Below are 72,089 nucleotides of genomic sequence, written 5' to 3'. Positions count from 1 at the left end.
CTTGTTCTCCCTCTCTGTTCTTGATCCAGCTGGGATCTCCTGCTCCCACAGGCTCTCTTTCCCTTGACCCTTGCCCTTCATTACTCCCACTCATGTCCAGGTTATTCATATAGATCTCAGCCATTTCTCTGTCATTGGGCAATACTCGTGTCTTTCTTGGGGTCCTGTTTTCCAGGTAGCCTCACTGGTGATGTGAGTAGCAGTCTAGTCATCCTTGTTCCACCTCTAGTATCCTATGAGTGAGTACATACCATGTTTGTCTTTCTGAGTCTGGGTTACCTCACTCAGGATGATTTTTTCTAGATCCATTCATTTGCCTGCAAACCTCATGATCTCATTGTTTTTCTCTGCTGAGTAGTATTCCATCGTGTATATGTGCAACAATTTATTTATCCATTCTTCAGTTGAAGGGTATCTAGGTGGTTTCCAGGTTTGGCTATTACAAGCAATGCTGATATGAACATAGCTGAGCAAGCACTCTTGTGCTATGATTGAGTACTTCTTTGGTATATGCCCAAGAGTGGTATAGCTGGATCTTGGGGGAGATTGATTCTCCATTTTCTAAGAAAGCACCATATTGATTTCCAAAGTGGTTGTACAAGCTTGCATTCCCACCAGCAGTAGAGGAGAGCTCCCCTAGCTCCACATCCTCTCCAGCATAAAGTGTCTTCAGTGTTTTTGATCTTAGCCATTCTGACAGGCATAAGGTGGTAGCTCAGTGTTGTTTTGATTTGCATTTCCCTGATGATTAGGGATGTTGAGCAATTCCTTAAATGTCTTTCAGCCATTTGAGTTTCCTCTGTTGAGAATTCTCTGTTTAGTTCTATAGCCCATTTCTTAATTGGACTCTTGGTTGTTTTGAGTTCTAATTTCTTGAGTTCCTTATATATTCTGGATATCAGTCCTCTGACAGATGTGAGGTTGGTGAAGACCTTTTCCCATTCTGTAGGCTGTCGCTTTGCCTTGTTGACCTTATCCTTTGCTCTATAAAAGCTTCTCAGTTTTAAGAGGTCCCATTGATTGATTGTTTGTCTCAGTGTCTGTGCTCCTGGTGTTATACTTGAGTTTTGTGCATTGTGACAGATATGGATCTATTTGCAGCCTTCTACACCTTGATGTCCAGTTATTGCAGCACCATTTGTTGAAGATGCTTTCTTTTTTCATTGTACAGTTTTTGGCTTCTTTGTCAAAAATTGTATTTTCATACATGTGAGGGTTAATGTCAGGGTCTTCAATTTGATTCTATTGGTCCACATGTCAGTTTTTATGCCAATACCAATCTGTTTTTATTACTGTAGCTCTATAGTAGAGCTTGAAGTCAGGGATTGTAATGCCTCCAGAGGTTGTTTTATTATACAGGATTCTTTTGGCTATCCTGGGTTTTTTGTTTTTCCATATGAAGTTGAATATTATTCTCTCCAGGTCTGTCAAGAATTGTGTTGGTATTTTGATGGGGATTGCATTGAATCTGTAGATTGCTTTTGGTAAAATTGCCATTTTTACTATGTTAACCCTGCCTATCCATGAGCATGGGAGATCTTTCCATTTTCTGACATCTTCTTCAATTTCTTTTTCAGGGACTTAAAGTTCTCGTCATATAGGTCCTTTACTTGCTTTGTTAGTGTTACCCCAAGGTATTTTATGTCATTTGTGGCTATTGTAAAGGGTGGTGTATCTCTGATTTCCTTCTCAGCTTCTTTGTTCATTGTATATAGGAGGGCTACTAATTTTTTTGAGTTGATCTTGTATCCTGCCATGTTTCTGAAGGTGTTTATAAGCTTTATAAGTTCCTTGGTAGATTCTTTGGGGTCACTGAAGTATACTATCATGTCATCTGCAAATAGGGAAAGCTTGACTTCTTTTCCTTTCCAATTTGTATCCCTTTAATCTCCTTATGTTGTCTTATTGTTCTGGCTAGAACTTCAAGTGCTATATTGAATAAGTATGGGGAGAGCAGACAGCCTTGCCTCGTTCCTGATTTTAGGTGATATTAAGGGATATTAATGACCAGTGGTTTTTCATTCCTGTTATTTTTGGTTGCAGTGTGTGTGTATTCTCTTCTTTGAGGTTTACTGCTGTGGCTTTATCTATTGCCTGTGTTTTCGAGGGGGCATATGATTTCCTTAGGTTGGAATTCTCCTAGTGCTTTCTGTAGGGCTGGGTTTGTGGATAAGTATTGTTTAAATCTGGCTTTGTCTTGTTCACTCCGTCTATGATGATTGAAAGTTTTGCTGGGTATATTAGTCTAGGCTGGCATCCATGGTCTCTTATTATCTACATTACATCTGTCCAGGTCCTTCTGGCTTTCAAAGTCTCCATTGAGAAATCAGGTGTTATTCTAATGGGTTTGCCTTTATAAGTTACTTGGCCTTTTTCCTTTGCTGCTCTTAATATTCTTTCTTTATTCTGTATGTTTAGTTGTTTAATTATTATATGGTGAGGGGACTTTTTTGGGGCATCTAGTCTGGTGTTCTATAGGCTTCTTGTATCTTCATAGGCATTTCCTTCTTTAAGCTAGGAAAGTTTTCTTCTATGATCTTGTTGAATATATTTTCTGTGTTTTTGATTTGGTATTCTTCTCCTTCCTCTATCCTTATTATTCATAGGTTGGGTCTTTTCATGGTGTCCCAAATTTCTTGGACATTTTTGGTCATGCCTTTGTTGACTTTAGTGTTTTCTTTTTTTTTTTTTTTTATTTGTAATTTTATTTTATTTTTTTTTTTATTATTATTATTATTTTACAACACCATTCAGTTCAGCATAATAGCCACAGAATCCCCTGTTCTCCCCCTCTCGCCCACCCCTCCCCCCAGCCCACCCCCCATTCCCACCTCCTCCAGATCAAGGTCTCCCCCGAGGACCGGGGTTGACCTGGTAGACTCAGTCCAGGCAGGTCCATTCCCCCCTCCCAGACCGAGCCAAGTGTCCCTGCATAAGTCCCAGGATTCAAACAGTCAACTCATGCAACGAGCCCAGGACCTGGCACCAATGCACAGCTGCCTCCGAAACAGATCAAGCCAAATGACTGTCTCACCCATTCAGGGGGCCTGATCCAGTTGGGGGCCCCTCAGCCTTTGGTTCATAGATCCTGTGCTTCCATTCATTTGGTTATTTGTCCCTGTGCTTTATCCAACCTTGGCTTCAACAATTCTCGCTCATATAAACCCTCTTCTTTCTCACTAATTAGACTCCCAGTGCTCCACCAGGGGCCCAGACGTGGATGTCTGCCTTCAGATTCCTCAGTCCTTGGATGGGGTTTATGGCACCACTATCTGGGTGTCTGGCCATCCCATCACCAGAGTAGGTCAGTTCCTGCCGTCTCGCGACCATTGCCAGCAGTCTTTTGAGGGGGTATCTTTGTGGATCTCCGTGGGCCTCCCTAGCTCTCTGCTTCCTCCCCTTCTCACCTTCTCATGTGGTCTTCATTTACCATGGTCTCCTATTCCTTGTTCTCCCTCTCTTTTCTTGATCCAGCTAGGATCTCCCACTCTTTCCCTCGACTGTCGCCCTTCATTGTTCCCCCTCATGACCAGGCTATGCATGTAGATCTCGTCCATTTCTCCGTGTCTTTTTTTGGGGTCCCGTTTTCCAGGTAGCCTCACTGGTGATGTGAGTAGCAGTCTAGTCATCCTTGTTCCACATCTAGCATCTTCCTATGAGTGAGTACATACCATATTTGTCTTTCTGAGTCTGGGTTACCTCACTCAGGATGATTTTTTCTAGATCCATCCATTTGCCTGCAAACCGTGTGATGTCATTGTTTTTCTCTGCTGAGTAGTATTCCATTGTGTATATGTGCCACAATTTATTTATCCATTCTTCAGTTGAAGGGCATCTAGGTTGTTTCCAGGTTTTGGCTATTACAAACAATGCTGATATGAAAATAGCTGAGCAGGTGCTCTTGTGGTATGATTGAGCATTTCTTGGGTATATGCCCAGGAGTGGTATAGCTGGATCTTGGGGGAGATTGATTCCCAATTTTCTAAGAAAGCGCCATATTGATTTCCAAAGTGGTTGTACAAGCTTGCATTCCCACTAGCAGTGGAGGAGAGTTCCCCTAGTTCCACATCCTCTCCAGCATAAAGTGTCTTCAGTGTTTTTGATCTTAGCCACTCTGACAGGCATAAGGTGGTATCTCAGAGTTGTCTTGATTTGCATTTCCCTGATGATTAGGGAAGTTGAGCAATTCCTTAAATGTCTTTCAGCCATTTGGGATTCCTCTGTTGAGAATTCTCTGTTTAGTTCTAAAGCCCATTTCTCAATTGGACTGTTGGTCCTTTTGATGTCTAATTTCTTGAGTTCCTTATATATTCTGGATATCAGTCCTCTGTCAGATGTGGGGTTGGTGAAGATCTTTTCCCATTCTGTAGGCTGTCGCTTTGCCTTGTTGACCGTATCCTTTGCTCTACAAAAGCTTCTCAGTTTCAAGAGGTCCCATTGATTGATTGTTTGTCTCAGTGTCTGCGCTACTGGTGTTATATTTAGGAAGTGATCTCCTATGCCAAGGCGTTCAAGACTATTTCCTACTTTCTCTTCTAGCAGGTTCAGAGTAGCTGGATTTATGTTGAGGTCTTTGATCCACTTGGACTTAAGTTTTGTGCACGGTGACAGATATGGATCTATTTGCAGCCTTCTACACGCTGATATCCAGTTATGCCAGCACCATTTGTTGAAGATGCTTTCTTTTTTCCATTGTACACTTTTGGCTTCTTTGTCAAAAATTATATGTCCATAGGTGTGTGGGTTAATGTCAGGGTCTTCAATTCGATTCCATTGGTCCACATGTCGGTTTTTATGCCAATACCAGGCTGTTTTTATTACTGTAGCTCTATAGTAGAGCTTGAAGTCGGGGATTGTGATGCCTCCAGAAGTTGTTTTATTGTACAGGTTTCTTTTAGCTATCCAGGGTTTTTTGTTTTTCCATATGAAGTTGAGTATTGTTCTTTCCAGATCTGTGAAGAACTGTGTTGGTATTTTGATGGGGATTGCATTGAATCTGTAAATTGCTTTTGGTAAGATTGCCATTTTTACTATGTTAACCCTGCCTATCCATGAGCATGGGAGATCTTTCCATTTTCTGACATCTTCTTCAATTTCTTTTTTCAGGGACTTAAAGTTCTTGTCATATAGGTCCTTCACTTGCTTGGTTAGTGTTACCCCAAGGTATTTTATGTCATTTTTGGCTATTGTAAAGGGTGATGTATCTCTAATTGCCTTCTCAGCTTCTTTGTCCATTGTATATAGGAGGGCTACTGATTTTTTTGAGTTGATCTTGTATCCTGCTATGTTGCTGAAGGTGTTTATAAGCTTTATCAATTCCTGGGTGGAATCTTTGGGGTCACTCAAGTATACTATCATGTCGTCTGCAAATAGGGAAAGCTTGACTTCTTCCTTTCCAATTTGAATCCCCTTAATCTCCTTATGTTGTCTTATTGCTCTGGCTAGAACTTCAAGAACTATATTGAATAAGTATGGGGAGAGTGGACAGCCTTGCCTCGTTCCTGATTTTAGTGGAATTGCTTTGAGTTTCTCTCCATTTAATTTGATGTTGGCTGTTGGTTTGCTATATATTGCCTTTATTATGTTTAGGTATGTTCCCTGTATTCCTGATCGCTCCAAGACTTTTATCATGAAGGGGTGTTGGATTTTGTCAAATGCCTTTTCTGCATCTAGTGAGATGATCATGTGCTTTTTTTCTTTGAGTTTGTTTATATGGTGTATTACATTGATGGACCTTCGTATGTTGAACCACCCTTGCATCCCTGGGATGAAGCCTACTTGATCATGGTGGATAATTGTTCTGATGTGTTCTTGGAGTCTGTTTGCCAGTATTTTATTGAGTATTTTTGCATCAATGTTCATGAGGGAGATCGGTCTGTAGTTCTCTTTCTTTGTTGCATCCTTGTTTGGTTTAGGAATCAGGGTAATTGTAGCCTCATAGAAGGAGTTTGGTAATGTTCCTTCTGTTTGTATTATGTGGAACAATTTAGAGAGTATTGGTATTAACTCCTCTTTGAATATCTGTTAGAATTCTGCACTGAAACCATCTGGTCCTGGGCTTTTTTTGGTTGGGAGACCTTTAATGACTGTTTCTATTTCCTTAGGGGTTATTGGACTATTTAAATAGTTTATCTGGTCTTGATTAAACTTAGGTATGTGGTATCTATCCAGAAAAATGTCCATTTCCTTTAGGTTTTCCAGTTTTGTGGAGTAGAGGTTTTTGAAATATGACCTTATAATTCTCTGGATTTCCTCAATGTCTGTTGTTATGTCCCCCTTTTCATTTCTGATTTTCTTGATTTGGATTCTCTCTCTCTGTCTTTTGGTTAGTTTGGATAAGGGCTTGTCTATCTTGTTGATTTTCTCAAAGAAACAACTCTTTGTTTCATTAATTTTTTGTATTATTCTCTTAGTTTCTAATTTATTAATTTCACCTCTCACTTTGATAATTTCCTGGCGTCTATTCTTCCTGGGAGACTTTGCTTCTTCTTGTTCTAGAGCTTTCAGATGTGCTGTTAATTCACTAGTGTGCGATTTCTCCAACTTCTTTATGTGGGCATTTAGTGCTATGAATTTCCCTCTTAGCACTGCTTTCATAGTGTCCCATAAGTTTGGGTATGTGGTGTCTTCATTTTCATTGATCTCTAGGAAGTCTTTAATTTCTTTCTTTATTTCTTCCTTAACCCATTGGTGATTCAGTTGAGCATTATTCAGTTTCCATGAGGTTGTAGGTTTTCTGTAGTTTTTGTTGTTGTTGAAATCTAGCTCTAAACCATGGTGATCTGATAGAACACAGGAGGTTATTCTGATTGTTTTGTATCTGTTGAGATTTGCTTTGTGGCCAAGTATGTGGTTGATTTTAGAGAAAGTTCCATGGGGTGCTGAGAAGAAAGTATATTCTTTCTTGTTAGGATGAAATGTTCTGGAGATATCTATTAGGTCCAATTGGGTCATGACATCGGTTAAGTCCTTTATTTCTCTGTTAAGTTTCAATTTGGGAGATCTGTCCAGTGGTGAAAGTGGGGTGTTGAGATCTCCCACTATTAATGTGTGGGGTTTTATATGTGGTTTAAGCTTTAGTAATGTTTCTTTTACATATGTGGGTGCCCTTGTGTTTGGGGCATATATGTTCAGAATTGAAACTTCATCTTGGTCGATCTTTCCTGTGACGAGGATGTAATGTCCTTCTTGATCTCTTTTGATTGATTTTAGTTTGAAGTCTATTTTGTTGGATATCAGGATGGCTACCCCTGCTTGTTTCTTAAGACCATTTGATTGAAAAGTCTTTTCCCAGCCTTTTATTCTTAGGTAGTGTCTGTCTTTGAATTTGAGATGTGTTTCTTGTATGCAGCAGAAAGATGGGTCCTGCTTTCGTATCCATTCTGTAAGTCTATGTCTTTTTATAGGTGAATTAAGTCCGTTGATATTAAGGGATATTAATGACCAGTGATTCTTCATCCCTGTTATTTTTGGTGGTAGTGTGTGTGTACTTCTCTTCTTTGGGGTTTACTGTTGTGGCTTTATCTATTGCCTGTGTTTTCAAGTGTGTATCTGACTTCCCTCGGTTGGAATTTTCCTTCTAGTGCTTTCTATAGGGCTGGGTTTGTGGATAGGTATTGTTTAAATCTGGCTTTGTCTTCGAATGTCTTGTTCCTTCCGTCTATGATGATTGAAAGTTTTGCTGGGTATATTAGTCTGGGCTGACATCCATGGTCTCTTAGTGTCTGCATTACATCTGTCCAGGTCCTTCTGGCTTTCAAAGTCTCCATTGAGAAATCGGGTGTTATTCTGATGGATTTACCTTTATAGGTCACTTGGCCTTTTTCCTTGGCTGCTCTTAATATTCTTTCTTTATTCTGTACATTTAGTTGTTTAATTATTATGTGTCGAGGGGACTTTTTTTGGGGGTCTAGTCTGTTTGGTGTTCTATAGGCTTCTTGTATCTTCATAGGCATTTCCTTCTTTAAGTTGGGAAAGTTTTCTTCTATAATTTTGTTGAATATATTTTCTGTGCCTTTGAGTTGGTATTCTTCACCTTCTTCTATCCCTATAATTCGTAGGTTTGGTCTTTTTATGGTGTCCCAGATTTCTTGGACATTTTGGTTCATGACTTTGTTGGCTTTAGTGTTTCCTTCGACTGATGGAACTATTTCTTCTACTGTATCTTCAATGCCAGAAATCCTCTCTTCCATCTCTTGCATTCTGTTGGTTATACTTGCATCCGAAGTTCCTGATCTTTTACTCAGGTTTTCTATTTCCAGCATTCCCTCTGTTTGTGTCTTTTTTATTTTTTCAATTTCCCTTTTCAGTTCTTGGACTGTTTCCTTTGTTTGTTTCATTGCTTTTTCATGATTTTCTTTCAGTGCTTTATTGTTTTCTTCCAGGATTTTAATGTTTTCTTCCAGGACTTTATTGTTTTCTTGGAGGGCTTTATTGTTTTCTTCTAATTTGTTTGCCCTTTCCTCTAGTTGTTTACAGCGTTCTTCCAATTTTCTTGTCTTTTCCTCTACACAAGCCTCTACCTTCTTCATGAAGTTACTCATAAGGCTACTTTCTTCTGCTTCTTCCAATTTTTGGTGTTCAGGTCTAGATGTTGGAGGCGAGCTAGGTTCTGGTGATGCTGTATTGCTCTTCATTTTGCTGTATGTACTTCTGCTTTGACGTCTGCCCATCTCCTTGTGGTTCCTTCTTGGTCTTATCAGTGTACTTGTTTCACAAAGAGCTGACAGACTCAGGAAGACTCTCTCTCTTGTCCAAAAGGGAGTTCTCTTGTCCAACTCTTTGGTCCAGAAGGGAAGTCAGGGGCAAGCTCTGGTCCAGAATGGCAGTTTGGGACAGGCTGGGAGCTGGGGGCCGGTCTCTAAGTCTCAGAAAGTGGCTGGGGTCTTGGGCAGATGGGCGTGGGGGCAGGGCGCGGAGACTGCAGGGGCTGCCGGGGGCTTGGAAAAGGGGATCCCTCCCGGTGGGGCTAGAAGGGGAACTGCCCGGTGGCCAGAACCTGGTGCCAAGTTGGGCAGGTCCTCCCGGGGTGGCTGGTGGCCAGGGATGGGGTCCGGCTGGACCCAGGCACTCACCTCTGGTCCAGAAGGGAAGTCGTCAGGGGCCAGCTGGGAGCTGGGGGCCGGTCTCTAAGTCTCAGGAAGTGGCTGGGGTCTCGGGCAGATGGGCGTGGGGGCAGGGCGCAGAGACTGCAGGGGCTGCCGGGGGCTTGGAAAAGGGGATCCCTCCCGGTGGGGCTAGAAGGGGAGCTGCCCGGTGGCCAGAACCTGGCACCAAGCTGGGCAGGCCTCTCAGGAGTGGCTGGTGCCCAGGGATGGGGTCCGGGTTGGACCCGGGTACTCACCTCTGGTCCAGAAGGGAAGTCGTCGGGGGCAGGCTGGGAGCTGTGGGCCGGTCTCTAAGTCTCAGGAAGTGGCTGGGGTCTTGGGCAGATGGGCGTGGGGGCAGGGTGCAGAGACTGCAGGGCCTGCCGGGGGCTTGGAAAAGGGGATCCCTCCCGGTGGGGCTAGAAGGGGAGCTGCCCGGTGGCCAGAACCTGGTGCCAAGTTGGGCAGGTCCTCCCGGGGTGGCTGGTGGCCAGGGATGGGGTCCGGGCTGGACCCAGGCACTCACCTCTGGTCCAGAAGGGAAGTTGTCGGGGGCAGGCTGGGACTTTAGCGTTTTCTTTGACTGATGAATCTATTTCTTCTACTGTATCTTCAATGCCAGAGATCCTCTTTTTGATCTCTTGCATTCTGTTGGTTATATTTGCATCTGAAATTCCCATTCATTTACTCAGACTTCTCTATTTCCTGCATTCCCTCTGTTTCTGTCTTCTTCAATTTTTCTATTTCCCTTTTCAGGACTGTTTCCTTCATCTGTTTCATTGCTTTTTCATCATTTTCTTTCAGGGCTTTATTGTTTTCTTCCAGGGCTTTATTGTTTTCTTCTGCTTTGTTTGTCCTTTCCTCTAGTTTTTTATAGCATTCTTCCCATTTTTTGTTTGTCTTTTCCTCAATTTCATTTGTGATTCCTTCTATATAAGCCTCTACCTTCTTCATGATGTTATTCATAAGGCTGTTTTCTTCTGCTTCTTCCAATTTTTGATGTTCAGGTCCAAATGTTGGAGGAGGGCTAGGTTCTGGTGATGCTGTATTGCTCTTCATTTTGTTGTATGTACTTCTGCCTTGATGTCTCCCCATCTCCTTGTGGTTCATTCTTACTTGGTCCAGACAGAGCTGACAGATTCAGGAAGTTTCTTTCTCTTGTCCAGATGGGAGCTCTCTTGTCCAAACAGGAAGTCCGGGGCAGGATGGGAGCTGCGGGCCTGTCTCTATGTCTCAGGAAGTGGCTGAGGTCTCAGGAGATGATGGGCATGGGGGCAGGGCTTGAAGATTGCAGGTTCTGCCGGGGTCCTGGAGAAGGGGTGCCTTTCCATTGAGGGTGGGGGTAAAAGGGATTCTACCTGATGGCAAGAACCTGGGGCCAAGTTGGGCAGGTCTTCGCCAGAGTGGCTGGTGCCCAGGGATTAGATCTAGGCTGAGCCCAGGCACTCACCTCTTGTCCAGAAGGGAACTCTGGGGCAGGATGAGAGCTGGGGGCCCAGTCTCCAAGTCTCAGGAAGTGGCTGGGGTCTCAAGTGATGATGGGTGTGGCAGCAGGGCTTGAGGATTTCAGGGTCTGCCAGGGGTCTTTGAGAAGGGGAGCCTTCCCAGTAAGGGTGGGGGTAGAAGGGATCCTTCCTGATGGCCAGAACCTGGGGCCAATTTGGTCAGGTCTTCCCTGGAGTGGCTGGTGCCCAGGGATGGGGTCTAGGCTGAGCCCAGACACTCACCTCTTGTCCAGAAAGGAAGTCCGGGGGCAGGATGGGAGCTGGGAGCCGATCTCTAAGTCTCAGGAAGTGGCTGGGGTCTTGGGCGATGATGGCCTTGGGGCCAGGGCATTGAGATTGCAGGATCTGCTGGCATCTTGGAGAAGGGGAGCCTTCCCGGTGGGAGTGGGGCTAGAAGGGATCCTGCCTGATGGCCAGAACAGCTGTTTTCTCTTTTTTTGAGATTATAATTTAATACAATATTTCTCTTCAACCTTTCTCCATGCAAACTATCTCATATACACCTTGTTCTCTCTCACAGTTATGGCATTTTTCATTAATTGTTAATATATATATATATATATATATATATATATATACACACATATATATATATTCCTACATATAATTGTCTCAGTCTGTGTAATGTTACTCATGCATATTTTTTTCAGGTTACCCAATTTCATATTGGGTAACCAATAGGCATGCTGTTTCCTGAAGTCTATTTCTCCCCCAGTCCCTGGTTATCATGACACAACTGGTAGGATATGATGAAGAGGCAGAAGCAGGAGGATCCCAAGACATTTATTTTGAGATTACATATTTACAACAAATTACCTACTTAATATTGTCACATCACAACCCTAGGTCATATGACAATAAAAATTACAACTTTATAGTTTCATAAATCTAATGAAACATTGGAAGACATTTAAGTATTAAAATGCTTGCCATTTAAACTATGCCAATAATACAGAAGTACGTTGATAACCTGAATCGGTATTGTAATTAGGAAAATTACCAAAATTATTTCAAGGGAAAAATAAGATTCTAAGTAACATTGGAGACATCACTTCCAGAAAATGCATTAAAAGAAACATTAAAATGAACTGAATTCATGATGTTTCTTTATCACTTGACTTCTTTTTTAAATTAGTTCCATTCATATCAGGTAGAATACTTGAGTAAAGTTTCTTGACAAGTAAGTATGACTAGACTATCATGAGTTTCTTTTAGGTGATGTCACTAATTCATCCCAATGAGCTATATGATCTAATTCCACAGGGAAAAACCCATAAAATCTCCCTCTTCCAATTCATGTAATGGCAGGCATTGACCATCCCTTTACTGGCTAAGATGAGGACAGCATATTTCTCCCACTCTTTATAGAGAAAATAAAATCCAGAGAAACCAGATTCAAGACTAGTTTTCATGAAAGTAGTTTATTTGAAATTATTGAGTGATTTCTTCATTCTAAATTTTCTGTGTGTAATATACATATATATATATATACATATATAATAAGACTATCAATTAAGAGCATTGAGATTTAAGCCTATTCTTTATCACTTATGTCAAATATCTGTAGACTGTCAAATTGAATTTGCAGGAAAATAATTTAATACAGCATGTTTCCTCTTCAGTAGAACTGACAGGCCAATTAAATTTTATGGGCAAATTTTCTAAATACTAATAGTATACATACTATACATATTATACATGAAAATGGCAAAGTATTAGAGCCAGCAGAAGATACATGACATTGTATTGCATTCCCATTGGAGAGTGTATAATAATTAAGATCTAGATTGAAACAATATCTGAATAAAGTGTGTAATAACAATATCAGACTAAATGTATAATAGTGGTTTAGACATTTTGGGGTGATTGGCCCACATATTCTCTGCATGGGCAATCTTGAATTCAGACTCATAGAAAATGTGTGTTCTTGATTCTCTTTCCCTAAGAAGAGGGACTCAGAGATGTTTGGAGTGCACTTGCCAGTGAGTTAAGCTAAATACTTGAAGTGCATGTTCAGTAAAAGACTCTGCCACAAAAATTATAGGGGAGAGAGAAAGAGGAAGAGACACTAAGGATGACCTCTTTTCTGTGCATGCATCTGTATGCCCAAACACACATATATTCATCACGCAAAACTAGTTAACTAAGTAGATTATTTGGGTCAATGAGAAGAAATAGATGCAAACAATCTTTAATAATAAAATATCTGAAATGCTCATTGCATGAATTGGCTGTTTGAAACCTGGGGCTTATGCAGGGATGCTTGGCTCAGTCTGGGAGGAGGGGACTGGACCTGCCTGGACTGAGTCTACCAGGTGGATCTCAGTCCTCAGGGGAGGCTTTGCCTTGGAGGAGATGGGAATGAGGGGTGGGCTGGGGGGAGAACAAGGGAATCTGTGGCTGATATGTAGAACTGAATGGTATTGTAAAATAAAATAAAAGGAAAAAAATCTGGAATGACAAGCATGAAAATGAGAAGTGTGGATGTCCTTGTAATGAGAAATGTTAAACCAAGCTTTAATGGAAATCGGAAGAAAGGTGCTCTAGTAAGAAGAGGTGAAATCAATGCAAAGCCCCTGTTACTCAGCCTCTAAGTCATCCAGGAAATCTTGAACAGAAGTATTCCAGCTGACTGAAGACCATGAAAACAAGATTCGAAACCAAGAACTTTTTATTTGGAAAATTCTAAAGTTGGAAGGTATAAAAACAAGATATCAGCTTTTATTAATTTGGATTTTTCTGAAGTAGTAAATTTTATCACTTCAGAAAAATGTCATGGAGTCTTGATTTACAGTTCTAGATAAATAAAGAGGTTATGGAAAGTGTGAAATGGCTGGGATTCCTACAAAGATTCCCTGATAAACTATTCTTTAAAGAAATGTAAGTGAACATTAGGTGCAATGAAGATACCAGGGTGTCAAACATGGCAGACCATGGGATATAAAAAAGAAGTTCCCATGTAGGGAGCAGAAACAAATCAGGAGAAAGGTTGCTTGCAAAATAGGCAGTAGACATATAGACATGGTGGAACCTAGTTCCTCCAAATCACTGATGTATACATGCTTTGTAAGTCCGAGAGGGCAGGGTGTATGAAACTACAGGATTTGGAGTTCATCCTAATGGGTTTTCTGTCACTTTCATGATAGCATTCTGTCCTATGGCCTTTTTCTTCCCTTTTGGAATGAGAACATTTATTCTGTGCTGTTACATATGGAAAATGTGTAACTTGATTTTAAATTTCTTAGGGTTTCAAAGTAGATAGAGAGCTTTAAAGAATGCTCTTTACTCTGGCAAGCATTTATAGTCAAAGAAGGTGCTGTTCAGTGTGTTGATAGAGAAAATTCATCAAAGGTCTTAACCGTCTGTGGACACTGGATACTCGAATATTGATTAGCCAGCAAACAAATATTTACTATTGTAAGAAATGCATGAATTTTTTAGAGGTAACCAAACTCCTTCCTATTGTATTTTAGTCAATTACCATAGAAGGAAATACATGCCAGGCACTGTAATTTAGTCCAATGTGGGGAGCAGATGAAATCCAGAGTGAATGTGCATTATTGAAATAATCATGGCCATGCCAAGGATGCCAATGCCTCAAACCCAGGAAAGCTTTCACTGAGTCAGCCTCAGAGGAATGACAAAGGCTTCCTCTTGTTCTATTGTGGATATTTATAAATGACTGACCCTTAGTTAAAACCAGTGTATGAAGAAACAATCAACTACAGCTTCCTACTTTAGGATGACTGCAAGCTAGACTGCAGCCCTGCAGAGACCACCTGTGGAGATTCACTAATCCACTCCCCCCTCCCTACTGAAGTGTATGAGGCACATGCTATATTTCCAGGTTTCTCTTGGTGCATCTCAGTCAGAGTCCATGCTTCTTTCAACCCCAGGTTTGTGTGTGTGTGTGTGTCTGTGTGTGTGTGTGCGCGCGCGCGTGCACGCGCGTATATGTTTTATCTTTCAGTTTTAAATATACTTTCCTTTTTCTGTGTATTTAGTGTTTTGATATAATATGCCTTGAGAGATTTTGGTGATTTTGCTGTTGTTTGTTTGTTTGTTGCCTTGGCTATTTAGTGTACTGTGTGATTTTTTTTGTATCTCTTTAGGTATTTTTTTTTTCCATTTTGGGAAGTATTCTTCTATGACCTTGTATGATCTATGTCACTGAACTGGGATTATAATCCCTCATTGAATCTATCTTCATAATTAAAGATGTGGTCTTTTATTTTTTTAATTTAATTTTATTTTATTTTACAATACCATTCAGTTCTACATAACAGCCACAGATTCCCTTGTTCCCCCCCTTCTTGCCCCCTCCCCTTCCCCCCAGCACACCCCCCATTCCCACCTCCTCCAGGGCAAATCCTCCCCTGAGGACTGAGATCCACCTGGTAGACTCAGTCCAGGCAGGTCCAGTCCCCTACTCCCAGATTGAGCCAAGTGTCCCTGAATAAATCCCAGGTTTCAAACAGCTAACTCATGCAATGAGCACAGGACCCTGTACCACTGCCTAGATGCCCCCAAAACAGATCAAGCCAATCAACTGCCTCACCTATTCAGAGGGCCTGATCCAGTTGGGGGCCCCTCAGCCTTTGGTTCATAGTTCATGTGTTTCCATTCCTTTGGCTATTTGTCCCTGTGCTTTATCCAACCTTGGTTTCAACAATTCTCGCTCATATAAAACCTCCTCTTTCTTGTTAATTAGACTCCTGGAGCTCCACCCAGGGCCTAGCCATGGATCTCTGCATCCAGATTCCTCAGTCCTTGGTTGGGGTGTCTGGCATGACTATTAGGGTGTTTGGCCATCCTAACCCCACAGTAGGTCAGTTTGGGCTATCTCTCAACCATTGCCAGCAGTCTATTGTGGGGGTATCTTTGTGGATTTCTGTGGGCCTCTTTAGTACTTTGTTTCTTCCTTTTCTCATGTGGTCTTCATTTACCATGGTTTCCTATTCCTTGTTCTCCTTCTCTGTTCTTGATCCAGCTGGGATCTCCGGCTCTCTTTCCTTCGACCCTTGTCCTTCATTGCTCCCACTCATGTCCAGGTTGTTCATGAAGATCTCAGCCATTTCTCCATCATTGGGCGATCCTCGTGTCTTTCTTGGGGTCCTGTTTTCCAGGTAGCCTCACTGGTGATGTGAGTAGCAGTCTAGTCATCCTTGTTCCACATCTAGTATCCTCCTATGAGTGAGTACATACCATGTTTGTCTTTCTGAGTCTGGGTTAACTCACTCACTTTTCTATACACATTTGTCATTTCTTTATTCCCTTTCACCCAATTCATATCAATATCACAGCCCTGAAGATAGCAGATAAAAGCTTATGAAGAAGTTCAAGGACCTAGGGCAGAATCTACTATTAATTTCTTTTCTTTTCCTGAATAGACATGATAGAAGCCTTGTATACATTTGTGTTTTTATCTCCAGTGTACTTCTTACCCTTTTATAGAATAGCTTCTTGTTGCAGTGTGTGATGCTTAATGCAAAGAACTATACAGTTTCCAAGTATAGAGTTTAAGTGACTTTTGAATGCTCATCCCCAAATGGGACAGCTTTATGATCCCCTCCCTAGATCCAGGATTGTCTTGAAAACTATATCTTGGAAAAGAAGACAGGAATATCATGAGACTTGAGGATGATGAAGATTACAATGAAACATTGTCTTCAGGAAATAGCATGATCATTTCCATCATGAAATAATCAGCACCTGTTGATTCTTGCACTGGACTGTCCATCATGTATAGGGAAGGGAGTCATGAATTCCCAAGTCTCCCTAAGGAGCCACTGACAATGAAATGTTCCTGGTTAAGGAGTACCATTTCTTTAAGCATGTAAGTAACCACAGGCATGTTGCCTATGACCCATCAAATAATCCACAATTCATCAACCTTAAAGCCAAGGGGTCAAAATCAATAGACTCATATATAGGAGGAAGAATCGTTGGGAAGAAGGAAGGGGTCACCATTATTGGAATGGCTATAAGAAAGTGTACTGTGTAGTCAATGTGGTCATAAAACACTACATATACACACATTCACTCACACACACACATATAAGCATATATATATATATATATATATATATATATATGACATTGTCAAAAAACAAAAACAAAAATACTCTTTAAGGAAATGAGTATTTTTATGAGTGTATACATTCTTACATATTTATATATGAAATTTGAAACAGGGTTTCTCTGTGTAGCTTTGGGCGTTTCCTGGAATTCACTCTGCAGCCCAGGCTGGTCTTGAACTCACAGAGATCCCCTGCTTCTGCCTCCTGAGTGCTGGGATTACAGGCATGTGCCATCATGGCCTGGCGAAATGTTTTTCTTTAATGAACAGTCCTTGCTGGTGTTTTCCAGAACAGTAGATATTTTTCTACTGAAATAAGTTCATGTAATGGTGACTAACACCAGGCACATTATGGTCAAAATAATTAACCTCATAAACTGAAGTTGTCTGAATTAAGTTTATCTCATCCTCTTAAGTGTCTCTCAGTATTAGGATTCTACCTCTGGTCTGTTTAGGAAATTAAGTGGTTAATGCACTGAACTGATTGAATGGCAGTAGTCATGGCCTCGGCTGTCTCTTAACATGTGGTGCATCACCTAGCTAGCAAAAGAAAAGTTTCAAAAATCCATTAGGAAGGAAATGGGAAGAAATAGAACTCCCTCAGATTACAGAAATTGTAACACCAGTGAGTTGAGCCATTTAAGAAAATCAGCAGAGCAACACTGAAGATAGAGAAAAAGGATTAGGAATCTGAAATGTACTCTTTGTCCTGACAGCCATAAAAATTTTCTTAGCTACACACACAAAATCAATTTTTATTTGTAGATAATTTTATATTAAAATAAGATTGACTTATGGAATTGAACATAAATTGTAATTTAAAATAACATTTCAACTTCAACTTATTATTATTATTGTTGATAACAATATTTTACTTGTTTGAAAAATATTTCAAATCAGCTACATAGAGTGACAAACTTTCTATTTATTTCCTCTGATAGTTTTAAGAATATACATACTTTGCATTAACAAAAATGTTCTGGTATCTGCAGATAGATTGATGCTACAATTTGCTTTTTTTTTTTTTTTTTGCTACAGTCAGTGTGAAGGAAATAGTAGTCAATATAGCCAGTTGGCATAGGGAGGAACATGCCCCATGATCACCATTAAAGGAAATGACTCAGTTACCAGTTTCTACAGTGAGAGGTCCCTGAGCAAGACTGGAGACTACTCTTTAATATTCAAATTCATGACTGTTGGGGACAAGAAGATCAGCCATTTATGTAAACCATTAAACCAATTATGTAAACCCTTAAATGAAAGTGTAGACTTGAAATCTAAGAGTATTTAGAGATGAGAGGGCATTAACTCAGCAGTATGACCATTTATGAAAAGAATATAATAGTTTAAAAATGTTATTATATATGATGCTGTGCTCTGTTAGCACATGAGTTCCATTTTTGATACTGTAAAAAATGATCTGACAATACATCATTCTTTTCAGAACTTTAAATGGAAATTGATTTTGTGGTTTAAATATTGATGTATATTATAGAATATTTTGTAAACAGTAACAAAATTTATATTAAAATATCTACACTTGTATTCTATAAAATCAATAAATAGAGACTTCATTTTCTTTAACCTAATGTACTATGAAAATGCTCTGTAGTTGAGATCTTCATAGTATTAGTGTTTCATTTATGTACCATGTGATTTTATTTTGCAAGTTGTATTTATATGTCATTCCTATTATGGATATTTTAGGTATTTCTGTGTTCAGTGTTTCTTTATTTTAGAAATCTGTATTGATTTTAATAACAAGGAAGGAAAATTTATAATCACTAAATGTTAATTTATAAACTAATAGAAAATATTTTGACATTGTGTCATATCCTAATGTAAAATATTCTAATTTAGTTCTTAGTATAAATTTTAAGAGTGGGTATACTAGTATAAAGAATATAAACATGGTTATAATTTGAAGTTATTTCTTATATGTTCAACAAAACACTGCCTGAATAAATTTCTTCTAATTGGTATAACTTTTAAATTGAGACATACAAATATTTTTTTCATAAATATATTGCATGTTTCCTCCTACCCAAACTTCTCCCAATACCTTCCCAACTCCCTACTCCTCAATTTTATGTCTTTTTCTCTCTAAACACACATGCACATGCATAGTGACATTTCTTTATTTTTTGAGTGCTTCAGTTTTCACATCAACATATGCATGTGGCCATTGTTAGAAATAATGCTGTTGTTAATACTCTCATGATCTTGTTGACTTACAGTTTGAATAATACCTTGATAAAACTATTGATGTGGCAGGTTGTGGTGGCACATCTTGTAATCCTAGCACTTGGAGGTGGAGGAGTGATGATCAGGAGATTAAGGTCATCCTAGTGTAATTGGTTACTTTGAAGCCAACTTGAGCTACATCAAGCTTTCTCAACACCCCCTTTATGATAAAGAGCCATGTGTTTGTCTTCTGTGGACCTGAAACCTTGATGTCTGACAGTTCATCTCATGGTACGTGAGTCTTACACATAAAGCTGTTTTCAGACTATTTGACAACAGAAAGTGAGCAATTTTTCAGTCTACATAATATTTTATTTTGCCTGGTTGATATTCATTAATATTTGCTTTATAGATGAGATTTTCTTACTGTATACAATGAAATGTATCAATATATCAACAGCAAAGGCCTCCTCTCTACTTTACTTTTGTCATTGTTGCTGAACCCACTAAATCCATTAATGCTGCTCCTATGGGTATGGTGCCTTTCAGTGGAACATTGGAAACCTGCTAGTGGCCATATCCTCAATAGAGTGATTTTCTCTCCTCAGGAACAATGCATTGTCAACTGTAATCAACTTCAGAGGATAGATTTACTCACATGTAAAATTTGTTTGTTACCTCTACATGGTAGTCATTAATATCAATCATCATTTTGCTTTTCCATATAGACACACTATTCTTTTACTCACTTTTGCTATATGCATATATATGTACATATATGAAGTTACACATGTATATATACACATATTTACATATATGTATTTTAAAAATCACAGAAAAGCATTTTATGAATACATTTCTGTTGTACATATAGAAAAGAAAAATCTATAACATTTTAAAGCTGCATCTACCTAGGAAAAATGAATTCAAGAGCTAGAATATTTATATATATGTTTTATTAAAGAGTTTTTTATTGAAAGAGTTTTCAAGTGGAAGAATTAATGGCATGTAAATGTGAATCTTATTTAGACATTTTCAACTTGAACCTCCTCTTGATCTTTGGTGATATGAAGATAATTTTTTTAGTCAACATGTTTTATAGAAAATTCATATGAATTTCAAGCCATATGTCTTACTGTATCAAATTTTTATTGTATACATAATTGGTAGGACATTAAGTCTCAAGACCAGACATTATATTCAACATGAAGTTTCTCTTTTCCACCAATGTGATTTTCACCAATTTTCATTTGTAGGTCATTGATCCATTGGCTTCTATTCCTTCATCATCTACCCTCTTGTCTTATCAAGATTCCTCATGCATAAATAAAGAAAATAATAGATACTTGAATGATTATATAGAGAAGTAGACTTCAGAAAAAACAATTATTACTCCGAAGTTCTCACTGACATAATGTATCTCAATCATCATCCCCTTCAGTCTATTAAGTAGTCATGTGTGCTGGGACCTGTGTCTCCTAAGTCACCAAGTTAATAATAGTTTTGTTCATTGGATCTTAATATCTTTATTAACATTTGCACAAAAAAATTGTTATACTATCTCTTGTCACATACTTTTGACAAGAAAGTTGAGTACTGAGCATTTTTGCATTATTTTATTTATTGTTGGTAATATTAAAATACATGAAGAAATTCTTTTTCATATTTGCAGGTTTATGTGAACTCATTTATTTTGTCTTTTTCTCAAGAATCATGCTAAACCAGAGGTTTGTTACTGAGTTCATACTTCTGGTACTTTCACAGAACCCAAAAGTTGAGAAAATATTGTTTGTTTTCTTTTTGTTGGTCTACCTTTTTACTATTGGGGGCAACATGATAATTATGGTAACAATTGTGTGCAGTCCCACACTCTTTGGTATCCCCATGTACTACTTTTGTTTGTTTGTTTTGAGACAGGGTTTCTCTGTGTAGCTTTGGTCCCATGTACTACTTTTTGACTTTTCTATCTTTCTTGGATGCATGAATGTCTTCTGTAATCACACCCAAGATGATTATAGACATCTTCTTTGAGAGGAAGATCATCTCCTTTGAATGGAGCATGACACAGCTATTTGCTGTCCACTTCTTCGCTGGGGCAGAAGTGATATTACTGGCATCGACTTGTTCCTGTTACTAAAGCTTGCCTGAACTGACGCACATATTTTTGTCATTTTAGTGTTTGCCAACAGTGGGGCTTTCTCTGTCATTATTTTTTCTTTATTGGTTGTTTCTTATGTTGTCATCTTGTTCTCTCTGAGATTTCACAGCTCTGAAGGGCCATGTAAAGCTCTCTCCACCTGTGGATCCCACATTACTGTTGTGCTTTTGTTCTTTGTCCCATGCAAATTAATATATGCACAAAACAGTTCTGCATTATCTTTGGAGAAAAATGTTTTTGTATTTTCTGATGTCTTGACACCATTGGTGAATCCCATAGTTTACACTTTCAGGAATAAAGAAATGAAGAATGCCATTGGGAAAATGTGGAGGAGATTGTTTAATTTTCCTGGTAAACATTAAGTCATTTAATTTATAGGGATAGGAATATGGCTTAATTTGTTCCAGAACTTGGTGTGTGTTCATGAGGACCTGAGTTGGGATCTTGATGTGCCTTTCCATCTTGATGTGAATTTCTGATTCCAGTAAAACTAAATCTTGGACAACACTTTTAATGGCAACACTAACTTAAGAGTCTGTGGTGATATTTTAATTGTGCTGAAATCTGATTTTATTTGTATGTTAATAAATAAAGTTTGCCTGGGGAACAGAGGTCACATAGTGAGGTAGCAAGCCATAAGCACAATTCCGGGCGGTGGTAGCACACACCCTTAATCTGATCACATGGCACACAGAGTCTATATGTGGTCAAGGACACAGCCAAGAGTGGTAACATGAGTTTTTAATCCCAGTACCAAACATAGAGACCTGGAGGTCTGTATAGACAGGCAGTTATGAGGAAGTCATGTGTCTGGGCTTAGAGCCAATGAGAAGGCAGAACAAAAAGGCAATCAAAACACAAGTCAGACAAGAAGAAGCTCTCTCTGGGGAAGACTGCAGGTAGTCTGGCTCTTCCCTAGTTGCTCTGATCTCTTTGGCTATTACCTCTGTATGTGGCTCTGTGTTTTTTATTTGACAAGACTGTTTAGAAAATCATCTACAAGATTCGATGCTTCTAGATTACTTAAGACACTTTATCCCTCACCATCAGCTAGGCCCACTCTTTCCACCCCATAAACCCGATTCTCTAGGAACTTGTTCCCTTGACTATGAGATTGACATTGCTATCTCCATTTATGTTCTATACCCTTTATTCTGTGAAGCACTGAGAAAGCATAGCTCTTCCTCATCCCATAGGCTTTGTGGCTCTTCCTGGATGTCCTCATAGTGCTTCAATATTTATAAGCTCCTTTCAGAACTCCCATAAGCACCCTACTCCTAAGTCATCTAACTCCCTAGCACTTCCAGGTAGGCCTGAGCCTACAGAATCCAATTTCCTATGCATACTTGCACATATTGAGTCAGGTATACAGAAATTGTTAGTGTCTGATGATTCACATTAATTAACAAATGTCAGCAGATATAGATTATAATGCATGTAAAATTATTCTGTGTTAGAACAAAAATATAAAATTTACATAGAAAGAATATAGCTTTTGTATTTTGAATTTATGTATATTTAAATTGTGCTTCTTTTGAGTAACATTATCCTAAAATTTCAAGAATCATTTAAAATTTTCATGTCCTGTCATGTTTGAATTAATACAGAATGGGTATGAATCAATGTTGAAGAATATAATGTACCAAACTGTTTGCTATTTTCCCTTTCTGAATGGGTTTAATGTGCAACTTCATGTTTGTTTGTTTTTTTTTTTTTGTTTATCAAGAATGGACTCAATGCACAGTCCTCTTATATTAAACATGCTTTCAAATCATCTTACAGATGTTATGAAAGGAATGAATATCCTCTCATGTCTAGAATCTACATTTTTAGAATTTTTAAACTCTGATAAAAACTAGAATTAGAGTCTCATACCTTAAATCCACAATTTTTTTTTTTTTTTTTTTTTTTTTTTTTGCGAACATTGCTGCAATTTCAAGGCAAGCCTGGTCTAAAGAAAGAGGCAGTTCTCAAAAATAACAGAAAATTTATGAATTCTCAAGATGAATTTTCTGAAAGGACAGAAAAGTTAAATCAGTCAACTAAAATCAGGAACAACTCATAGGTGTCCACTCTCAGTCCTATTCAATACAGTGCTTCATATTTTAGTTAATGCAATAAGACAAGGCTAAGAAATAAAATGGATGCTGTGTCGGATAGTTTTGATACTCATCTTCACATAACCTTCAGTCACTTAGGAGACAAGCTTCCAGGCACATATGTGAGGGATTTTCTTGATTAGGCTAGCCTCTAGAAACACCATTGAGTGTTCCTCTTGAATAATTTATCAATGTGGGAAGACCCACCTGACAAATGGAAGCTCTTCTCTTAGCTTGTGTCATGAATGCTACAAACAAAAAGAAGCTAGCAGAGAAAAGATACTACTTGGTCTGTGTGGTGATATTTTATTTGTGTACCCCATCTGGATCTCTGTGTGTTCAAGGTTACACCGGGGACAGAGCCAGGCACGGTGGCCCATACCTTTAATGCCAGGACTAACCATGGAGGTCTGGAGGTTTGGAGGTCTGAACAGAAAGACAGGAAGTGATAGAGCCCTCTTTCTCTGGGCAGAAAGAGGAAGTGATGTAGCTGGGCAGAGAGAGGAAGTAAGAAGGCAGGGACAGAAAGGCACATAGATGTGGGTATACAGGAAGCAGGTCTCTCTTTGGCTGAGGCTTTCCTAGTGGTAAGAATGTGGCTGGCTTCTTTCTGCTTCCCTGATCTCAGTTTTTACCCCAATATCTGGCTTCAGGTTTTTTATTAATAAGATCATTTAACAATTTGTCTTACAGCTCTACTTGGAAATTATGGTTGCACTGTGACCAAGTGCTTCAAACTCCTGGTGTCATAAGCACCAACCATGATGAATTGCCCAATGGAAACATATAACCCAATATAATTTCTTTCATTAGATTGCTATATCAGGAATTCTGTTGCTGCAATGAATAACATAACTGATACAAAATTTAGTATAAGGAATGAGGTTATTGTTCTAATAAACATAATCATAGGTTTCTTAGGCTTTCAGAACTTGTTTGTGGTACAATAGTCTAAAAAATCCCTAGCATGCCAAAGACAGTGTTTCATGTGCCACTCTGGTAGGAGCTTTGAAAATAAGAATACTGAGAAATTATGGAAAATGAAAGCTTTCATCATGATATTTCAGAATCAATGGATGATTCTATTAGAAAATACACCAGGGGTCATTTGAATGATATTTGCTGAAAAGTCTGGATTCATTTTTGTTTCTGTTCTGAGAATGTGACTGAATTTGAATTTAAAGGCAATGCTTAATTTATTTGGTGAGATGAATTTTCAGGGGAGCAGAATATTCATTCTGTGCTTTGGCTCTTTTATATTGCACTTGGCCACATAAACAATGAAAGTGAACAACAATATGTGCATATTACCACCACCACCCCCCCAAGACACACAATTGTTTTTTTATGCAGAAAAGAATTCCAGCAATTTAAGTTTAGAAGACTAGGTGTGTGCTTAAAGAAAACAAAAGAATTTAAATATAAAAAATGAAACACTCCATGCTGTACTCTATAATAGCAAGTATGATCCAAAGGCAAGACCCAATCAATCAAGGAATCCAACTTATAAAATGTGGCCTTATCTGACAGGAAAAAAAATAGTAACTGAGAATGAAGCAGAAGGAATTCAGTTCTCCCTGGGAGCAACTGCCTAGGGAGCGGTTTCTCCAGTATTAATACAAGAAAGACAACAAACCTGCAGAGAGTGTCAGACTATTGTTGCCACCCCCAGCTGAAGGGTGGAAGAGTTGGCAACATTGTCTTTGTGGGATTAGTTTTATGGGAATGAAAGATATAAGGTTGTAGAAGAGGTTTCTCATCAATTGGACTCCTGGAGCTCCACCTGGGGCCTGACCATGGATCTTTGCATCTGCTTCCCTCAGTCATTGGATGAGATTTCTAGCATGACACTTAGGGTGTTTGGCCATCTTATCACCAGAGTAGGTCAGTTTGGGCTTTCTCTCAATCATTGCCAGTAGTCTATTGTGGAGGTATCTTTGTGGATTTCTGGGGACCTCTCTAGCACTTTGCTTCTTCCTATTCCCATGTGGTCTTCATTTGTCATCATCTTTTATTCCTTGTTCTCCCTCTCTGTTCTTGATCCAGCTGGGATCTCCTGCTCCCCTAAGCTCTCTTTCCCTCGAACCTTGCCCTTCATTACCCCCACTCACGTCCAGGTTGTTCATGTAGATCATTCATTTCCTTGTCACTGGGCAATCCCTGTGTCTTTCTTAGGGTCCTGTTTTCTAGGTAGCCTCCCTGGATTTGTGAGTAGCAGTCTAGTCATCTTTGTTTTATATCTAGTATCCTCCTATGAGTGAGTACATACCATGTTTGTCTTTCTGAGTCTGGGTTAACTTACTCAGGATGATTTTTTTCTAGATCCATTCATTTGCCTGCAAACCTCATGATCTCATTGTTTTTCTCTGCTGAGTAGTATTCCATTGTATATATGTACCACATTTTATTTATCCATTCTTCAGTTGAAGGGCATCTAGGTTGTTTCCACGTTCTGGCTGTTATAAACAATGCTGATATGAACATAGCTGAGCAAGTGCTCTTGTGCTATGATTGAGCATTCCTTGGGTATATGCCCAAGAGTTGTATAGCTGGATCTTGGGGGAGATTGATTCCCAATTTCTAAGAAAGCACCATATTGATTTCCAAAGTGGTTGTACAAGCTTGCATTCCCACCAACAGCAGAGGAGAGCTCCCCTAGCTCCACATCCTCTCCAACATAAGGCATCTTCAGTGTTTTTGATCTTAACCATTTTGACAGGCATAAGGTGGTATCTCAGAGTTGTTTTGATTTGCATTTGTCTGATTATTAGGGATGTTGAGCAATTCCTTAAATGTCTTTCAGCCATTTGAATTTCCTCTGTTGAGAATTCTCTGTTTAGTTCTATAGCCCATTTCTTAATTGGACTGTTGGGCATTTTGATGTCTATTTTTTTTTAGTTCCTTATATATTCTGGATATCAGTCCTCTGTCAGATGTGGGGTTGGTGAAGACCTTTTCCCATTCTGTAGGCTGTTGCTTTGTCTTGTTGAACGTGTTCTTTGCTATATAAAAGCTTCTCAGTTTTAAGAGGTCCCATTGATTGATTGTTTGTCTCAGTGTCTGTGCTACTGGTGTTATATTTAGGAAGTGATCTCTTATGCCAATGCATTCAAGACTGCTTCCTAATTTCTCTTCTATCAGGTTCAGAGTAGCTGGATTAATGTTGAGGTCTTTGGTCCACTTGGACTTAAGTTTTTTGCATGGTGACAGATATGGATCTATTTTCAGCCCTCTACACAGATAAACTATTTAAATAAACCAACAACCAAAAAAATTCTCCCAACCAAAAAAGCCTAGGGTCGGATGGTTTCAGCACATAATTCTACCAGAATTTCTAAGTAGAGCTAATACCAATATTCCTCAAATTGTTCACCACAATAGAAACAGAAAGAACTTTGCCAAACTCTTTTTATGATTTCACAGTCACCCTGATACCAAAACCACACAAAGATGTAAATAAGAAAGAGAATCACAGACCAATCTCCCTCATGAACATTGATGCAAAAATAATCAATAAAATACTGGCAAACTAAATCCAAGAACACATAAAAAAACCATCTACCATGATCAAGTAGGCTTCATCCCAGAGATGCAGGGATGGTTCTAGATAAGAAAATCTGGCAATGTAATTCATCATATAAACAAACTGAAAGAAAACACAGCATGATCATCTCATGAGATGCTGAAAGCACTTTGATAATGTCCAACACCCCTTCATGATAAAGGTCTTGAACAGATCAGGAATACAAGGAAGACCTAAATACAATAAGGGTAATATACAGCAAGCCAATAGCCAACATCAAACTAAATGGAGAGGAACTCAAAATGATTCCACTAGAATCAGGAACAGGACAAGACTGTCCATTCACTCCACATCTATTCAGTATAGTACTCAAAGTTCTAGCAAGAGCAATAAGATAACAAAAGTTGATCAAAGGCATACAAATTAGAAAGGAAGAAGTCAAACTTTCACTATTTGCAAATGAGATGATAGCATACATAAGTGACCCCAAAAACTCTGCCAAGGAACTCCTGCAGGTGATAAATACCTTCAGTAATATGGCAGGATACAAGATTAACTAAAAAAAAATCAGTAGCCCACCTATATATAAATGATAAATAGGCCAAGAAAGAAATTAGAGAAGCATCAGTCTTTACAATAGCCACAAGTAACATAAAATATCTTGAAGTAACTGTAACCAAACAAGTGGAAGATCTGTATGACAAGGACTTTAAGTCTTTTAAGGAAGAAATTGAAGAAGCTATCAGAAAATGGAATGATCTCCCATACTCATAGAGAGGTGGAACAAACATAATACAAATGACAATCTTACCAAAAGCAATCTACAGATTCAATGCAATTCTCATTAACATCCCAACAGACCTGGAAAGAATAATACTTAACTTCATATGGAAAAATAAAAAAACACCAAATAGTCAAAATAATCTTATACAATAAAAGAATTTCTGGAGGCATCACCATCCCTGACTTCAAGCTCTGCTTTAGAGATCTAGTAATAAAATCAGCTTGGTATTGGCATAAAAACTGGCACATGGATCAATGGAATCAAACTGAATATCCTGACATTAATCCACACACCTATGAAATCCTGATTTTTGACATGAATCCAAAACTGTACAATGTGAAAAAGAAAGAATATTCAACATATGGTGCTGTTATAACTGGATGTCAACATGTAGAAAAATACAAATAGATCCATATGTATTGCTATGCACAAAATTCAAGTCCAAGTGGATCAAAGACCCCAACATAAACCCATTTGCTCTGATCCTGATGGAAGAGAAAGTTGGAAGTAGGCTTGAATGCATTGCCACAGAAGACCATTTACTTTATATAACACCAGTAGCACAGCCACAATTAATAAATGGGATCTCCTGAAACTGAGAAGCTTCTGTAAGACAAAGGAAAAAGAAGACAAAATGGCAGCCTACAGAATGGGAAAAGTTCTTCACTAACCCCACATCTAACAGAGGGCTGATCTCTAAAATATATAAAGAATTCAAGAAACTAGACATCAATATATCAAACAATCCAATTTAAAAAACGGGCTATAGAGCTATACAGAGAATTCTCAACAATAGAATCTCAAATTGCTGAAAGACATTTAAGGAAATGCTCACCATCATTAGCCGTCATGGGAATGCAAATCAAAACAACTCTGAGATATCATCTTATACACGTCAGAATAGCTAAGATTAAAAATACTGATCACAGCTTATGTCAGAGAGGATGTGGAGAAAGGGGAACACCCATTCATTGCTGGTGGGAGTGCAATCTTGTACATCCTCTCTGGAAATCAGTATGTCTGTATCTCAGAAAATTGGGTATCAAACTACCTCAAGACCCAGCAATACCACTCCTGGGCATAAAACTCAGAAGTTGCTCAACCACACCACAAGGACACTTACTTACTCAACTATGTTCATAGCAACATTATTCATAATAGCCAGAACCTGGAAACAATCTAGATGTTCCTCAAGGGAAGAATGGATAAAGAAAATGTGGTATACTTACACAATGGGATATTATGCACTGGTAAAAAAAAAAAAAGATCTTGAAATTTGTAGTGAAATGGATAGAACTAGAAAGAGTCATCCTGAGTGAGGTAACCCAGGCCTAGAAGGACAAACACAGTGTGTGCTCACTCATAAGTGGATATTAGATGCAAAGCAAAAGATAACTGGGCTACAATCCACAACCTCAGTGAAGCTAGATAAAGAGGAGGACCCTAAGAGTGACATGCATGGATTGGCATGGAAGGAGAAAGGGTTAAGATCTTCTAGGTAAACTGGGAGGGGGAGTTGAGGGGAGGAAATGGGGGTGGGAACATGAGAGATTGAGATGGCCAAGTTTGGGGAGGGATGAAGAGCAATGGAAGAAATATGTTGACAGAGTGAGTCAGTATGGGGTTAGGGAGAAACTTGGTCCTAGGGAAATCGCCAGGTACCCACAAGGATGTCTGCAGCTAAGACTCAGCTATGGTGGGTAGGGTTTTGGAACTGGACTTCCCTTGTACTCAGATTGGTGAAAACCCTAATTGTCATCATAGAACCCACATCCAGTAGCAGATGCAAAGACACACAGCCAAGCACTTGTCTGAGCTCCTGAAGTTCAGTTGAAGAAAGGAAGGAGGTTTTATAGGAGAAAAACAGGTCAAAATCATTATGCAAAAAACACAGAAAGAGCTGACCAGAGCTAGTGGGAGCTCAAGGACTTTGGACTACCAGCTGGGGAGCCTGCATGAGTCCAAACTAGGTCCTCTGAATGTGGGTAAGAGTTGTGTGGCTTGATCTATTTGTGGTGCCCCTGGCAATGGGACCAGGACCTATGCCAGGTACATGAACTGGCTTTTTAGATCCCATTCTTATGGTGGGATGCATTACTCAGCCTTGATAAAGGGGAGAGGGGCTTAGTCCTGCCCCAACTTGGCATGCCAGACAGTGTTGACTACCCAAGAAAGGATTTACTCCCTATGAGAAGTGAATGGGGAGTGGGATTGGGAGAGGTAGGTGGGAATGTGAGAAGGGGAGGGAGTGGAACAGTGGTTGATATATAAAATAGAAAAATAAAATAAAATAATAAAAAAGAAAAAATAATTTTTTCTGATATAAATTGTCAAGACGAAATTAAATTTAGAAGGAACGAAATTAGATGTTTCCTTATTGTGCATGTTAGCCTTCAGAATAATTTGAAGAATAAGTCCTGGAATCCTTGAAAAATAAGTCTGTAAACTAGGAAACATATTGCACTATCATTGTATCACTTTGTTTTCCATGATTTAAATTTGAAATCAAGAAATACTGATGCAGTAGTGGCATATATGTTACTGGAGTAACCAACCACTTTTTAAAATAAAAATAATAGATTTAAAGCACAGTCCATGAAATGAAACCCATGTTTGACACTGGTAAAGTACCTAAGATTCCGAGACTATATAGGTCATGGACCAAGGGATAAAACTACTGCAGTTATTCTGCTTAAGGAACATAGCAATACAATCACACTTGATTACCTATATACTATGATACTCATAGAGTGCCTTGCTCAACCTTCATCAGAGAAGCTACATTTTGAAGTGGATGGGAATTAACACAGAGACCCAAAACTGAAAAAAATTCAGAGAGTAAAATTTTTGAGCACTTAGTCATAAATGGAATGCCTTCATCAAACATCATCAAACATCAAACATCTCTCCTCATAGATGCCAGAGGTGTAAAGGAATCCAAAGAAGTTGTGTCTTTCTGAAGCCACAGGAGAGATCATCATATGAACTCACAGAGACTGTATGAGAGTACATTGGACCTGTACAGGTTTAAGTCAGATGATGTCTCAGCACTGAGAAGAGAAAATGGATACTTGTTCCCACCTCTAATCAATAAGCTATATGCAATTGATACCACATGACAAATGGATAATCAATTTACATCAATAAATTGTTGCTGTATATTTCAATCACACTCCCCATTCCCAGGAATAGCTGGCTCGCGCGCGCGCGCGCGCGCGCGCGCACACACACACACACACACACACACACACACACACACACACAATCTTCATTTTGAGGGACTTTTTGGACAATTTTAATATTACTGGATATTTTTTGTATAGTTTTATATTGTTTAATTGATTTTCAGTTATTTTTTTTTTTTTATTGTTGAGAGACACAGATAAAACTGGCTGGGTAGGGAGTTGAGGTTCTGGAAGGAGTTTATGGAGGGGAAAACATGGCCAAATGTATATTGTATAAATATTAAAGAATAAAGAAAATGAGAAAACATAACACATTATATTACAGGAGCTCAAAGACTTATCTACTAATACCCTGAGTAGTAGCTTCAGGCACTGGTGGGAGCAGTAACATTCTTTCACTCTCCAGTTCTTCTTTCCATAATAAAATTACTTTTTCCCTATTTTCTGCTACCTTCTTCATTATCCACTTGTATTTCTTGTTTCTTTAGGTTTTGTTGTTGTGTCTGAAGCTTCTAAAAACACATTTTGGTTTCCATCTGATTTTCAAGTGAGATAGGGGTTGATAGGGGTTACCTTGCTATTCTTGTGGACTAAATAGAACTCAAAGTTGAACTTACAGTATCATTTAGGTGTCTCATCTGTAAAATAATGATAACTTTAGGGACTAATTTATTTTAGAATGCTGATATATTATAGCACTATTAGTTAAAAAATTCCCTCTGGGATACAAAAATAAATTTGCTTTATCCAGTACTCTATGGAAAACCTGTCTTAAAAGGCGATAGGCAGACAATGATATTAACTTCCTGAGCCCTCCAGCTGGTAAGTGACAGGTTTTGCTTTCTGAGGTCTGACTGTCATTATCACAGATTAATTAAGTATATTTTAATATATGTCCAGTCTTAAATTTGCATTTTTCTGACACCCTATAAGCAAGCTATATAAAAAATCCTACACTTTAAAACACTTACTGTTATAAAGAAAATAAATCAAGTGAAATATTTGGATGAAAACATTCTTTGATGTTGACAAAAGTTTTATATAAATTCCATGTTTGTAATGAGCAATTATAGTGGGAAAACAAGGATGTGTTTCATATGTTAAACTTGACCATAATCTATTGATATTGGAGAGTGCAAAATAATTCCCAAACACTTTAGCTGCAAGGTGATGGGATAATACACGATATCACTAAGATACTATAGGTGCCAGAATTTAGAGGAGATTGTGTGCCTTATCAACAGTAAGAGTAAGGTGAACAAAGACTAGTGACATTACCTAGTTTTCTGGAGGATGTCAGTTTTTTCACCTCTTACTGACAAAGAGCAGAATACTATACTATTCCCATATTTCTGCAATGATATCATGAGATTGTAATTTGTGATTTATTCACATCTGAAATTTGGAAAGTAAATGACTTTATTTCAGAGACTTTTCAAATCAAATATAAAAAAGACTAAACATAATATATGCAATATGTAATCTATTTAATAATAACATGAATTAATGACACATAAATATGAATATATATATTAAAGGTGAGAGAGAAATGCTATAAAGTTAGCATGGGAAATCCTGAAAATATTTGAGGATAAAAAATATTCTTTTTCCTCAGTTTTTGTCCCTAGTTAACTCTTTTTTTAACTAAAAATACACTATTATGATTTACTATCCCCCAAATATAAGGATCATGTCCTCTGCTTAGTAATATTTGAAAAAATAATTATTTAAGGAACCTGGTGTGCAATAACTAGGTTGGAGCTTTCAATTATATAATGAGTCCTCAGGCAAGCTACTTTTCATGTATCATTCCACCAGAAGGGAAGATTATCACTCTTTATTTTGGTCTTTAGGAAGGACTAGAACTCCCAGAGAAAGAATGTTTTTCTATGGATAAGAAAAAGCTATTTGTCTTTTCAGTGAGAATGGTAACCTCCTCATGAATAAAGGGAATGTAGAGGTTCTCTACAAGAGAGACAAGCAGTATAGCTGAATTAGCAAGGATAGGAACATGAAGAAGTAGTGATGCTTTTCATGGGGACTACAAAGTACAGCATAGAGCCATGGGAATAATCACTACACATTCTGGTCCACCTCTGTTCCCCACCTTTTCTGGGTTGCTTTTCATTCAGCTCTTTCCACCACCTACAACATCAACTCATTGTGTGTTTATTATTATGATGGTCTCTTGTAGACATCCTGGAGTGTCTCCAGCACTGCTATGTTTTCAGACCAGTGCAATAGAGTTTTCATACCTGATTGCTTTCAGAACCTGCTGAAAAAGGTAACAATTTCTGTTGGAAAATGGACAAAGGATTATATGTACAGATACCCAAGAAGAATAGATTTGTATCAAGAGGATGTGAAAATGTCAAGATTACCCATGTAAAACCCCACCAACAGATTCTGAAAATTTTCACTTAGTGGGTGTCAGAACCCCAGTAATATTAGTGTGGTTTAAAATACAACATCTTGTTTTACAGATCATGCTGTTATTTCACCAGTTATTTAGATCTTGAGGCTTTTAAAAAAAGGATATTTTCTTGCCTTCCATCCATAGTACATGAAAACTCTAATAAATTCATGATTTGAATATAAAGTCAGAAAAGCATTAAAATAATCAGATAAAAACTAAATTTGAAGTGTGGGTGTATGTACACACGTGTGTGAGGGTGTGTTTGCCCATGTGTGGAAGTCAGAAGTGGACATCAGGATGTTTTCTTCAGCTGTTTCCAATATTACGAAGTTCAGTTGGGCTAGAATTGCAGGGCTGTTTGCATTGTGCTCTTGGGTTATGAGTGCATTTCACCATGCCTAGTATTTTACGTGGTAGAGATATGAACTCATGTCCTCATACTCAGCAACCACTTTGCCCACTGAAACATCTCTCGATCTACAAGAGAAGCATTGCACTTTAAGAAATAAGAGACAATACTCAACTTAAACTGTTAGGAATCACTATATGCAAGACGTTGAGTTTGTTATAGTGGAGCAAGATATTTTGGGAGCATAGATTTTCTGCATATTTATTCAAGAAAGAAAACTAAAGAGCCATTCAGATAATTGCAATGAATCAAATACCTACATTAGTACAACAAAGGCTATGAGGAAAGGCCTTTCAGAAATCAGGGATTATTTTCCTTGTTACAAAACAATCATTAAAAGATTCTTTGAGTTGTCTTTAAAACTGAGTCTTCAAATGTCTAGATGGTCATAATAGCTATAAATTTAATATGTTCCAGAGGGAATGATGGCCTTTGACTATTGATGAAAATAATGATTAGATGTTTGATCAAGAACTATAAATTTTACCGTTTGTTAAATCTAGTACTTTATATATAAAAAGTACTAGATTTATATATAAATTCTTTATATATAAAAAGTCTATGTTCATGTTTGAGGTTAATGAGCTTGTTCTAGAAATGGAAAATGCTAATGGAATTCATAGCAAACATTCAAAACACTGTATTCTCCAAGAAGTGACTAAATAGGTTTGAGGTGAATGCATTTTTTCCATCATCGTGTCCACTCAGCATATGTTATTTTCATGTACAAACATGCCATTTGAGTGCAAAAATAAGGAATGAATAGGCCCATTTTAATAATTAATAGAGCAATTCAGTTCTATTACAGCCTAACATCTTTGCCAAAGATCATAGAAGCTAAGGTGAGAAACTTTGATTGACATCTGAATGAGTATTTTTTTTTATTTATAGAAAGCAAACACTTCTCAAGTCTACTAAAGAGATGAAAATTTGCAAATAGAGAAAAGTAAATAAATATAACGATAATTTTGTGTAGGTCTTGTATGTCATATCTCTTGTTTTGACTAATAGCTTTCAACATCATGCCACAAATATGTTGGCGAGATTGGTAGGAGCACAGTGTAATACATATGTCTTCCACATAGATTCCACCTCAATATTAGTGTGACCTGACTATCTATCTATCATCTATCTATCTATCTGTCTATCTATCTATCTATCTATCTATCTATCTATCTATCTATCATCTATCTATTTATCTATCAATCAATCATCTATCTTCATTTTCATTATTATCTATCTGTCTATCTATCTATCTATAGATCAATCGTTCTATCTAATCATCCAGAATCATTTTGACAAGTAATAATTAGTAAAAAAGCTCTGTTCTTAAGATTGAAAAATATAATAGAATATTCTATATTAATTATTTATTGAAAGAAGTGATATTTAAAAATGGATAATTATTGACATTTGCAGGCAAAACAAAATGAACAAAGAGTCAATTACTGACTATTTACATTCCTTTTCAGCAAAATCACAGCTTCCTTTCTCTTCTGAATTACTGCTCTGTTCCAAGAACATGGTGTTTATAGACATATTGATATTAAAACTACTAGGGATTGCATCTGTCTTCTAGTCCCCTGGCAGCTGACTGTAACACATGTGAAATAAAACTGTTATCACAAAAATATTAAAAATTGAAGAATGATTCAAAGTTCATGTGCTTCCACTAGTTTGACTATTTGTCCCTGTGCTTTTTTCCAATCTTAGTGTCAACAATTCTCGCTCATACAATCCCTCCTCTTTTTCCCCATTGGATTCCTGGAGCTCCACCTGGGGCCTGGTCGTGGATCTCTGCATCTGCTTCCATCAGTCATTGCATGAGATTTCTAGCATGACATTTAGGGTGTTTGACCATCCGATCCCCAGAGTAGGTCAGTTCAGGCTTTCTCTCAAACTATGAACCAATAGCTGAGGAGCCCCCTACTGGATCAGGCCCTCTGGATAAGTGAGACAATTGATTAACTTGAACTGTTTGGGAGGCACCCAGGCAGTGGGACCAGGGCCTGTCCTTAGTGCATGAGCTGGCTGTTTGGAACCTTGGGCTTATACAGGGACACTTCCCTCAGCCTGGGAGGAGGGCACTGGACCTGCCTGGACTGAATCTACCAGGTTGAGCTGAATCCCCAAAGGAGTCCCTGGAGGAGATGGGAATGGGGGGTGAGATAGGGGGAGTGTGGGGGGAACAGGACAATGGAGGACAGGGGAATCTGTGGTGGATATGTAAAATTAAATCAAATTATTTAAAAAAAGAAAAAAATTGAAGAATGATGCCTACCACTTTCATCTTATTCAACTATAACCTCGGGGCTCTGGATGTTCAAAAGTATGCCTCTCCTACAATAAGTAATAATTAAAAGTTGTAATACTAATGATAGTTCTAGTAACCAAAAACATTTATTCTGATCCATTGATTATGTCAAGTAATAAGTGTCACAAGATATTTTAAGATTATTTGGAAGTTATAAATATTTATTTTTCGCATGTTTAGGCTAAAATACCTGAAATAAGTTTTGTAGAGTGCTGAAATAGTATATAATCAAGTCTGAAAATATGCATAACAATATTTTAAAAATATGACATTCTTTATTGTGAGGTGATGATAGGCTTCCCATTTCATATGAAAAATAAAGTTAATGATAAAATATTACAGATAACATATTCCAAATTTATAATCATTAAGTTGTAAAATTAACCATAATTGTGATAACAGGGATTTGTGCTTGCAGAGTGTCATGGGAACATAATAATGCAAATAGATTGCCACAAAATTTTAGGAAAAAGTGTTGAATCATTTATTAAAAAATAACAGAATATCACTAATGAGGATTACTTACTTTTGCATAAAGTGCTCCACAGAATCACATACCACTCTCAAAATAAATGTCTTTATTTTTTTCAGATAAAGTATTTCATATTTACCACTTCTGATCACTAAACAATGTGGCTGAGTAACAATGTGACTGAGTTCATTCTACTTGGTTTGACACAGGATCCATTTAGAAAGAAAATTCTCTTTGTTGTGTTTTTGCTTTTTTATATGGGAACATTACTGGGTAACTTGCTGATCATTGCTACCATCAAGACAAGCCAGGCACTTGGGAGTCCAATGTACTTCTTCTTGTTCTACTTATCCTTATCTGACACCTGCTTCTCTACAACCATAGCCCCTAGAACAATTGTGGATTCTCTGATGAAGGAGGCCTCTATTTCTTTCAGTGAGTGCATAATACAAGTCTTTACGTTCCATTTCTTTGGCTGCCTGGAGATCTTCATCCTCATCCTCATGGCTGTTGACCGCTATGTAGCCATCTGTAAGCCTCTGCACTACATGACCATCATGAGCCACCGGGTTTGTGGGATGCTGGTGGCCATGGCCTGGGTGGGATCCTGTGTGCATTCTTTAGTTCAGATATTTCTTGCTTTGAGTTTACCTTTCTGTGGTCCCAATAAGATCGATCACTATTTCTGTGACTTGCAGCCACTGCTGAAACTTGCCTGTTCAGACACATATATGATCAACCTACTTCTGGTGTCCAACAGTGGGGCCATTTGTACAGTGAGTTTCCTCATGCTAATGGTCTCATATGTCATCATCTTGCGTTCCCTAAGAAACCACAGTGCTGAAGGGAAGAGAAAAGCCCTGTCCACCTGTGTCTCCCATATCATTGTGGTCATCCTGTTCTTTGGACCTTGTATTTTTATATACACACGCCCTGCAACCACATTTCCTATGGACAAGATGATAGCTACATTTTATTCAATTGGGACACCTTTGCTCAACCCTCTGATTTACACATTGAGAAATGCAGAAGTGAAAAATGCCATGAAAAATTTATGGAGGAAGAAACTGATCTCAGATGATAGGAAATAAATGAAGGTCTTCTATATTTTTCCATAGCTTTAAATTAGGAGTTAATAAATATTATTTTTATTATTAGTTTAATATATCAGTTTCTTAGGGCATAAGATTATAAGCTCATATAGTAAAGAGACAATGTGAAACGGTGTTGCATCAATTTACATAGAGGGATAAACTGTGAAATATAAATTAAGTGTGAAGACCTTTTGTGTTTGTTGATGTTTGATCCTGTTTCTCTGCCTTTCTAGCCTTTCTGTCACAACAACTTTTGGCTGTATTTGTAACTTTCTGACCACCTTCCTGTAGATTTCTGAAGTTTCCACCTAATATATATCTATCTACATAATCACATTTCCTATTTGAAGCCTGATAAGATTTACTTTCCCGATTAGTGATTCCTTATTTTTAGTATTTTATTTTTGAGATTTTAATAGAATTACAATAGTTCTCTCTTTGCTTTCCTCCCTCAAAACTCTTCCATATATACCTTCCTGCTCTCCTTCAAAATTGTAACCTCTTGGCCCCTGGCAGTGTGATCAGGAGCAATGCCTGGGGCATGAGCCAGCTTTCTGCATCCCATTACCTATGGTCGGACACCTTGCTCAGTCTTGAGGCAGGGAGTAGGGGCTGGATCCTTCCTCAACTGAATGTACCAAGGTTTGCTGTCCCCCCATGAGAGAACTTATCCTTTTGGAGGAGGGGATGAGGGATGGGTCGGAGCGGCAGGGGCAGTAGGCAGGGGTGGGAGGAGTGGGAGGAGGGTTGAGAGGGGGATCTGTGGTTGGTATATAAAACAAATACATTTTTTTAAAAAAAAAAAAAAAAGGAAAAGAAAACCAGAAAAGAATTGTAACCTCTCCCCTGCCACTTGTTATTGCATGCATGTATGTATATGTATATGCATATATATTCCAATTAGTTATTTTTTTATAAAGACATGTTGGTCTTATCAACTTAAGTTTTTCTCTGGATTCAGTAAATTGTGCTATGTTCAAATAATTGTAGCAAGTGTGAATATAGGTGAAAATGCATACACTCGGAGGAATCTATTTTATTTGGAGATTGATTCAAAATTCTTTTTTTGTTTGTTGGTTTGTTTTGTTTCTTTTTTTTCAAGACAGGATTTCTCTGTGTAGTTTTGGTGCGTGTCCTGGATCTCACTCTGTAGACCAGGCTGGCCTCGAACTCACAGAGATCCACCTGGCTCTGCCTCCCAAGTGCTGGGATTAAAGGGTGCGCCAACACCACCCTGTGACTCAAAACTCTTGCCATGTATTTATTTAGATTGTTCTAGAACACTAATAAGATACACAGAGAAAAATTCACTCTTGAGACTCTGGGATGTTCTGCTGTCCTGTCAATGTTAGGGTTGCAATCACAATGATTCTTTTGTAATCCTTATTCCCTTTTTCTGACTTGATCTCTTCATCTTTAAATATTAAGATTTCTCCTGGGCATACTAATTATAATATTTCCTTTATAGCAAAGTATTAGATTTAGTGCAGCATATATAAGATAGTTTAAGGTAGAGATTTCTATACAGGTTAGTACCAAAAGAACAATCACTTCAAGATAGGGTATTTGGATATATTAACAGATTAAACAGAAACAGGATGACACAAGGGAATATTTTAGGTTTTGGAACAGAAGTTTCATATTGCAAATGTAAATTATTTTAGTGAGTTTTGCATCCAATCCAGAAGAAAATAATATTAGCAAAGGAAAAGCTGACATTTAGATGATATTTTTACATTAGAGTTAATTTTTTCATTATTAATTAATACTCTAGTACTAAAGAATATTAATGTGAATAATATTGCTAATGTTAATATTTTCTTGTGTGGTTTTTAATAGAAAAAGTTAACATGCATTATTTTTTCCTTAAGATTTCTATTACTTTTTTAAACCAATAAATTGTATAGCAAAATTTTATCAATTTTGTTATATTAGAAACCATAAAATTTCCCTTTCTTTCTTCCTTTTTCTTTCTTTCTTTCTTTCTTTCTTTCTTTCTTTCTTTCTTTCTTTCTTTCTTTCTTTCTTTCTTTCTTTCTTTCTTCCTTTCTTTCTTTCCTTCTTTCTTCCTTTCTCTCTTTCTTCCTTTCTCCCTTCCTCCCTCCCTCCCTCCCTCCCTCCCTCCCTCCCTCCCTCCCTCCCTCTCTCTCTCTCTCTCTCTCTCTCTTTCTTTCTTTCTTTCTTTCTTTCTTTCTTTCTTTCTTTCTTTCTTTCTTCTGTTTGTATTCCTTTGATTTTTTTGAATGCCTGGGATTAAATGTAGGTCATTGCACATGTAGGTCATGGGCTCTATGACAGAGAAATAACTCCATCTTATAATTTCTTTAGCTCAAAGTATGATCATATTTTGTGTGTGTGTTAGTAGAAGACAGTAAAGTCTACAATAAACTACACTGGTATATGTAGTATATACTACTTCCTGTTATAGTCTGTGTGTTTCAGTCTCCTGTCAATTTTGAGAATATTGTCAGTATGTAATACCTATAGCTTGACTCTGTTATCACAGGATTTTCAGTTCTAAATTCCATTTGACAGAATAATATTTGGTACCTTCTGTTTCTGAAGAAAAGGAAAATTGTCTTACTGCTTTAGCGAGAACTTCAAGTACTGTATTGAATAGATATGGAGAGAGTGGACAATCTTGTCTTGTTCCTGATTTTAGTAAAATTGCTTTGAGTGTCTCTCCATTTAATTTGAAGTTGGGTAATAGCTTGCTGTAAATTGCCTTTACTATGTTTAGGTATATCCCTTATATCCTTGATCTCTCCAAGGCTTTTATTATGAAGGGTGTTGGATTTTGTATAAGGCTTTTTCAGCATCTAATGAGATAATCAGGTGACTTTTTTCTTTCAGTTTGTTTACATGGTGGATTGCATTGAGAGATTTTCCTATGCTGAACCTTCCCAGCATCTGTGGAATGAAGTCTACTTGATCATAGTAGATGATCTTTTTGATGTGTCCTTTGATTCTGTTTGCAGGTATTTTTGCATTAATATTCCTGAAGGAAGCTGGTCTGTACTTCTCTTTTTTTTTTGTTAAGTCTTTGTGTGGTTTGATATCAGGATGACTGTGGTCTCACAAAATAAATCTGGTGATGTTCCATCTGTCCGTATTTTGTGATATAATTTGAGGAGTGTTGGTATTATTTCTTCTCTGAACATGTGATAGAATTCTGTTCTAAAACTGTCTGGCCTTGGGATTTGTTTTTGGCTGGGAGACTTTTAATGATTGCTTCTATTTCCTTAGGGGTTATAGGTCTATTTAAATCATTTATCTTATCTTGATTTAACTTTGGTAAGTGGTATTTCTCAAGAAAACTGTCCATTTCTTTTATATTTTCCAATTTTTTAGAATCTTCAAGGGTGTTGCTAGCTAAGCCTCTTAGTAATGGGGTTATAGAACCTTAACTGGCCATCTTCTATAACCAGGCAAGGTTTCCAGTGGAGAGATTTTGACACCAACTCAGTCACAAAACCTTCAACCTACAATTTGTTCTAAATGCAAGATGTGCTCTGGAAAAGAAGGCACAGGACTTGTGGGAGTGGCAAACTGGTCCAGACAGAGACCCATGGCATGAGAGGGAACCAATGACTGACTCAGCCTGCATGGCCAGGAACCAGAAGCTGGATAGCCCAGGGACCTAAGATAGAACCAAGTACAAATGGGAAAACAAAGGTCAATGAAATGATTTCTAATGATTACTCTGTTCTACCGGTAGATAAGAACCTAACATAATCATTATTACAGAGGCTTTATCCAGCAACTGATAAGGAGCAGATGCAGAGATACACAACCAATTATTAGAAGGTGCTGGAGGAATCCTGTGGAAGAGGGTGAGGTAGGATTGTAGAAGCCAGAAGTTCAAGGACACCATAAGAAAAAACACAGAATCAACTAACCTGGTTTCATAGGTTCTGATAGAGACTGAACTGACAATCAGCAAGTCTTCATGGGTCTGACCTAGGTCTTCTGCATATGTTATGGTTTCGTAGATTGGTTTTCCTGTGAGACTCCTAACAGTGGGAGCAGGGGCTGTCTCTGACTCTTTTGTCTGCCTTTGAGACCCTTTTCCTTCTAATGAGTTGCCTCCATCCTACCTTGGTATGAGGGAATTTGCATACTTTTATTGTAACTCAATATGCCTTGTTTGGTTGATATCCTTGGGAGGCCTGCACTTTTCAGAAGGGAAATGGAGGAAGAGTGGATCTGGGGAAGAGGGAAAGTAAGGGAGGGACTGGAAAGAGAGGAGGGAGGGGCAACTGCAGTTGGGATACAATATATGAGAGAAGAATAAAAAGACAAGGAAAATAATGTATATTGAATGTAAATGCATCCTTTTTCATTTATTTTACTTTATGTATATGAGTGTTTAGGTTTCATGTATATCTGTACAGCATGCATGTGCCTGGTGTTCACAGATATCAGAAGAGAAAATTGGATGCCTTGGAGCTGGAATTGTAAATGAATTTTGTAACAGGCTTTTATTTTGGGCCACCACCAAGCTCCCAAACCATGACAGGGAGACTTATTAGTTTTGAATGCTCTTGGCTGTTCAGCTTTTCATTAGGCCAATCAGATGCCTTAGGCCGGTATGGTGAAACCAAGGTGACACATCTTTACATAATTTAATAAATGCAGCATAAACAAGAACAACACTCCTTTGCACAGTTAAAGTAATATTCTTCAGCATAAACAAATGTAACACATCTTTGATGAGTTAAAACAATATTCCACACCAGGTTGTGAACCTCAGTGCAGGTGCTGACAATTAGACCTGGGTCTTCTTCAAGAAAAACTCTTCAAGAATCAATGGGTCATTTTTCCAACATCAGACCTTCTTTATGGTCTATCTAACATTACTTCTGGACATGCAGTGAACATAGAGCCCACGAGTTTGCTGCCATGCATCTCCTGCAGACCGTGACCCTTCACTAAACCATTTCAAGGATCTGCAATAAAGATGCAGATAAGACTGAATGTGTAACTCCAGTAGGTATTGAGCTTGAAGCAAACACTTTAGTGGAGGAAAAGATGGAAATCTGAGTAGTAAAATGGAAACATCTGTGTGGGGAAATGAGGCTCACGCCTTTATCCCAGCACTTGAGAGGCAGAGCCAGGTGGGTCTCTGTGAGTTTGAGGCCAGCCTGCTCTACAGAGTAAGATCCAAGACAGGCACCAAAACTACACAGAGAAACGCTGTCTCAACCCCCCCCCCCAAAAAAAGACTATATATCTTGGGCTGTCACTAATAGCTTCCTCTCTTTTGAAAGAGAAAGATATTCTTCACATCTAGATAAGGCTGTTGCCTATGAGAAAAACCTCTTATTCAGTAGTGTTTGCTTTCTACTCAAGCATATTCCTATACCACCTTTTGCTTAGAAGAGCAACTCAGTGAAACATGTTAGGAAAACCTGGCTAGGAAAGTACATACTTATCTTACAAAGATATGAGACATACCAGGAAATATCAGGAGTTAATGAATAGGTGCAGGAGTAGACCTGATGACAACTTCACTATTAAAGTGAGTTCCGAAGATTTAATAAAGGTTGCCAGAACACAAGTTGAGAGAGTAAGAAACCATTTGACAAGAGACACTCAGTCATGACTTAAGAATGGATATTACTGTGATTTGGTTACTTGCCCCTAAGAAAACAATAGGATGAATCTTGATTCCCTGTACCTTAGACCAATTATATTTAGAAATAGAGACCTTACAGAGATAATAATGTTAAAACACTCCTTAACGTGAACCCTTGTATAAAGGGAAAGTAAGGAATAAAGATAGGCACATGGAAAAGCATGCATTATGCAAATGATGACTTTTTAAAATTTTTTGATGCCATTGAAATGATGCTTTTACAACCAAAGAACTTCCACAGGTGCCAATAAACTCCCAAGCTCTAGGAGGTGCATAACATGGATTCTCTTCAGAGTCCTGCACAGTAACTTATTCTACTGCTAGTGTGACCTCAAACATGAGCCTTCAGAACTATGAGAAAAGAAACTTCTATTAGCTAAGCCACTCAATTTATGGTATGTAAGGCTACTCTAGGAAACTGATCAGGGATATTCTTTTGAGATCCTTAAGACATGGCACTTACAGTCACATAGAGGAGTGCCATTATATAATTTTTCTATTTGACTAAAAGAAAGAAATAGCAATTTCATAAAGTAAAGCAACATGGGTTTTATTATATCTCAGTTTCACACAGTCTTAGTGATGAAATATTTTAATAGAAACCAAGTTCTAGTTTTGTTTTTTATCATCTGCTTAGCCTGGTCAAATTCCTTCCTGGTACCTCTGTAGAACCATTAAATACCATGCCATTCAGTAAATCAATATATATATATATATATATATATATATATATATATATATATATGTATATATTAAATAAAATTTTCTTCTAAAATCTAACCATAATTTTATGTTGTAATGGGTGTTTCAAATCATAACTTCCACTTTTTGCCAACATATAATTTAAATAATTTCCTAAAAAACAAGTGAGAGCAGCCTAATTTCATCCAGTATGATGTTTGGTAAAGTTACAGACAACTAGGGAATGCTGAGAATGTGAGAAAAAGTTTTCTCCAAGGGGAAGTGCCCCAACTGGCTATCCAATACTAAATGGTCAATCTGAAAACATATTTCAAGCAACATTATCTAGACTGAACCAGGTTATATTTATGTATTTAGGAAAATATATGTATATACATATATGTACTTTACAACAGTTCTGACAGAGTTGGGATGTCTCTGACTCTTTTGCCGGCTTTTGGAATCCTTTTCCTCTTACTGTGTTGTCTCACCCAGACTTGATGTTAGGGTTCGTGCCAGGTCTTATTGTATCTTTCTGTGCCATGTTTGGTTGATATCCCTGGGAAGCCTGCCCCCTTTCTAATGGAAGACGGGAATGGGGTGAGGGTGGATGGTGGGGGAGTGGATGTGGGGGAAAAGGAAGCTGGAGGGACTGGGAGGAGTGGAGGGTAGGGAAGCTGTATTCAGGATACATTGTATAAGAGAATTAAAACAAGAAAGAAACCAGAACTTGAAAGAGAACAAGAATGGGCATATGTGAGGGTTTGGGGAGAGGAAAGGGAAAAGGGAAATGATGTAATTATAATCTCAAACAATAAAAGATATGACTAAAAAAAATTCAAGAAAACAATAGTGTTAAATGAGATAAAATAAAAGATATCACATGGAAAGATGAATCATGTGATCTGAAATAAAATAGATATTGCAAACCTGATGAGATAACTTGAAACATGGAATGATGTTATAAGAGGTGCATCTTATGAGAAATTTGAAATGGATGCATCTAAGTTTGACCTTAATTCTGTTAAGAAAAGGGCAAGTTTGCTTATTATTAATAGATTTCAAGCTTTATTGTTATCAATATATTCAACACCCAATGAACATGTAAAGATTTTTTTTCAGTGTAGATAGTGGCAAATTTTTTAGAATGTTTTTTTCCCACTTAACATAAATCATGTGGTATGGTGCATCATATATCTAAACAATCTCAAGTATTTTTAAAGGTACAGCTGAAAAGCTAAACACAGGTAGTTAAAATCATAAGAGTTTATTTTTGACAGATTGCTTCAGGAATTTCCTAGGGGATTGTCTGTGGGGTTGCTTCCAAGTCCCTCCCTCCAGTGCCCTTAAATTCTCCTATACTGAACTGCAGCTTCTCGAAAAGCTTTGAGCCCTGCAGGGCTGGACGTGGAATTTCATCACCACAATGGAGGAAGACAAGGGCCAAAAGCCCAGGTGCATTTCAAATTTTTCAAATGAATCTGATGTCCTCTCATTCTTATTCCTAGCACTCACAGAGTAAGTTTTAGTGACACCATTGATTTTAACTACAATTTGACAGCAGTACACAAAGCATGTGAATTATATTACTTCATTTTTACCTCTTGAAATATCTACTTGTTATTGCATGTTAGAATATGTTTTTAAAATTATTGTCATGAATTTATGAATTACAGATATTATTTCAAATGCTGAAAGGAACTGGCCAACATCAAAAGTGAAAGCTTTGCTATTTTACTTTCTTATTTCATTCTTTATTCTTTCCTTTGCTTTTTTTAAAAACACCGAGTCTAAATAAAATCATAGATTAATATATTTTTATTTAATTGTTTTCCAGGATAATTGTAATTTTCATGAACTATGTATTCTGAATTTAGCTGCTTGGTAACTATTTTGGATAACCTTAAATTCTTTTCATTTGTATCCTAACTTCATATTTTAATAGCTTGCTAGAATATTTTAGAGGATGTATTACAATAGAAAACCAGTCACAGGAATACTTTATTAAGTCTTAATTTTATATTTGGGACTGTTAAAGGCTGGTGGGATAGGCTGTGAAAGGAAGTGAGAATATGCTTTTAATTAATTGAGATAGAAAATTGATGATAAACTAAAGCATTTAAAAATAGTATAAGTAATGAAATAAAAGTATAAACAAATATATAATAAATCCCAGAAATCTTTAAATAATCTAATAAAAACATCTTAATACAGAAAGAGAATTGTTATCTTCTGCAAGTATTGTCTGATTATTCCACTTTACAAAGGGGATTTTCTTTTGCAGGTATTATATTAGGATTTCTTGAGAAATTTTTTTAACTGATTTCGATCACTTTATCCATAATGTCAGATCTTGTATTCTTATTAATATAAGACTTTTACCAGAAAAGTACTGGTGAAAATAGCTTACAGTTTCTATAGAAATCCATATTTGGGGAAGCATTAAAATCACTGAAGAAAATATATCCTTAGGGCTTTCCTTGTCTCACAAATGCCTCAGAAATTTTCAGAATTTTTTTCCCTTTAGAAATCAGCCAATTAAAGAAGATGCAGTTTCATGAAAAGAAAATAACAAAATGGCTAATCTTTAGTTAGTTCTTACAACATATTAGCGATCCATGTCTACACTTAGTTGTTTAATGTGGATATTTTTGTTTTTAACAAGAACCCCTTGTGGTATAAAATATTAGATAATATCATTTTACATGAGAAAAATCAAAGGTCAGAGTTATGTAAGATAGGCAAAGATTAAGAGATGACCAAAGCTAATTTCATACAAATTAACCAGTACAATAACAGTGATGGACTGCCTTCCTTGTGGACACAATGAAAGATTTCAATTGTATCTTAAGAGATAATTGGCAAAGCCTATTTCTAAAGAGAATAATTTATGAAAGAGAAAAGAAATCCAACACACTGTGGAAATCTGACGTTGAGTTATTTCTCCCTTTCCATTACATTTTACATCCACAATATCAACTTTAGATCTAAGAGTTTATGAACTTTAGTCAAATCCTACTGACTTTAAAGAACAAGGGGATTTAGTTTTCTTCACTCTGAGAGCAAATGTAGAATTAAGGATATATGTGTAAATGCAGGTGCTCACCTAATGTGTTCCTTGTTTTCTTCTGTGGACTATTTCTTTGGCTGTCTCTGTGTGGGACAAGAGTGTATTTACTTATATTTACATCATGTGTGACAATTTGTGGATTTGAATGCTTAGGATTCTAATGCTTCTACAACTTCATTACCTTATTAAAGGAGGAAACGGAGTGTTAAATAATAAAGAAAAGGGCCTTCAAGTTTTTGCAGAGTTTTAATGAGAGATTATAATTTCTTCTTTATTCATCTAAATTCCATCTGATATATAATGAATTCTTCCAAAGCCATATTAAAATAATGGGCATATGTATTTAATTAAAGAAGTAAGGAAAATATCTTTGGTAAGGAAAGCAACATCTAGTTTGATTATAATATCTTTTGATCATCATCTTCTTTATTCCTCAAATGTAATCATGCCATTCCACACCTTTCTTAATTCGTTTATAAGTACTCAGGTACTCATAGAAATTAGTTGGGTGTGACTTCTTGCACATGTTCATTACATTTAGGCCAACTTTTTAACTGCTTATGTTTTATGCCTACAGTATGTGGTTCTCCTTACTGTCATACAGATCCAGTTAAGCTGCTGAAGCTTCTGCTTTGTACTCCACAGTTAAAAAAAAATAGCACCATACTCTATTTCTGCTTTGTTACTACAATATATTTAAACCTTTTCCAATTTTCAAATTTTTACTAGGTTGCAATGACTGAACGAACCCGATCTCGTCTATTCTTTGGAATCCTTAGTGGGGTTCTTTTAGCAGGGTAAATACTTATTCCCTAATCCATCATTAAATGTTGTCTTAAAATATTTTAAGTTTTATGCACATAATGCTGACTAATCAGAGTAATTATATTGTTGCTTAATTTACATTTCCCTGATTTAGATTTGTAAGTGGACCTTTTTTCATGTGACACTTTCAGAGTTTGGGGGGATAATTATGCAAGGATGTGTTAACTTGAGATCAATGGATGGAATTTGAGTCAACCTCTAAAATCCTTTCATAATCTCTCTCTCTCTCTCTCTTTTTTTGTATAAAATGTACCTTTCCTGAAGCTTTACCTCAGGAGTCATACAGTGCAAAGGGCATTGATTTCTTGCTGTTCTAATTCTTTGTAGTATAGTGATATTTTCATTCCTGTATAAGGCTGATTGATTTAATTTTATAAAAATGTATTGAATTGAGCATCTATGTAACATATTTTAGGTCAGGTTACTATAGGTATAGAAAATAAAAAGAAAATGAAGAAAATATTTTATAGTTTCTCTTTTTTCACTGACATATGTTAAGGTTTGTCATTATGCACATGCAGAGTGTCTGCTAAGTGAAAACATGTGGTTTAATTTAGAAACTCAAGTTGTTGAAATAGGTGATGTGAGGACATTCCAATAGATACACTTTGTGTCCCTGCAGGTGCTAACATCCAAGGTGATCCTAGATGGCAACAACAAGAACCTCCAGAACAGACTTGAAAATCAACTTGGAAATTAGGTGAAATCTAGGACATCATAGTCATTCTGGAACCTGGGCAGAAATCTACCTTCTTCTTTAAAATTTTGCTTGTGTTGTTTATTGCCTTTATTACTTATTTTATGATAAGTTTCAATGGCACTCCTGAGATTGCTGTGAAGTGGTTCAATAATGTGACATCATGAGTCATCTGAAGTAGAGTGCTAGCACAAACTTTTGGAAATCAGTAATTTTAGTCATTATGAAGGGCTGAGAATAACGATAACCTACTCACTTTTGAATAAAATTGGATAATTCCATGGCTGTTAACATATACACCTATAATATAAAAATTTATTCTTAAAGTACTATAGTGAACTTGCATCTTGATTTTGCACTTCAAGTATGTATTTAATTTTTAAAACATCTACCTTGTTCTTCCTACTAAATGTATGTAAAGTTTTGGAATATCTCTAACAACTACCATTAATTTATTATTTACAGTATCACTGTGTGCATTTGTTCTCATGAGCTATAATATACTTTCAAGCCTTCTATGTATCTTATTATTCTATCCATAGTAACAGATTTACAATTGAATTATCCTAAACACTCAATGCATATACTTACTGATTAAAAAAATGACTTTGAAAATGAAACAAAGTCCTTGAAAGACCAGTGCTTCAGGCACAGCCTTCTTTCCCTCTAAATAATCGAGCTCATAGAAACAATGGGGTATGGGAACATCACAGAGTTTATCTTACTGGGACTTTTCCATAATGAGGAGGTCAAGACAATGTGTTCTGTTCTGTTCTCATTTTGTTATCTTGCAATTCTCTTCGGAAACCTGGTGGTTCTTCTCACCATCAGGGGCAGCAACCTCCGTGAGTATCCAATGTATTTTTTTCTCAGCTACCTGTCCTTCATGGATGTATGTTTCACTTCCACAGTGGCCCCTAAATTGATTATAGACTTATTGGTACAGTGTAACACTATATCCTACAATGGCTGCATAGCCCAGATGTTTTATGCCCACTTCTTTGGTGCCACTGAGATATTTATCTTGGTGGTTATGGCCTATGATCGTTATGTAGCCATTTGTAGACCCCTTTACTACATGATCACCATGAACAGACCAGTGTGTTATATTCTTGTGATAGTCTCAGTTGTTGGTGCTTTTATACACTCACTTGTGCATGTACTGATTGTTATCAGACTTCCCTTCTGTGGTGCCAATGAGATAGACCACTACTTTTGTGACATATTCCCCCTGCTGAAACTGGCCTGCACTGACACAAGACTCCTTATTATCATAATCATTACCACCACAGGGGTGCTGTCCATTTTGACTTTTGTTGCCTTGGTCATTTCTTACATCATCATTTTGTCCACATTGAGGACCCGCTCATCCAAGGGCTGCCACAAAGCCCTTTCTACTTGTGGCTCACATATCACAGTTGTGTTCATGTTCTTCCTGCCACTCATCTTTACCTATGTCCCAATGGGTGATAATGTTGGAAATGACAAGGTATTTGCTCTATTTTACACCATGATTGCCCCTTTGTTCAACCCTCTCATCTACACACTGAGGAATACAGACATGAAGAATGCAATGAAGAAAGTATGGATCCAAGAAAAACTGTTTGAAGGAAAGTGAAGTCTCTTCTGGTGGAGTCCTTTTTCTAAATCTTATTCTTTCTACAGAATAAATGTGAGCAACACAGCATGATAGTAAGATGGGGAGTGGCCATCAAAAATTGCAAGCCACAAAGAGATAAGACACTTAGCCATGGGAACTGTGTATATGGATAAATCAATTACAAGTCTTTTCCATTTTAGGTAAATGGAACTTATTTTGTCTTTCATGCGCCTAGGCATAATGGCTACTATTAATAGTGTTGTTGGTGCAAATTAGAAAACTATATAATTTGACAATTTTTGCTCTACTTTGGGATACTGATAACTTGTCTGAGATAGGTGTCATAGAGATCCTTTCTGGTGCTCTCACCACTGTATTTGGCATGTCTATTGGTTTATACTCATTTACCTCATATTTCACAATCATGTTGATGAAACTTTATGCATGTAGTTTATGATGTTATTAGGAGACACAACCTTACAGAAAATTCCTTGATACTCTCTGGCTCTCACAATCTTTCCCCCCCTCTCTTTTGCAATGATGCCTGAGACTTAATTGTGGGAGTATTTTGTAGATATATCCATTGAGACTGGGCTCCACACCTCTGCATTTGATTGGTCAATGTTTTCTATAGTGGTCTCTACCTATTTTAAAGAAAAGCTTCTTTGATGAGGGGTGAGGACAGCACTTACCTCTGGTCATAAGGACAAATGATTATTTTGTTTTGAAGGATTGTGCTGGTTTAGTCAATCAGTCATTATAGATTCTTCTCCAATAACAATGACTTCACTAGCATTGAGTGGCTATCTGGGTGTCCAGTACTAGGCATGATTTTCCTCTTGTTGTGTGATTTTAAAGTTCCACTAAAGGGCTGTTAGTGATAGCCAATGTATACATGCCACTACTGCAGCCTTAGGGCTACCACACCATGCTGGTTGTCAGTGTGGTTTATAAGTACCATAGCTGAATTAAACTTCATTGCTCTCTCCTTTGGGAGTAGGATAGGTGATATTCCTCACCATAGAGCACGACAATGGTTTATCCAGAGACAAATGGACAAGTCTGAAAACATACATAAGAGTAATATTGTGTGAACTGAACAGGTTATATTTAGTTATACATATATGTGTGTGAATGTATAGTACTATATATGTATATGCACATAAATATAATATATGCGTATTACTATATATATGTATACATATATATTTTTGTGTACAGTAAGAATTAGTGGCAAAGAGGTAATGAAATTAAAGGGTGTGCTAGCTTTGGAGGAAGGAAGTGAAAAGAGAAATGTATTTGTACATTTTAACTCTTTAAACAATTTTGCTTCAAGAATCATTCAATGTAGTATAAGTATGCTATTATTGTAATGGTTATGTCCATTATTTATTTAATACTAAGAATCCTGATGGTGGTATATTATTGCAAGTAGGACTTTCCTACTAGGAATGATGACACCAATTTATTTAATGCTCATCGGCAAATTGATGAAATAGGAATTTCTAACATTCATCTCCCTGTAATGAAACCTGAATTTGAATAATGGTCTATGCATGTACCAATCTGCATTCATGAGAACTAGGGAAATAGATAAGATAACAGCCTATGAGTTTATCACGGGCATATAAAAATAAGTATTGCTAAAGATAAAACTAATCCCATCTTTTCTGTATCACATGGTTTTTCTAACCTTGGCATGGACAGAGGTACCTACAAGTGTTGGAAGGTGAGAGAAGAAATCACAATATTTTACCATGGAACAATAAAGAGGAACTGGACAGTAATATTTAGTAATATGAAAATCATGATGGGTGGCAATACTCTGGGCATTAAAGAGCCCTGGGTCCCAGAGCCCTAGTCCTAAAACTGGAACCACAAATTCAGCTCTCTTATACCTTGGATCCATAATGTTCCTCAAAGGCTCATAGGTTTCAGATTGGTCTTGAGCCATTGATAATACTGGGAGGTCCAAAATGCAAGAGATTTATCATTTAAGTACACTTTAAAAAATTATGCTGAGATATACAAGTCCCTTTCTCTCATTTTTCCTTGGATATCATGAAGTGAGCATCTTTGCTCTACTATGCATCTTTTACCTGACTATTCTGCCTCACCATAGCCTTAAATGCTATGAGCCAAATGACCATGGACTAAAGCTTCTGAAATGACTATATTATATAATATATAATATATCATATTATTATTTAATGTAATATATTATATAATATATAAATATATTTATATATTATATAATATATCATATGTTATTCCCTTTAATATATTAAATATATTATTTTTAAGTTGTTCTATGAAGTAATGGAAGGTTTACTAACTCAGCTTACAGAGTAAAGCAATAGCAAGTGTCAGGCTACATACTTGTGTTCATAGAATGTACTTCTAAGATTTCTCTGGTACCAAAAATAATTCCACTATCTTTGATCTAATCTTGCCTTACCATACTAGTCTTTAGTCTCATTCCATCACCAGAGTGAACCAGGAGTCCTAGTCACCAGCCCATAGCCATTGACTTAGCCCAAACTCTACAGCTACATATTTTAGGATATAATACATAGACTGAGCTTCTCAGCCCTCTGGAGTGCTAGGCAGGATGTCAGAAATGGATGCCTGGCATTCCCTTTTGCTCTCTAGTTAGAAAAAAATCACAAATTAGTCAAGATATAATTTTTCCTCAGTGTTATTTTGAGGGCTTGGATTCATTTCTTCATACTCATGTGACTACTTCTTTACTGAAACTTCTTCACAGTCTGAAGGAATACTTTTAATAAAATAATTTTATTTCATTAAATATGTATATTTATACTATATATACTAGCATGTCAAATGTATAACATATGTACATACATGGTTATATATAATATATATGTATATGTACACATATAAGTATATATATGTATATGTGTTTGTGTGTGCATGTGTTTTTGCTCATATGAACTCACAGAGATTGTGGAAGCAGGCACAATGCCTGCAACAGATTCAAGCCAGGTGGGGTTCAGTGCTTAGACAGGAAAATAGACACAGGCTCTCACACCAACCAGAAAGTTATTTACAATTATATCTGCTTACAAAAGAAATTGTAATTTCTTCCAATGGGGTGTCATCACGTATATAAGTCACCCTTCAGGGTAGGCCCCATGCCAAGAAGTTGTTAACCAACAATAAACTCAACAGTATTTTTGCAGATTTTTTTGGTCTCATATTGTTTTGTTTTGGGATTTTGTTTGTTTTATTGTCCTTTTGCTCATATAATTTGTTTTAGATTTTTGGATTCATTTTGTGGATTGCATTGTGTGTTTCTTTTTTTCCCTTTTGTTGTTTGCTTTTCAAAGAGAACGGGGAAGAAAGAGTGGAGTTGTTGGATGGGGCAGTCAGGAGGGTTTGGGAGGAGTTGGAGGAGAAAGTGTGATAGGAATATATTGTATGAATTTTTTTTCAGTAAAACATACTAGTCTCTGTGTCTGACACTTCACATAAGTTTTATCTATAATTTGTTTAATTATTCTGTAAATACTGCACTAATAATACTATTTCACATTAGAGAAAACTGACTCACACAAGTTTATTGAGGGATATTTGATCACAATGTGAAACTCTGAGACTATGTAATAAAATTAAACTTGGTGGAGCCAGTGACTTTTTGACAGGAATTAGTGTTAAAGAGGAGGGTGAAGCCAGGAAAACAGACAGAGAGATGCACAGGAAGGAGGAGGAAGGGACTTAGAAATTCCTTGTCTTTTTGTTTTGGACAAGTGGAGAGACACTTCTCTTGTTGGGTCTCCTGCCATAAAGGAAGGTCAGCTGGCTGGTTCTCAGCCTCTCTGATCTAGCAGGTTTTCACCCTAACATCTGACTCCCTTGTCTTTGTTGGTAAACAGAAGTATAAAGACTTAGTTGAAACCTACATTTAGTGGCCTGGCTGAGTCCAGCAGGACCCGAAAACCTGCCATGCCACTGTCTAAGTGGCAGATTGCTGACTGTGAGGCCAAAGGGCATAGAAAGTAGTTAAAATATCAGTAGATTCAGGTTCAGCCACTAAGCCAACAAAAAACAAAATTTGTCATTCTAGCCTGGTACATAATCACACCACCAGAGACTGCCACAGTTGGCTACTGCTCTCACAAGGATCTGCTCCAGCCACAGCCACCACTTGCAGGGGACTTCTCAGAAGGACTCTGGAGGGCACACTCATGCTCAGGGATTATGGAAGAGACCCTAAGCCTGTAGCTGATGTCACTGCAGTGAACAAATTGAGAAGTCAATGATTTTATGAGACACCTTGGAAATTCTTAAAGAGAGAGTTAAGAATATCAAAAAGGAAAAGAAAAGAAATATCTTTCTTATGTTAAGAATGAGAAATATCACAATGCAGGAGTTTGAATTCTGTATAGTGCTACAATGGATGGATGGAAAAAAACAAATGAAGGGATAACCAGTTTAGCCTGGATTGGCATAATCTTGATTATAATTGCTATCATTTTGGTAATTCATATTTTATCCTTTAAAAAGTGGCTTGATAAAAGAGCCAAATATGAAAATTCAATTGATAAGATACAACTTTAGAAAGATTTACTATTGATAAGATACAAGCCTTATGAAGACCTACTAATGAAAATAACTCAGACACAGACAGAAGAATTTAGACAAGAACCTACCACACCACTCTATAATGATACTGAAGAAGTGTGGCCCATGGTTATTAGAAAATCAAACTTAGTTTATCCAGTTGCTATATAAGAACAACCAGCAGATGATAGGCACCCAAGAGGTTATGGAGAAGTTAAACGGTATCCTATAGAAATATTCAATTTGAAGAGAATTAGCGAAGTGGTCATTTCATATGGTATCCATTCAACCTATATGAATCATATGTTAAATTCATGGATAATTCAGAACCGAATTATCCCCCAAGTCTGGAAAGATTTAGCTACAGCAAAATCATTGGCTTTAGAAAATGCTAATTCAGAATACAAAAATGTGATTAGGCCACTAAAGGCCAGTTCAACACCAATAGATGATTGGATTAGAAATACAGCTGATATTGAATCTCACACTTATGACTGCTTTGATAGGAGAAGATGGCCATTATGGGGATAACCTTACAAATTAAGACTGATAATGCTCCAGCATATGTCTCTAGTAAAATGAAAGTCTTTGCATATTTTAACATAAAGCATATTGCAGGTATACCACACAATCTTACAAGTCAAGCAGTTATAGAAAGATCTAATCACAGTTTGAGAGGTATGCTTAATAAATAGAAATTGTTAATAAAGACCCTCAGAGATAGATTGCACAGTCCTTTATTAGCTTTGAATTTTTAAATGCTTGTGAAAATGGAATGACAGATGCAGAGAGACATTGGATATTAGCAAAATGTGTTAAATTAAATCATCCTGTATATTTTAAAGTTGTGTTGAACTCAGAATGAAAACCAGGATATGTGTTACATTGGGGAGGAAGTTTTGCTTTTATTTTCACAGGAGAAGAAAAGCTAAGGATACCATCAAGATTGAAAAGATTAGATTCAAACAGGAGGGACCTCTTGATTAGGAGAGGAAATAGTTCATCCAACAGCTTGGTCATTCAATCCGAACTAACTTATAAGACTACCAAATGACTTTCATTTGATCACTATGAAAAAAAAAATAATATTAAAAGATAATACTTTTTTCTGTTGCAAAAAAACCATTTTGCCTGAACAAAGGAACAATCTGCCAAAAAAGGAACTTCCTAAAGTTAGAGCTAGAGCAGGGTTTTGTTTTTGTCTTTCCAGGAAAATAAAAGTGATGCTCTCTCCTCTAAACCCAAGCATTTTGTTAAAGGAAAATCCAAAATCTCCATATTATGTCAGAAAAGCCACTGGTATGAGACAGAAGGAAAGCAAAATTAAGGAATTTTTCTATCGCCATTAGTTTCATTATCTCATTTTTGTTCACTCTTTCAAACTTTTCTTAATGTATAAATATTATTTCAAAATCTATAAGAATACATATACACACACACCTATGTATAGATACATAGATATATGTTCTGTCATGATATTAGAGATCATATAGAGTCTTAACTAATTCTAGAAATAAGCAGTACATGTTTCATTTTTCTACCACTATGAAAGCTAACCAGAATTATCCTTCTGTGTAGGTACCAGCTTGATATCGCCAGTATATGATGTCTTCAGCAATAGGGTTTTTACTGTCAAGTTCTGAAAGGTAACCAAGAGTAATGGCAATAGCCTGTAATATTTTGAGGTCTCTGGTATCCCTACTGGCCAACAATTCTGAAGAGGTATCTCATTTCCAGTACTAGGATTTTATTTACTAGCATCCTATGTTTAATTGAGTCATTGTCTTTAATTGTAGGAGGACTGTATTTAAACTCTTTTTATATATGCATGCAATTTAGGAAGCTTCTATAATTGTAGGCTTCCATATAGCTTTTTCAAAGGGCCTTTACTATTAGCTTTCCCATCCATGACCTTTTTCAAATTCCTTATATTAAAAACACCAAGAACCTCCGAAAATAAACCCTGTATTCAACATGGATACCCATGCCCCATTTTATGACTGTCAATTCACATGTTCATATCAGGTAGATTTTTTTCTCTATTATTTTTATATTATGCTGTTTATACTAAGTGATAAAAGGTGTATAAAGCATGGGACATGTTTCTTCAAGATTCCATTCCTTTTATTTATTTGTTTGTTTGTTTGTTTGTTTGTTTAAAACAGGGTTTCTCTGTGTAGTGTAGAAAATGTGGATGAACAATCTTATTAAATAAGAAACACAGAGCCAATTGCAGAGTTAAAAGCCCTAGAGGTCAGAGCAGTAGCTGAGAGCTGAGCTTACCCTTTGCTGCCACTGCTGTCCTTTCCCTCAGCAAGTACTCTATTTCCTGTGTATCTGTCTTTTTATAGACTTTCTGTTCTGCCTTCTCTTTGGTTGTAAACCCAACCACACGACCTCCTCGTCACTAACCATCTATACAGACCTCCAGGTCTTCTACGGTTGGTATTGAGTTTAAAGGAGTGTGTCTCCATGCAGGTGGTATCTTTGAACACACAGAGATCTGCCTGTCATGTGATCAGGGATTAAGGGAGTGTGCTACCACTGCCAAACTTCTGCTATGGCTTGCTATTAGCTTTGTCCCTCAGGCAACTTTATTTATTAACATATGAATAAAATCACATTAAAGTACAAATAAAATATCACCATATTGTAGCTTTGTGCCTTTCCTGGAACTCACTCTGTAGCCCAGGCTGGCCTCGAACTCAAGGAGATCCTTCTGGCTCTGCCTCCTGAGTGCTGGCATTAAAGGAGTGTGCCACCACTGCCTAGCCCATTCCTTTTATTTTTAAGTAGTCCAGTGTACTTAACATATTTTAGGTTTCATATTTAAGAAGGATAGTAGGTTTAAGTGATTAAAGCAAGGTTAGGTAATAGTGCAGTGACCATTCTTTTTTGTTGTTGTTGTTGTTATTTTTGTTTTTTGAGACAGGGTTTCTCTGTGTATGTTTGTACCTTTCCTGGAACTCGCTTTGGAGACCAGGCTAGCAGCGAACTCACAGAGATCCCCCTGCCTCTGCCTCCAAAGTGCTGGGATTAAAGGCATGTGCCACCGCCACCCGGCCAGCAGTGACCATTCTTAAGTTCTTGTATTCCATAGACAATTGAGATGACAATCACTTATAATATCAATTATATATTTCATAAAGATTTGTAATTAAGGGGCCATAAAGACTCTGAAAATAAAGATAAGGAAATAAAATGCTCTACTTTTTGGTTTTTTATACATGTATTAAAATATAAAACTGAACTCTGTTACTATACCCAATATATGCCAAGTAAGAAATAATTGGAAGAAAATATTTATTCTCATTATTTACTTAGGTATTTAACTTCAATTGCAACTCATTAGACTGGTATAAGAATGTATTGAAGTTAGAAGTTAAATTGAGAGCTGTCCCAAGAAGGTTGCATGTGCCTAAATTCTAGCAAGTCTTTGTACTTGTATCTCATCAGCATTGACTGTGTAAAAGCTATATGAATCAGATTTCTTTTGCATTAATAGTAAATTGATGTGATGATAAAAAATATCTGAACACAAAGAGAATATTTTTATAGGGAGAAACAGGGAAGAGTAATATTTTCAGTTTAACATCTTTCATTCTAATTATAAATAAGATCCTTTGATTTTTAAAATTATTATCCTATCAATATATACAGACAAGAATTATTAATGATTCTGTTTTGAAAATCCTACTTTATGATGAAAATGTCATATATTATTTCCAATTGAAAATTATTCATTATATTTTATATAATCCTCATGAAAAAAAAAAACCAACAAAACAGGAAGTATTTTCACTTTTGACTTACTTGTAAGAGTGAGAAATTAAGCTTAATTTTTCTTTTTTCCCCCTATTCTTTTGAGGCTTTTTCTTTCCTTTTACTTTACTTTTCTTTTATTATATTTTTAATTCATTTTAAATACCAACCCCAGACCCCCCTCTCATCCCTCCTCCCGCTCCCTCCATCTTTCTCTCCTCCATCCCTCCACCCCTCCTCCAACAGAGTATGTTCTCCCATAGGGGGATTGTTAAGCCTGGTACATTCAGTTGAGGCAGGACCAAGCCCCTCCCTGCTTTATCAAGGGTGAGCAAGGTGTCAGAACATAGGTGATGGAATCCAGAAAGCTGGCTAATAATTTTTCATATCATTTTATAAAATAAGTATTTAGAGTGGTTAAATCAATATTAGGATTACCATTGACTGTTAGAAAGCTAAGGAGATAATGTTGTGTGCAGATATGAGGACTAAAGCCAGAACCTCATTCATCACAGAAAAGTGTTTTAACACTGAGCTACAGTCTCATCCCTAGAATACAGACTCTAAATATGTTACACACCCACCTGATGGTTAAAGTATGTGTAATTCACAATCATTACATCGCCTTTCAGATTCCCTGTGCTTTTAGAATTTTTGAAAAATATTTCAAAAGAAATAGCTTATGGTTAAAAAGCATAAATTGTTTCAGAATCTGACTCTGGGGCTGCTCTGAGGGTGGAGTCCTTGAATGGCATATATGTGGTCTTGGATTCAGTCCCAGATAACAAAAACAATCAAACAGAAATCATCTTAAATTCTGGAACTTTATAACAAAACAACCTCAAGTAAACAATCTATTTTTAGATTTTTCATCTGAAAAAAAATAATTAGCTAACTTACTAACTTCGAGTGAGTCACGGGTGTGATTTTTAAATATTATTGGGCACAACAGACTACAATTACCTGAGATACAAAGATAATTAGAATTCATGAAGCATTCTCCTAATCATTTATGAAGTCCACAATCACTCCAAAATTACCCTTCAGGTGGATATATTGCCAAAGAATTTTAAATATAAGTTTACTGTATATTTCCAGTTTAAGTTAACTACTAATAATTTGGAAATTCAGAAGACTTTCTATAATTTTTTCTGTCTACTCAGCTTCCTATTCTATTTTCAAATACTGATTCCTTTATTGGACTTCTGTGTGCTCTCTTTCATTCTACATATCCCAACTTCTATTATCATTCCTGGGACTTGGGTTATGTGTATGTCTGGGTGTGTGTACATGTTTCATAAGAAATTAAACAGAGATGGACTTATATTTCCACTGTTTATTATTTATTTGCCTCTCCTCACTTTTGACAGACATATCAAATTTTGGAAACCAGTGCAAACACTGAACTATATATATGTCTCAGGAACTAAAAAAAAATGTAAGAATATCTTATTCTGCTTTACTTAATTTGCTAAAAATATCATTTTTTTATGGGAGACATGGTTGAAATTAGTAACACTTTTTATTGGTTAATGAGGATCAAGTTTCATAAAATGAACTCTGGTACTAGTCAAGTTGGTATGCAATTTAATACAACAAAATAAACATAATAAAAGTTCACATTATAACTTAATGCTAACCTAACTGCTGTGCAAAAACTTTTTTTTCTTCAAGCTTTGGGTGTGGAGATTTTTATTAGCAATTCTAACCAGTAAATCTACCCATATTCTTTATTGAAAGAAAGGGAATGTGGCTCACTGCAGAAGTAGTGGGCTCTCTTCAACTTGCTATTGAGAAAAGAATGGTATTATATGAGAGCCTGTGGTAATTTCACTTACTTTTCATCATGTTTAGAATATAATTTTAAAAAAGAAAAGAACACCATCTTATTTGAAGGACCTTTTTAAAAGCAATCTAGAGAAAGAATGCCACCTTGATATGCTTATTCAGCCACTATGCCTGATAAGTGATGAGGAGAAAGCTGAATGCTTCACTGGAAATGACCAGTTTAAACAGCTGTGGTAAACATCTTTCTTCCTATCAAATGCATGTGTTTGTAGATGGCTGCAGTATATTTTATAGGAAACCTTTCCAAAATTAATCTTTCAGGGGAAAAAAAAGACCCAGACATAAGTTTTGAGAGAAGCTATCAGGATAATACCAGAAAACAAACAAAAAAATAGAAGCAGAGAGGAAACCTAACACACTAGATTTTTGTGCAAAGGTATGGCCACTTTTAAAAATTGAGGACTGTCTACTTAGAAGAAAGAATTCAGTAGAAAGATTAGTGATGCACAACTTTTAGGAATTAATCTACACTATGTCTAGTAATGGCACAAAATATCTTAGTAATTTTCTGTAGCCATTGATTAGGAGTATTTTTATTAAGATATGTAATTTTTGCATATATATTTTTAATGGATACCTAATTAGTCATATTCTATAGAATATATACTTTTCCTGTGTAGCTACATAAAACATGGATGGAAATAACAATTTGATTTTCAATACTTCATTTTCCTAGTAACTGATAATTAATGCCCCATCTATCTTTTGTATTGCATTTTCCAGATATCATAAACTTCAAATTGTCCCTTTCCTGTCTAATGACAGTAGTGGAGTTTATGTCTGATTATATTTAGTTAACTTATAACTCTTTGTTCATTCTGTATCTAATTATTTCCCTCAACATTTATGAATTGATATTCAGAAGATGGGAGAGGAATATAATTTTTTCTCTCAGTTTTTCTTTTTCTTTATTCATCCAGGAGTATTAAGAATTCAGAAAGCTATATGTTATAACATACTCAGAAATGATAATATTTGATATCCTGACTCATTCAGTCATAATTTTAACATGCCATAACTTTTTCACAGCATTTTTTACTTCTGCATTCCTTAGTGTATAGATGAGTGGGTTGAGAAATGGTGTTCCAATGGTATAAAATACTGCTACCATCTTGTCCATAGGAAAAGTAGTTGGTGGCCGTGCATATATGAATATACAGGGACCAAAGAATAAGATAACTACTATTATATGAGAAGTGCATGTGGAAAGTGCCTTTTTCCTTCCTTCTGCACTATGGTTTCGCAGAGAGTGTAAGATGACAAAATATGAGATCATCAAAATGACAAAACTGCTTGAGCAAATTGCACCACTGTTAAACACCAATAGCAGGTTTATCATATATGTGTCCATGCAGGCAAGTTTCAACAATGGCTGCAAGTCACAGCAGTAATGGTCAATCAGATTGGGCCCACAGAAGGGCAATCTCAAGGCCAAAACAATTTGAGCAGTGGAATGTATAAAAGACCCTATCCAGGCAAGAACAATCAAGATGACACAGACCTGATGGCTCATGATGACTGGGTAACGCAAGGGTTTGCAGATGGCCACATAGCGGTCAACAGCCATGAGAATAAGGACAAAGATCTCCATACAGCCAAATAGATGGAGAGCAAAGACTTGTGTGATGCATTCATTATAGGAAATGATGCTCTTTTTAGAGATGGTGTCCACAATGAGTCTTGGGGCTGTGGATGTTGAAAAGCAGGAATCAGCAAAGGACAAATAAAACAGGAAGAAGTACATGGGACTCCCAAGAGTCCGGCTGAACTTGATTGTCACAATAATGAGTACATTCCCCACCACAGTCCCCATATAGAAAATTAAGAAGATTATGAACACCATTTTCTGCTTCAGAGGATCCTGTGTCAAGCCTAACAGTATAAACTCAGTTACACTGCTGTTCTGCTGCATTGTGTCAGTCCATGAGAGGAAATCACATGGTCAGAAATAATCTGAAAAAGAGAAATAAAAAGTATAAAATGATGAGTTATCACTTCCCATTCTCTTTTTTTTTATTTTGAAAATATCAGTTAAATCCTTACTAAATAGGCTTCATATTCCAATAATGAATAGCCATAGATTTTTGGAAGTAAAAATTCATTTTGGAAATGTAATTTGAGTTATTTACTTTCTGAATTAAATGTCCCCTGTTCATTTTAGGCAAGATCTGTGTTTAGTATGTTGAAAACATTCAAAATATTTTTGCATGTTTAACTCAATATGTTTTCATTTATTTGAACCCTGTAATTCCATAAAAAGAAACTTATATGCTATATATTTTGAACCTTCATGTAATGATCATTTAAATACACAAGACTGCCAAAGGAGAAATAACATAAAATTTTATCTTTGAAGAATAAACCTGTCTGCCTAGCCCATAGTAAGAATGACTTAATTACCGTCCCCAATTCAATCTATTCTGTTTAAATAGGTCTTATGATTTTAAAGCTGTTAGCATTTCAAGGAATTTTCATAATGTTAACATTCAGGAAAGAAGAAACAATATCTGAAATAAATCAGAACTTTCCTTAATTTTCAAGTTTAAAAAAACATTAGTATTTCAGTTTGATATTGAAATTTTGATGGAGTTCATACTATATTCATTATGGAGTATTTCATACACTGACACACACATATATATGTGTATGTATATATGTATACTTATATATACATATATATGTTTATTTGGATACCGTATAATTGTTTTAATTAAATTATGACATATATATTCCAATGATAGCAGAGTCAAAACCAAAAATTTACCAAAGTACTAAATATATTTATTAGATATACACACATACACTGATTTTAAAACAGATATTTTTCTTGTTGAAAATAAATATATGAAATGCAGAGTTCCATTTATTCAGTTATATGTTCAGATTACAGCTGGGGGCTTCATTGAACAATGCTTTTAATAACTGTCTTCTAAACAATGGTGGTTACAAATATGTGAGAAAGTCAAAGTCATATTTGTTAGTAAAGTGAGATCTAATGTCATATCTGGGAAGGGTAAAGGAGGCTACAACCTCTGCACAGTGACACAATGAAGGTATTTACTCTAGGTGTAGCCACTCACAGGAATGGAAAATCTGTGCAGCTCCTTTAATGTCAACATGGGTCAGAAAGAACTTGAAAGTCATGAAATTAGAATTAAAATAAACGTATGAAGACTTACCCTAGGAGATTCTTGGTCACATCGGCATGTCACTGAGCCATCACAGATATTCAGTTGTAAATATGAAGCAATGTGCCATGTTTAAGATGAAATGAATCTCTGGAAATATCATTACATGAGTCAGCTGTAAAAATAGTTTTTAAACTGGGTATCCTTTAAATACTTCATACACAATTACCACGTGGACATTAACTGAAGGCTTACTTACTTTGTTGGATGTATTCCAATAGCACTCTTTGCGAAGTGTCTTAACAAAAAAAACCATTTTGGGATCAAATTAAGTAGAAAAAAAATTACCTATATATGTATCTATATCTATCATTGTGTGTAGGACTAGATGGGTAGACATATCTGTACTTTTGTACAATATACATAATTATTAAAATATTCATATGAATTATAGGCATATAGATACTCTATAAGCTAGATTAAGTGGTACTTACTTGTGATTCTAGCACTTGTAGAGTAATGGTAAATTTATGCAAGTTTGAGGCCAATCTTGACTGAACATGAGACTTTTGAAAAAAAACAACTTATGTAAAAAATAGTATATATACATGCTGATGTGAAGAGACTTCATAGAATTGACCAATGCCCTACAAACACAAATTAATCATGTTTTATGGTATTTTATACTTAGCTGCCATTGAGAAAATAAAGTAGCTGCCTTATGACTCAAGGAGAAAAACTACAGCAAATGACCTAGCAGGTGTAATTTTTAAGAAGAGAAAAAAGGGAAATCTGTGTTAGAATGGGCTAGGGTGTGGTGGCACTTTGATTGGGTATGTTAATTATATGCACCAAAGCAGCAGAGCAGGAGAGACCCCAAGTAGCAATGGGGCACAATTTTTTTATAGGGGGGTAAAGCAAGGGGGGATTTGGGGGTCTACAGACTACATAGGAACAGACTCAGGATTAGTGTACCTCAGTTAGCTTGCAGCTGCAGGAAAATTATTACCTCTTTCAGTGGTAATATATATCTCTATTATACTATATTCATGGCAAAATCATCACCTTTCATAAAGGATTTTCAGAAAGATTTAAAATGGATATAATTTTTAATGTATTTAATATTCTAATATCATCACCCTAAACTTACTTAAAAATGCTCATTTCCAATGGCTGATATGATATATGTGTTTGATTTTTACTTTATCACTTTAGATTGCAAAGCACTCCTTCAATAAAGTTCCTAAATAGCTTTTATTTCAAAAGTTTCTGGTATATGTTAGACACTAGCTATGAAATTAATATGACTAATATGCTGCAGGTATGAAACCTGATTAATTTAACACAAATCTTACCAGTTTGGTAAGAGGTTATGTAAGATTAAAGGTTGTGAAGAACAAAATACTGAAACATTGAAACCTATCTAATTTTATATTATACATGTCAGATTGCTCATAGTCACAGATAATTGAATAAATTACTGAATAAAATAGGGATAATAGAGAAAGATGCAGTGGACATGATTTTTGGATAATTTATGCATGTGTACTCTCTGTGAGTTCCAGGCCAACCTGGGCTACAGAGTGAGTTCCAGGAAAGGTGCAAAGCTACACAGAGAAACCCTGTCTCAATGTTCTAAACCTCTTTTTGGCAGTTGGGATGGTTTCTGTTTCTTCCAGGCAGCAGGACTTGTCTCAGATTTACAGCTTGCCTTATCTAACAGTGATTCTTAGTAGTTTCTATTGTTTACTCTTGAGAAAGGGGGTCTAGTAAATTTGGTCAGTTTCAGGAACTTCCTGATGCTATTTTGTATTGTTTACTTTCTGTTTTAAGGTACTTCTGTGCAGGATGGACCATCTCTGAAGAAACTGTTATACAACATAAAATGTTCAACATCACCACTTACTGGAGAATGCAAATGAAATGGCAAGGAGACACTATTTCAACCCAATTACAAATACTTCTATCAACACTAAAGACTGCAAATACAATATTAAAGATTATAAAGGCTGGTAAGGATATAGAAAGAGTTCAACCATTGTAACATATTAAAGGAATGGATTTTAATGTTGCCCTTACAAAGAACTATTTGAAGATTAAGAAAAAAAAGTTGCAGAAAATCTCTTGACCCAGAAATTACACCACTGAATACACATACACATGAAAGGACATTACTATAGCGAAGGGGATATAAACATGCCTATGGTTAACATATCTTTATTATCAACAAGCAAGGTATGTAACTAACTGAATTTGCCATCAAAAGCTAATTTTACAAGAAAATTGTAGACAATGAAATGCTATATATCCATAAAATAGAAGGAAATTCTGTCATTTACATGGAGGACAAAGACAGAGGAGGAATTATATTGAATGAAATAAGCTGGGTATAAGACAGATATCATGTGATCTCAGGTATACATGAAATGTAAAACAGGAAATCAGAGAAATAGTAGATTCATAGTTTCTAATGGTCAGGGAGTAGTGAGTAGACATGGGTAAAAGGTCAAAGTTAGACACACAGAGTGACTTCAGATCTATTGCACAGCACTGTGATGCTAGATCATACAGTAATATATATTTTAAAATTATTAGAATACATTTTTCATCTATCATCTTTCATTGTCTATTTGCAAATGCATATGCCTAATTATCATCTTTCTTATCTCTATCATAATTTCACATTTTACCTCATAACCATGTATAATTTTAATTACTCATAAAAAGCATGTGTTTGAATAAAGCAAAGTGTTATGGAAAATTCATGTAAACTTTATATCACATATCGATAAAAGTAGAAAATTAAAAATTAATTTTGAAGTGAAATGAGAGTTCAGATAATTTCCAGTAGATATGCATTAGAATGAACATTACAAATTAAGTAATCTTTTCTGAAATTCATCACAGGTATTCTGATATCTATCTTTACACAGGAACTTGACAAATGATTATTTATTTTTGCCTTCCCAGGAGGAGTATTTAGCATTAATCATATAAAACATTGGTGTCTGGGGAAAGTCATTTTCTAATGTGTCCCCTTACTTTCAATTAAGAAATATGAGCCAGATATTCTGTAGAAGTTCTTCTTTGATTTGTCTCCTTAGAATTCAGGAAAAACTGATAGTGAAAGGATCGGTATCAGCTCAGGACCACCAAGATCGAGTTGTCAGCACATAGGAGATTTATTTGCCCAGAGGGACAGAGGGCAGAGAATATGAGACAAAGACAGGAGAGAGAGGACTAGAGAGAAGAGGAAGGGACCGCAGAAAAGGAGTCAGGAATGTTTGTCACAGAGTGAGGGACAAAGGACTGGCTCTTGATTGAAAGGAGACAGGAGTGGCCCATAGGAAAATAGCAGTTATGAAGTTAAAAGGGGAAACCCTGTGTTAGGATGAGGTGTTTAATTTTAATTGAGCGTGTTGATTATGTGAGCTAAAAGCAGCTTTTGATTGCTGGACTTCAATACTTCAATAGCTGGACTTTGGCAGTCAACTTTAGGAGGAAATGGCAAAGAATGGAAGTAGACCTTGGAGGCTAGCCTTAGGAATATAATCTAATGGTGTTTTTTTTTTTTGTTTGTTTGTTTTTTTGTTTTGTTTTGTTTTGTTTTACAATACTATTCAGTTCTACATAACAGCCACAAATTCCCTTGTTCTCCCCCTTCCTACCCCCTTCCCTTTCCCTCCAGCCCACTCCCCATTCCCACCACCTCCAGATCAAGGCCACCCTTGAGGACTGAGATCAGGATACACTCAGTCCTGGCAGGTCCAGTCCCCTCCTCCCAGACTGAACCAAGCGTCCCTGTATAAGTCCCAGGTTTCAAACAGCTATCTCATGCAGCGAGCCCAGGACCTGGTACCACTGCTTAGATGCCTTCCAAACAGATCAAGCCAATCAACTGTCTCACCTATTCAGAGGGCCTGATCCAGTTGGGGGCCCCTCAGCCTTTGGTTCATAGTTCATGTGTTTCCATTCCTTTGGCTATTTGTCCCTGTGCTTTATCCAACCTTGGTTTCAACAATTCTCGCTCATGCTGGAGAGATGGCTCAGCCGTTAAAGGCTAGGCTCACAACCAAAAATATAATGGTGTTTTTTTTTCTTTTATAATTTAATTTAATTTTATATATCAGCCTCGGATTCCCCTGTCTTCCCTCCTCCCACCCACCCCAAGCCTTTCCCCAAACCCACCCCCCATTCCCTTCTCCTCCAGGGCAAGGACTCCCCTGGGGATTCAGCTCACCCTGGTAGATTCAGTGGAGGCAGGTCCAGTCCCCTCCTCCCTTCACCCAGGCTGATCAAAGTGTCCCTCATAGGCCCCAGTCTCCAAACAACTAGCTCATGCACTAAGAACAGGTCCCGGTCCCACTGCATGGGGTCCTCCCAAACAGTTCAAGCTAATCGACTGTTTAACTTATTCAGAGGGCATGATCCAGTTAGGGCCCCCTAGCTATTGGTTCATAGTTCATGTGTTTCCACTAGTTTGGCTATTTGTCCCTATGCTTTTTCCAGTCTTGGTCTCAACAACTCTTGCTCATACAAACCCTCTTCTTTCTCGGGAATTGGACTCCCTGAGCTCCACCTGGGGCCTGGCCATGGATCTCTGCATCTGCTTTCATCAGTCATTGAATGAGAGTTCTACCAGGACAGTTAGGGTGTTTGGCCATCTGATCACCAGAGTAGGTCAGTTTGGGCTTTCTCTTGACCATTGCCAGTAGTTTATTGTGGAGGTATCTTTGTTGATTTCTGGGGACCTCTCTAGTACTTTGCTTCTTCCTATTCCCATGGGGTCTTCACTTAACTAATAATGGTGTTTTAGCAAGGCAGAGGAAGTGGAGGAGAAGGGCAAGGCCTGCCAGAGGCTGTAGTTTTCATGACTGTGATTGCCACTGAACACATTTTTATTCAGTTTTTGCACAGTGGTATATCTTCTTTGGAACAACATACATTGAATTTGTTAGTATATTTAATTTTTATTTTTACAAATTGATATCTAAGTAAGAAAATTGAATATATTTATCATATACCATTTATATTTTATACATATATACTTTGCAAATTGTTTAATTCAGGATTAAAATGTTCATCTTCTCGAACATTTATCTTCCTTTAGGCTAGTGACAGTCCAAATCTTTTCTTCTAACATTTTAAAATGTTTAGTACATATAGTATAGAGATTGAATAGTATAGGCCTCTGTGTATTTGGCTTTTTATCAAATCAAGACTTGGTCTCACCAGGTCTACCCATGTCTATGTACTCAGAGCCTTTTCTTCTAAAAGAAACAAACAAACAAACAGCAAACCATGAAAAAGGTTGGTATTAAACAGTAGTCATCTCTATAAAACTCAAAATACATGAATTCTCACAATGCTCTTATTAGATCACCAAAATTACTGTCTGGAGGAAGAGGCAATCAAATATATTTAACAATAATTTGCTACAAACTGAAAAAATATATGAAGTAGGATTTCAGCTGATTATGACAAGCTAATACCTGGAAGAATCCAAGGGCCTTCCAGAGGTCAAGCTGAAGCTCAAGGACTGTTGGTGATATTGGCTTTTGATTATTAACTGTTTCCTGCTATGAATTTCTTGTGTGCTATTGTAGCTTTTCCCTCATTTATTGGGTACCATTTCCCCTCTACTAAAGGAATATTTAGATAACCTTCTGTGCAGTAACACAGCCAGGATCCCTAATTTAAGCCTTTCTCTAATTATTGTCATTAGCAGAGACCAGCCAGAACCATCTCTGAATGGAGGAACTTATCTTATTAGAGATATCTTTGTACTTACTCTGTAAGAACAGACTGAATCATCCAGATTATCTGTTTGAGAAGGCCTGGTGGATGTACTAATTAAGCTTAACTTTCTCTTTTCTACAGTCTTATCTCTAGTTTTAGATCCACACTTAACAATGAACTCAGAACTAAAAGGTTCCTACTTATAGGTACATCTAGCCATACAGTAGTTGCTTAGCCAAGTTGCCTAGGGACTGAGCTCACTTCCCTCTGCCCTGGCAGATACTGTTGGAGCAGAGATAGCTTGGAGAGATAAGAGCCAAAGGGATAAAAGGCAGTTTTATTTTCAGAGCAAGGGCTAGATGGAGAAAGGAGAATGGAAGAACTAGATGATTAAGTACTGGAAAGGAACAAACTGAGATGGGGAAGAACATTGAAGGGCTAGAAGAGAGTACTAGAGAATGAGATGGAAGATGAGGAAGAGTCAGATGGGGAAGATCAAGATAAGAAAGAAGGAGATGGGAGAGGAGCTAAGATGAAAAAGAACTAGATGGATGAGAACCTAGATGGGGCAAAACTCAGATGAATGAATTAAGATAGCACATAGAGGGTTCAGCAGATGAATGTTGAGAGAAACGAGGCTAGAAAAGGAGCTAGGCATGAGAGCAGAATAGAAGCTGTGTAGAGAGAGAACTAACTCAGAAGAATAAAATCAATGAACTAAAGAGTTCGGTGTCTTAGATACTTTTCCTAAAAATAATTAGTACTATTCATAGCTTCTCTTCTGGGCCCCTGGGAGGAAGATTATTAAGGTTGGACCATAATATTTTCCAAAACTAATCTATAGAATTTGTCTATTTTTCTATATTATGATTGTAAATTTGGCATCCTCTTCTGGTTTTCAGCTACTGGTGAGGGAACCAGCACTTACATGAATATACATACATGAATACATACAAGCACACTCTAAAATTGTTTTAAAAAGAAAGATAACTAATGACATTGGGATATGTGACATACAGAGGACAAGATTGAAGTATGGGTGGTGGGTTATCATGATTTGAGTGTGCAAGACTGGAACTGGGAATCTGATCTTAAAGATGAAGATGGAGAGAAAAAATGATATTTGTAAATCCTACTCATATCCTCCCTAACAGGCATATGCCCAAATCCCCCAACTACCATGATTTGGAAACTAACAGTTAACATTCTTATCCTTCTCTAGGCAATTGTAAGTTATGGTTACTATCGTAAGACCTCTTAGTGGACAATAAATCATTGCCATGGGCAAACAAAATGAAGTCCCTCTTCCTTAAACCCTGTGGCCATCATTGTGTGGTAGAATATATTTTATACCTCTCCCAAGGCTCTAGGCTGAGGCCAGTCATCAGGTAAGACCACATCTTTTCTCCCCCACATAAAAGTTGGCTTTCTTCAATCCAGTCTTTCTCTTTTTACTTTCTTAAGATTCCCAGTTTAGGTTTAAAGAAGTCTCAAATAAAGACAAGAACTTGTTATACAGAGAGGATTAGAAAGAGTTAAAACCCAAGTTTTGTCTTATGTTCCTCAATGAATTTAAAATAATACAATAGAAGAGATGAGCATTTGTAAGGGTTAATAAACATGTCTCCATATGCAGCAGTACTTATCTTTCATTTCAGTTGGCAGTCTCAGGTCAGAAGGATTTACCCTACATTGTCTGAGGAAACTATCATGGTCTTCTCCGAGAGCATGCTACTACATTCCAATGCTAATTCTCCATAGGGATCACTTCTACCACCTGGATTAGCTTCTATACCTATGTCTAGATTTCTGTCTGCTTCAAAATGTGACCTGTGAGCTGGTATACTACATTCCAAAGGCCTATATGATTATTCTAATTTATCCAGAAATGTGTGTATTGATGAAGAAACAATGACAAGTTGTAGCAGATTAGCTTTAGTGATGCACACACAATAGTTTAATATCCATCATTAAGTGTTGCAGCTCAGGCATTGACAGATGACTTTATCAAAGTATGTGTCAGCAACATGACCAAAAGTGTGTCCACAGTGAGTAAAAATATATAAACAATTTACACATATGAATATAAAAACCACTTAAAGACATAGCAAATGAGAGAGGTGGGTGGAAAAATTTTGAGAAACAAGAGGAATTGAGGGGGAAATGAGGTAATAATATTTTACTTTCTTAAAAATTAAAAATGAATCTACGTGTGGATAAGATGGCTCTGTATGTAAAGGTGCTTGCTTGGCAAGCCTGGTAATTGATGTTTGATCCTTGGAACTGACACAAAGGTGGAAGGTGAGAAACAGCACAGAAGCCAGAGGACTTCCACAAAAAGAACAGCGAATATGTGTTCACCGATGTTTACATTCACACACACACACACACACACACACACACACACACACACACACACACTAACAACAAATGCAACTGAAAGAGCAGAAATTAAAAGCATAAGAAAGGAAGTATTCATACTCAGGGAGATTAGAATATTGGGATGATTTATTGTTTAAGTCCTACACTTAACCATGGGAGAAACTAGGGCATAATTCTGATAAAACCAGTGAACAAACTGTGAATGAGAAGAGAGATGCCCCAAATTGTTTTCTAATCATTGTCCTCTTCAGGCAGACCCTATGGTGGGAAAAGAAAGTCTCTGAATGGGAAAATATCTATGCTAAGTTACTAATAAGACTGAGATGGCAAAGGCTCACTAGTCAAGACATAGCTTCCCAAGGCATTATTTGTGTAGTTTCATAATGAACAACATTGAAAGGAGAAGCCAGAATTTTCTGACCTAAAAAACTATATAAACTTAGCTCATTGGAACAAGCTTTTCTCAAAGAAAGTAAATATAGTCAATTGGTACTTGGTATAAGTCAGAGGCAAGGTGTGTGTGTGTGTGTGTGTGTGTGTGTGTGTGTGTGTATGTGTGTGTGTGTGTGTGTGTGTGTGTACCACGCATTTGTATATTGTTTGAGTTAGGTGTCTGTTGTGACAATTAAGCAGCCTGAGTCAGGCATTTCCCTTTTGTGGCACTCCTTCTTGCTTCCCTCAGTTTAACACACATTTAGCAGTAACTTGTTGCTTTATTGTTTAAGTAACTCTTCCAGATTGAGGTCATGCAAACTGCCCATTCCATTCTTTCTCCAGTCCATCTGAAGTTGCATGATTGCTGGTTTATTTGTTGCCTGATTGGATTT

At 36.9% G+C, this 72,089-nt stretch overlaps 4 protein-coding genes across 4 annotated transcripts in view; 2 read left to right on the top strand and 2 right to left on the bottom strand.

Annotated features, from left to right (window-relative positions):
- Positions 1-36,372: 36,372 nt before the first annotated feature.
- LOC143272718 (olfactory receptor 4C16-like) lies at positions 36,373-37,305 on the top strand. The gene has a single exon (XM_076568692.1). The coding sequence runs from the start codon at positions 36,373-36,375 to the stop codon at positions 37,303-37,305; it is 933 nt and encodes a 310-aa protein (XP_076424807.1).
- An 11,605-nt stretch (positions 37,306-48,910) lies between these two features.
- LOC143272717 (olfactory receptor 4S2-like) lies at positions 48,911-49,837 on the top strand. Its single transcript, XM_076568691.1, has one exon. It carries the CDS (start codon positions 48,911-48,913, stop codon positions 49,835-49,837), a length of 927 nt encoding a protein of 308 aa, XP_076424806.1.
- Positions 49,838-61,001: 11,164 nt separating this feature from the next.
- Positions 61,002-61,925, bottom strand: LOC102918358 (olfactory receptor 4C11). Its single transcript, XM_006996945.2, has one exon. It carries the CDS (start codon positions 61,923-61,925, stop codon positions 61,002-61,004), a length of 924 nt encoding a protein of 307 aa, XP_006997007.2.
- A 10,141-nt stretch (positions 61,926-72,066) lies between these two features.
- LOC143272716 (olfactory receptor 4C46-like) overlaps positions 72,067-72,089 on the bottom strand; it is a 930-nt gene continuing 907 nt past the window's right edge. Inside the window, exon 1 of the mRNA XM_076568690.1 lies at positions 72,067-72,089. This exon is cut by the window's right edge and continues 907 nt beyond it. Coding sequence (XP_076424805.1) covers positions 72,067-72,089 — 23 coding nt within the window.

Source organism: Peromyscus maniculatus, chromosome 4 (genome assembly GCF_049852395.1).
Source record: "Peromyscus maniculatus bairdii isolate BWxNUB_F1_BW_parent chromosome 4, HU_Pman_BW_mat_3.1, whole genome shotgun sequence".
Taxonomy (NCBI): domain Eukaryota; kingdom Metazoa; phylum Chordata; class Mammalia; order Rodentia; family Cricetidae; genus Peromyscus; species Peromyscus maniculatus.
Note: the sequence above shows the minus strand (reverse complement) of the source record. Positions and strands in the feature narration are given on the sequence as shown.

Excerpts from the sequence above, each read along its gene's own strand:
- LOC143272718 (XM_076568692.1), top strand. The coding sequence starts at position 36,373 with ATGTGGCTGAGTAACAATGTGACTGAGTTCATTCTACTTGGTTTGACA.
- LOC143272717 (XM_076568691.1), top strand. The coding sequence starts at position 48,911 with ATGGGGTATGGGAACATCACAGAGTTTATCTTACTGGGACTTTTCCAT.
- LOC102918358 (XM_006996945.2), bottom strand. The coding sequence starts at position 61,925 with ATGCAGCAGAACAGCAGTGTAACTGAGTTTATACTGTTAGGCTTGACA.